Source organism: Dromiciops gliroides, chromosome 6, assembly GCF_019393635.1.
Source record: "Dromiciops gliroides isolate mDroGli1 chromosome 6, mDroGli1.pri, whole genome shotgun sequence".
Lineage (NCBI taxonomy): Eukaryota > Metazoa > Chordata > Mammalia > Microbiotheria > Microbiotheriidae > Dromiciops > Dromiciops gliroides.
Genome location: NC_057866.1, coordinates 9,719,397 through 9,791,384, shown reverse-complemented (window position 1 = coordinate 9,791,384; position 71,988 = coordinate 9,719,397). Strand labels below are relative to the sequence as shown.

Below are 71,988 nucleotides of genomic sequence, written 5' to 3'. Positions count from 1 at the left end.
GGGAAAATTAGAAAATAGTATGCCAAAATCTAGGTATAGACCAACATCTTACACCTTATACAAACATAAAGTCAAAATGTGCACATGATTCAGACCAAAGGGATGATACCATAAGAAATTAAGAGAGCATGGAGTGGTTACCCTGTCAGATCTATGGACGGTGAAGAATTTATGACCAACCATGAGATAAAGAACATTACAAGATATAAAATGGATAATTCTGATTATGGTAAATTTAAAAGATATTGCCCAAACAAAAACAATGCAATCAAGATTAGAAGGAAAGCAGAAAGCTGGGGAGCAATTTTTATAGAAAATGTCTAATTTCTCAACTATATAGGGAACTGAATGAAATTTATAAGAATGCAAGCCATTCCCCAGCTGATAAATAATCAAAGGATATGAGCAGGCAGTTTTCAGATGAAGAAATCAAAGCTGTCTATAGTAAGATGAAAAAAGAGCTCTAATAAGAGAAATGAAAATTAAAACAACTCTGAGGTACCACCTCACAACTATCAGATTGGCTAATATGAAAGAAAAGGAAAATGATGAATGTTGGAGAAGATGTGGGAAAATTGGGATACTGATGCACTGCTGATAGAAATGTGGCCTGATCCAACCATAGTTAGGAACTATGCCCAACAGACAATCAAACAGACAAGCATTCCCTTAATTCAGCATTACCACTAGTAGGTCTGTATCCCAAAGGGATCATAAAAAAGGGAAAGGAACTACATGTATAAAAATATTTAGCTCTCTTTGTGGTGGCAAAGAATTGGAAACTGAGGGGATGCCCACCAATTGAGGAAGACAATTTGGGGCAAATGGATGTAATGGAACACTATAATGCTATACGAGAAAAATAATCAGGCTGATAACAGAAAAACCTGGAAAGACTTAAATGAACTAAGGCCTAGTGAAGTGAGCAGAACCAGAAAAACATAGTACCCAGGAACAGCAATATTGTATGATGATCAGCTATGATTGACTTAGCTATTTTCAGCAATACAATGATCTAAGACAAGTCCAGAAGACTGATGATAGAACATGCCCTTCCAGAGAAAGAATTATGGATTCTGAATGCAAATCAAATCATACTATTTTCATTCTCTATTATTTTTGTGTTTCTTTCCTTTTGTTCTATTTCTTCCTTTACAACATGACTAATTTGGAAATATGTTTTACAGGATTGCACATACATAAGCTATATCAAATTGCTTGCCATCTTTAGGATAGGGGAAAGGAGGGAAGCAGGGAGAAAGTTTGGAAGTCAAATTTTATTTTAAAATTACTGTTGTGTTGTCTTTACATGTAATTGGAAAAAACAAAATACTATTTAAAAGGAAAAAGAAGGAATATTTCTTTTTTTAGCCAAGCTATTCATTCTAGATCAAAAGGAATCCTATGTGCCTTTTTGTTTTGTGTTTTTCTTCTCTTTTCTTTTTTTTTCTTTTTCTGCTATGTGCCTTTTGAGACAAGATAAAGCACAGGAACAGACTTCCTCGGGCCATGCAAAAACTTTCTACCAGTAAGAGGTGGAAATGAGATACTGAAGGAAGCCACTTTGATATAAGCTGATCCTAAAATACATGGTGAGGCAAAACATAGCAAAATGGCAAATCTAGAACAAAATTAGCATTGTGCCAACTAGTTAACAGACCCTTCTTTGCTCTTCAAAATCTGCCTTTGGAACCAAGCACTGCTTTGAGAGCATGCATACTGCCACCCCAGGGAGAGCATGTTTCTTTCTGCTTTGCCCTACTCGGATGGGGAGCCTGAATACTGAGTTAGCATGTTAGGAATTAGAGATTTCCCTGCTGTTAATTCCCAAGATCATTATGTCATTAAGATCTTGGTGTTCAGGGCAGCTAGGTGGCACAGTGGATAAAGCACCGGCCCTGGATTCAGGAGGACCTGAGTTCAAATCCAACCTCAGCCACTTGACACTTACTATCTGAGTGACCCTGAGCAAATCACTTTAACCCTCATTGCCCTCCTCCCACAAAAAAAAAGAACCACTTTCATCCCAAGATCTTGGTGGTGTCACCTGTGGAGACAGCTGAATAAACTCTACAGAACATAATTCTTTTTAAATTATTTTTTAGTAGTTTCTTTTTACCCCAATTATATATAAAAACTACTTTTAACATACCTTTTATAAAATTTTGAGTTCCAAATTCTCTCCCTTTCACCCATCTGAAGTCATTGAGAAGGTAAGCAATTTGACATAGGTTATACATGTACTATCATGTGAATCCTGTTTCCATATTACTCATGTGGTAAAAGAAAACACAGATTAAAAAAAGATGAAAAATTAAGAAAGTTACAAAAAAGTATACTTTGATCTGCATTCAGGTTGCATCAGTTATTCCTCTGGAAATGGATAGCACTTTTCATCATAAGTCCTTCAGAATTGTCTTAGATCATTGTATTACTGAGAATTGCTAAGTCATTCTCAACTGATCATCATACAATGTTACTGATCCTATAGAAAGTGTTCTGGTTCTGCTCATTACATTTTGCATTATTTCTTGTAAGTCTTCCCATGTTTTGCTGAAAGCACCCTTCTCATTAGTGCTAATAGCAGCATAGTATCATTTACGATATTCCCTACTTGATGGGAATCCCCTCAGTTTCCAATTCTTTCCCACCAGAAAAGACCTGGTATACAAACTTTTGTACATATAGGTAAATTTCCTTTTTTTTAAAAAATCTCTTTGGGGGGCAGCTAGATGGCGCAGTGGTTAAAGCACCGGCCCTGGATTCAGGAGTACCTGAGTTCAAATCCGGCCTCAGACACTTAACACTTACTAGCTGTGTGACCCTGGGCAAGTTACTTAACCCCCATTGCCCAGCAAAAAAAAAAAAAAATCTCTTTGGGATAAAGACCTAGTCTTGGTATTGCTGAGTAAAAGGGTGTGTGGCTGTGGTTTTATAACCCTCTGGGCATAGTTCCAAATTGCTCTCCAGAATGGTTGGATCAGTTCCAACTCAACTAACACTGAGTCAGTGTCTTCATTTTTCAATATCCCCTCCAACATTTGTCATTTTTTTCTGTCATATAGGTCAATCTCATTTCTGTTGAGTGATATCTCAAAATTGTTTTAATTTGCATTTTTGGATCAATAGTGATTTAGAGCATTTTTATATGGCCATAGATAGCTTTGATTACTTTATCTGAAATCTATATATTTATATCCTTTCAACATTTATCAATTGGAGATTGAATCTAATTTTACAACTTTGACCCACATCTCTATATATTTGAGAAATTAGATCTTTATCAGTCATTTGGTAAAAAAATATATATATTTTCACAGTTGTGCTTCCTATTTTCTCCGTGTTTATTCTAATCTCTCCTTTCACCCTGTCCCACCCCAAAAGTGTTTTGCTTCTGATTAATGATGCCTCTTCTCTCAGCAACCCCCTTTTTTAACCCTTTCCTATCCTACTTTTCTCTAGGGTAAGATAGATTACTATGCCAAACATAGTGCTCGTGTTGCTCCTTTTTTGAGCCAATTCCAATGAGAGGAAGGTTCAAGGGTTCAGCTCCTACCATCTTCCCTGCCATTCACCTTCCCTGGCTCCAGATAGCCTGTATCCAAGCTCCAGGATCCACACTTAGAGCCCTTTAATGCAGGACCACCCTTCCAATGGTTTTCTCTTTATCCTATAAAAAAAATAATAAGCCCCTGTTCTCTGCTCCTCCCAACTCCTGCCAGGGTATCTTATTCAAAGTTGCAAAACTTGTCTATGTCTATGTTTAATTTGCCTCTTTTCCCTGTGGAAGTTTTCTTTCCTTCATCCTCATTCCTTTTCAAGGCTCTTCCCCATGGCTATTTATCCCGGATGTGGGAGCTTATGAAATGCTTTCAGAATTTAAGAACTCTCTACATCCTCTAAGTCTCTGCTGTTTCTCATGTCAGTGAGACCTTCAAGGAGCCCTGAGAGTTCAGGCAAACCTGACCCCTGTCTCCTCAGAAAAGCCCTGCAAGAGCTCCCCTGCCTGGCCCCACTATCCAACCCCCAGTGAGAAAAGGGAAGGGAAGGGTCAGGAAGTAGTGAGGAAGACCTGAATTCAATTCCTGCCACAGATCCTTACTAGCAGTGTGAGCCTGGAAAGTCACCTGATCTATGTTTGCCATTGTTTCCTACACTTCAAAGAGGGGATAATTAGAGCCACTGCTTCTCAGAGCTGTTTTAAGGATCAAATGAAATAGTATTTATAAAGTACTTAACACAATGCCTGGTATACACAGTAGCTGCTATATAAATGCTCATTGTCCTCCTTTGCGCAGTGGATAGTGCACCAGCCCTGAATTCAGGAGGACCTGACTTCAAATCCAACTTCAGACACTTGACACTTACTAGCCGTGTGACCCTGGGCAAGTCACTTAACCCCAATTGCCTCACTAAAAAAAAAAAATCAAGGTGAAGGGGTAGCTAGGTGGTGCAGTGGATAGAGCACCAGCCCTGGAGTCAGGAGGACCTGAGTTCAAATCTGGCCTCAGACACTTAACACTTACTAGCTGTGTGACCCTGGGCAAGTCACTTAACCCCAAATGCCTCACTAAAAAAAAGAGAGAGAGAGAAGGAAGGGACAGACAGGCAGCAGGAGATCTAGGAGAGAGCAGTCACTGAGCCCTAGAAAGAAGGGGGTATCTAGAAGAGAGTTACCAAGAGTGTCAGATGATGCAGAGAGATCAAAAAGGATGACTATTGAGACAAGGCCATTGGATTTGGCACTTAAGGGATAAGCTGTAATTTAGAAGAGAACAGATTCAGTTGAATAGTTAGATCCCAGAGAGTGAAGAAGAGAGTGAGAGGCAAGGAAGGGGAGGCACCAATTGTTGATGATCTTCTCAAAGAGTATAGCCATGAAACAAAGGAGAGATGCGGGGTGAGAGTTACCAGGGACAGATGCATCAAGTGACCTTTTTTGAGAACAAGGTGGATATGACTATTTTTAAAAAGTCACAGAGAATGGGGGCAACTAGGTGGTGCAGTGGATAAAGCACTGGCCCTGAATTCAGGAGAACCTGAGTTCAAATCCAGCCTCAGACACTTGACACTTACTAGCTGTGTGACCCTGGGCAAGTCACTTAACCCTGATTGCCCCACAAAAACAAACAAAAACAAAAAAGCCACAGAGAAGAGCCAGTAAAGGGGAAGAGATAGAAGATTCATGAGAATTGCTGGGAATGATAAGAAGGGCAAACTGCTGGGAAAATTGGGGTGAAATGAAATGAAGGGCACATGCAGAGTGTTTGGCTACCTCTTCATGGAAGTCAGAGGTGAAGGCAGAGCAGAGTGAGAAGGCATCAAGGTGATGTGAAATAAAGGTGAGAGAAAAGGGAGCTCTTAGTGACAGGCCTTCATTTGATCAGTGAACTATAAGGTGTATTAGCTAAATTATTGGTCACCAACTGTTTCTAGCTAAAATATTGGGGGTGGGGCTAGGCTGGGTTTTCTAAAATATTACTAAATTGTATATTAATGGCTATTGCACAGTTTGGGCAGTAAGCATTTATTATTAATTAATATCATATTATTAAAGTATTGACTGTGTGTCTCCCTAACTTCCTCACTAGTCACAGGCTTACAGGCCTAAACAATTACATACCCAATGTCTTGAGCCAAGAGGAGAGGATGCACGGAGAGTAAAAGAGAAGCCAGGAAAAAGCGAGCAAGTCCTTCATGATCCAGTCTTTTTCTTTTTTCAATAGAGGCAGCTCCTTACAAACTGATCAAAGAGAATTGGCTAGCATTGGTTGACAGGACTTGAGGGTGGTCCATATTACAATGAGCTATACTGCATACACATCAGGGTCTAATGGAAGACTCCCTGGGAAGCAAGAGTCAATTCAGATAGGTGTGGCTTAATCCCCTCACTTCACTGGCCCTGAACAGAATTAGGTCCAGAGTTTAGCTAAAGTCTCCTGGACTGAACTTTCCAAAGTGGAGGAAGGGAAAGCTAGAACTGGGTCCCTGGGTCCCCCCCACCAAGAAATCGATTTTGGAGGGGCTGGGCAATGAGGGTTAAGTGACTTGCCCAGGGTCACACAGCTAGTAAGTGTCAAGTGTCTGAGGCTGGATTTGAACTCAGGTCCTCCTGAATCCAAGGCCAATGCTTTATCCACTGTGCCACCTAGCTGCCCCGAAATCCATTATTAATAATTATTTTCTCACAAAGACAAAGTTCTCAGGTCAGAACTCGGGAAAGAGGATACCTAGGAAGTTTAAGGAGGGATGTAAAGTTTTGAAAAAACCCTCAGTGGTGACTGGAATAGTAAATCAATTAGGAAGGTATTTTTAAAATCACTTTATAAAAAAATAATTGATATTAATTTATTACCAATGATATGAAGAGATCCCTGGTATAAAGGATACTAGGAGAGCAACAACTGGTTAATCAAAATCAAGTTGATGGAAACTGGTGGAGTTTTATTGAGGTAGAATACACCCTTGACAACTTTGACAAATATCTACTCTTTTCTTTGCTCTTACTGCCAATTCATTGTGAGTAGAATTCTACTCCTAAATAAAAATATATTTATATAGTCAGAACCTCATAGATTTAGTGGTGGTGAGGACCATTGGGATCTTCTAAGCTAATTAATTCCTTTATTTTACAGATAAGGAAAACAAGGCTCAAAGCAGTGAAGTGATTTGCTCATGGTCACACGGCTAGAGTGTAACAGGTAGAAATTTGAACCCAGGTCTTCCTGATTCCAGGTTGGACACACTATCCACACCAATAGGTTTTAAAAACCTTGCAAAGTAAACTCAATAATCCACCATGTTGTGGACTGGATTTGCCAGATCTGAGACCCAGAAAAGCCTGTTCACACTGCTCTCTGTTGACAGTATTCTCCTGGTTGATCATTCCACTCAGGAGTTTGCTGACTCCTCTGTTTGATCTTCTCTTGTTCTTTCCACCTTAGAGCTGGAAGCATTGTTAGAAAGTAAATAGCTTTTAGTAAATAACTGAGAATGTTTTGGGGACATCTTAATGTGACAGGACACCCTAGGGAGTGCGTGACACACAAGAGCAGTGGAAAACAGAGACAGAAGGCAGAAACAGGATGTGTGAGGAGAGATAAGAGGGTAATAAGCAAAGGGAGGGGGGCAGCTAGGTGGCCCAGTGGATAAAGCACCAGCTCTGGATTCAGGAGGACCTGAGTTCAAGTCCAGCCTCAGACACTTAACACTTACTAGCTGTGTGACCCTGGGCAAGTCACTTAACCCCCATTGCCCTGCAAAAATAATAATAATAATAATTTTAAAAAAATAAACAAAGGGAAGCAGTCTCGGGCACACTGTCCAGGGTACTGATCTCTCAGATTCTTTATCAGTGGACTGGAGCCCCTTGAGGAAATTCGCTCTCTAATTTTGCCTGCATTTACCAGTTTGGAATCCAAACTCTCTCCTACCTTACCTCCCATCACTTTATCCAAACTCACTGACAAACCAACTACTCTGCCCCATCTCTCCATATTGTTTAACATTCCCTCTAACTAACTGTCTTATTTGAGAAGAATGCTGGAATTAGAGGTCAGGAAGGCGAGAGTTCAAGTCCCTTTTCAGGTGCTTACTCTCTGAGTGACCCTGGGCAGATCACTGCACCTATCTCAGCTGGATTTTTTGTTCTTATTTCTCTGATTCCTAAAATGAGGTCATGACTGCCTCCAAATCACATGCTTGTTGTGAGGATTAAATAAGATGGCATATGTACAAGGCTTGGCAAGCCTTAAAGCACTATGTAAATGATATTATTGTTGTTGTTGTTGTAGTTATTTCATCTCACAGTATCCCAGAATCTCAGAATAACTCCACCCAAGAACTGGACAGGAACTCAGAAGTCATCCAGTTGAGCCTATTCTTGACCATGAATCCCCCCTAAAACACAGGCAGTAAGAGTTCTAGTCTCTGTATGAAGACCTCCAATGAGAGGGAATGCATCACCTCCCAAAGCATCCCATTACAGTTTTTAAAATATTTTATTATTTTCCAGTTACATATAAGGATAGTTTTCAACATTTGTTGTCACAGGATTTTTAGTTCCAAATTTTTTTCTCCCACCCTTTCTTCCCTCCCAAGACAGAAAGCAGTCTGATGTAGGTTGTATATGTACAATCACATTAAACATATTTCTACATTAGACATCTTGTGAAAGAAGAATCAGAGCACAAGGGAAAAACCTAAAAAAAGAAGGGGAAAAACAATCCAAAAGTAGAAAGAGTGTGGTTCAATCTGTATTCATAATTCACAGTTCTTTTTTTCTGGATGTTGAGAACATTTTCTATCACATGTTCTTTGAAACTGTTTTGGATCATTGCACTGCTGAGAAGAGTCAAGTCTATCCCCATTGTTCAACACACAATGTTGCTGTTACTGTATACAATGTTTTCCTGGTTCTGCTCTTCTCAGTCAGTTCATGTAAGTCCTTCCAGGTTTCTCTGAACTCCTCCTGCTCATCATTTCTTACAGCACAATAGTATTCCATTACATTCATATACCACAACTTGTTTGGCCATTCCCCAACTGATGGGCATTCCATCTATTTCCAATTCTTTGCCACCACAAAGAGAGCTGCTATAAATATTTTTGTACATGATGGTCTTTTTCCCTTTTCTAATCCCATTTCATTTTTGCAAAGTTCTAAAAGTCAGGCAGTTTTGCCTTCTGTGTAGTCTACTTCTTCCCTATCATTCCCCATCCATTAGTCTTAGTTCTCCACCCTTGTGCCAAACAAAACTAGTCAGATCTTTCTACCCACCCAATGACCCTTAAAATAATTGTCATAACAGTTGTCCAGTTCCATCCTTAATTGAATGTACATTATCTGGGTGACCTTTTACATTCCTTCTTTTGTGGTAGTCACTTTTTTTACATGTTAAAATCATATTTTGATTCTCTAGAATTGCTAGTGTTCCACAAATCAAATTCACATAGCATCAGAGCTGAACAGTGGTGTTGAAAAGGTAGGATCTTGTTTAGGGGAGCAGACTATGTCTGGGGCATCACATTCAATCTGGGTATCATGGTTTAGGAAGAACATTGATGTGCTGGAACATATCCAGAGGAAGACAGATGGGATGATGAACCTCAAGGGTCTGCTATATGAACATAAGTGGAAGAATCTGATGGTGTTTCCTGAGAAGAGAAGGCTGGGGCAGGGGGAGGGACCAGGGAGCACATTCTAAATGTTCAATAGGATGTCAAGGGCAAGACTTGTTCTCTTTGGCCTGAAAGGGCAGAAGCAGAAGTGATGGGTGAGAATTGCGAGATTCAAATTTAAGATGAGTATCAGGAAAAATGTTCCCACAATTAGAGCTGCCCCAAAGCTACAACAGGCCAGGTAGGTGGTGTACTGGATAGTACATCTAGGCTGGAGTCAGGAAGACGCTTATCCTCATGAGTTCAAATCTGGTCCCAGACACTTACTAGCTGTGCATACCTGGCTAAGTCCCTTAACCCTGTTTATCTCAGTTTCCTTGTCTATCAAATGAACTGGAGAAGTAAATGGCAAACTCTTCCAGCATCTTTGACAAGAAAACCCCAGTGGGGTCACAAAGAGTCAGACACATCTGAAAAATGACTGAACAACAACAAAACTGAAGCAACTGCACCAGGAGCTAGTAGGTTCTCTGTTACCAGAGGTCTTCAAACGTCTGGGCAAACATGTCTTGCTTATGTTGATTCATTTTTGGATGTGGTTTGGACTTGATCCCCCTGAGGTCCCTTCCAACTCTGAGATTCAGTGATCTGGAGATCCATGAAGAAAGGAGGAGAAATAGGATGACTTGTACTTAGATATGTGATGCCTGGTAGCCTTCTGATGGTCACCAGGCAAATACCCCCCCCCCGTCTTGACAGTGATCTCTCCAACTACCCTTTCCCATGACCAACTTCTCTGTCCCCTAGAGGGATAGTCCTACTCTCAATCTTGCCAGCACCCACCAGTGTTCCACAAGTGTCTTCTCAACTCTGAAATTCCTTTATCTGATCATAGTCTGTTTTCATTCCATCTCTCCTTCAACTTCCATCTCCAAATCTTCTTTGTCCTTGATGTGGGCTGGAATTAGGGCCAAATTGATTGTGAGTCGTTCCAAAAGAATTACAAGACTCAGTGACTCTGTTTCCCAAGTTTTATTGCAGTACTGTGAGTGACCACAGGGAGAGAACCAGAAAAGTGGAAAGGTATCTCTCCAATAAGGAAAGATAAAAACTTATATTTATAGTATGGATAAATTGATTATCAGTCTCATTATGATAATCTCTACCTTAGGGAGGTCCAAGGGAGGGCCTGTCCTATTCATTATAATAATCTCCACCTTTGGGGGGGTATTTGGAGTTCCTGAGGTCCTAAGCCAATCTCCAAGGCAGGTACCTTTTTCTGTGGAGGTGTGTTTTGGGGGTTTTCACATCATAAGGTGAATCTGGGGACAAATTTTACCTTTTCTGCATATGTCTCTTTCTGATTCCCATGGCTATTTCCAAAATATCTTCATTTTTCATTAGAATTTCTATAGCCTGAGGGGCATCTAGGTGGTGCAGTGGATAGAGCACTGGCCCTGGATTCAGGGGGAAGTGAGTTCAAATCCAGCCTCAGACACTTAACAATCACTAGCTGTGTGACCCTAGGCAAGTCACTTAACCCCAATTGCTTCTCACACACACACACACACACACACACACACACACACACACACACACAAAGAATTTCTATTGCCTGTCAGTGTATCATTGTTACAGTTTAAGGTCTTCATGGCCTGCCTCTCTAGGTTCCCATTATGGGTACTGATTTATGTGGATAAGAGAACCTAGCATCCTGACTTGTAAGTTATCCATTAACTGGGTTCTGAATCCCTTTTAGAGCTAATATCTTAATTAGAGCTTGGATCTTAGGTTTTTCTGTTAATTCCTTTTTGCCTCCTACATCATCCTGACACCTCCAGCCCCTTTACCATTTAGGCCTCTCCCAGGTTGTCTTCCCTGCACTGACTACACTCTCCTCCATTTCTCCTCTTGACCACTTGGGGAACCATTTCAGCCCTACCCCATCCTCTTCTCATGAATCCCTTACCTCTTTATCCTATCACCAATATTTCTCTGCCAAGGCTCAGCCTTAATAATAGCAATAATAACTAACATTTATTATTTTTTTTACTTGTTGTCAGACACATTTGACTCTCCATTACCCAATTTCACTTTTCTTTGTGCGAGAAATAATTTTTAATAATCCATTTCTTGGGGAACCCAGTGTTCTCCCTTCTTTCATAGTTCCTAATCCCCCCACACACTGCACAGGCAAATTCTTATTGAAAGTAAGATTCATCAGCAATGCATCCAAAATTAGAAGGGAGGCAGAAATCTGGGAAACAATTTTTATAGCCAGTGTTTCTGACAAAGGCCTCATTTCTAAAAATATATCCGGAACTAAATAAGAATCCAAGTCATTCCCCAATTGAGAAATGGTCGAAGGATATGAGCAGGCAGTTTTCTGATGAAGATATAAAATCTATCTATTGTCAGGGGCAACTAGGTGGCACAGTGGAGAGAGCACCAGTCCTGTAGTCAGGAGGACTTGAGTTCAAATCTGGCCTCAGACACTTGACACTTACTAGCTGTTTGACCCTGGGCAAGTCACTTAACCCCAATTGCCTCAAAAAAAAAATCTATCTATTGTCATATGAAAAAATGCTCTAAATCACTATTAATTAGAGAAATCCAAATTAAAACAACTCTGAGGTACCACCTGACACCTATCAGATTGGCTAATATGACAAAAAGGAAAATAATAAATGTTGGAGAGGTTATGGAAAAATTGGAACACATGCATTATTTGTGGAGCTGTGAACTGATCCAACCATTCTGGAGAGCAATTTGGAACTATGCCCAAAGGGCTATAAAGCTGTGTATATCCTTTGACCCAACAATACGACTATTAGGTCTTTTTCCCAAAGAGATCATTAAAAAGGGAAAAGGACCCACATGTACAAAAATATTTATAGCTGCTCTTTTTGTGGTGGCAAGGAATTGGAAAATGAGGGGATGCCCGTCAACTGGGGAATGGCTGAACAAGTTATGGCATATGAATGTAATGGAATACTATTGTGGTGTAAGAAACGATGAGCAGGAGGAGCTCAGAGAAACCTGGAAGGACTTACATGAACTGATGCTAACTGAGAGGAGCAGAACCAGGAGAACATTGTACACAGTATCAACAACATTGGATGTTGATCAACTGTGATGGACTTGACTCTTCTGAGCAATACAATGGTCCAAGATAGTTCCAAAGGACTCATGATGGAAAATGCTCTCCAAATCCGGAAAGGAAAAAAAAACAACTATGGAATCTAGATGCAGATTGAACCATACTATCTCCACTTTTTTGTTGTTTTTCTTTTTGCTCTGATTCTTCTTATACAGCATGACTAATGCAGAAATATATTTCATGTGATTGTACATATATAACCTCTATTGGATTGTTAGCTGTCTTGGGGAGAGGAAAGGGAGGGGAGGGAGAGAGAAAAAAATTGAAGCTAGAAATCTTATAAAAACAAATGTTGCAAACTATCTCTACATGTAACTGGAAAATAATAAAATACTTTTATGGGGGAAAAAGTAGCCTTATCTACTTGCGACTGAAATATTTAAAGTTGGAAATAACCCTTTGCCATATATGAGTCAAGTTGCTATTTTTCCTTTTGCTGCACTTATCATAACCACTATAGATGTAACTAAAATATTTTCCTGCTGTTCAAGTTTAATTAGGTAGAAACATTTTGTGTGACCTCTGAAGGAGAGTGAGAGCATTGTAACAAGAGGTCATGTCTACGAAACAAAGGAAATTATAATAAACCTACAGACGTATCCTAGTAAGCTGAATAAAAAAAAAAGTAAGATTCATCTGGGTTAAAGCTGACCCAGGTTTACAAAGGTGTCTTGGGTGGAGACAGATTTTTTGTCTAGATGATTGCAGGACTTTACTGCTGATATTTAGCCTGATATTAGGAACCAGTTTTAGGTGGAAAACATGGTGACCTGAATTGTATCCCTGGACTTCATTTTAATATAACTCACCTCCAATCATGTCAACCAATTTAGATTTGATTGTGGGGGCAGCTAGGTGGCTCAGTGGATAGAGCACCGGCCCTGGAGTCAGGAGTACCTGAGTTCAAATCTGGCCTCAGACACTTAACACTTACTAGCTGTGTAACCCTGGGCAAGTCACTTAACCCCAATTGCCTCACAAACCATTTAGATTCAGTTGCTATATGATGAACCTTCTACAGTTGGAAGGCTATATAAACTGCCATTATGGGTCTTTGATTTGAGAGAGACAGCCATATGACCATCCTTTTATTAAAAATCTGATGGCCAGGGAAGCTAAGTGGTGCAGTGGATAGAGCACTGGCCCTGGAGTCAGGAGGACCTGAGTTCAAATTGGACCTCAGACACTTAATAGCTATGTAACTTTGGGCAAATCACTTAACTCCAATTGCCTTAAACATCTGGGACCATCTGCAGTCATCCTGCTGTATATCTTTCCACTGAACCCAGATGGGTCTGGAGGAGAGAGTGAGGTTAGTGACCTTGACCAGCCCTCCCTCACTTAAATCTAATTCACTGCAAGTCATGATATCACCCCAATGTCATGGTCCTCTTAGAGATAAAGGACAAACAGCAACAAGTGTTTGTTACTACAGCTGTTACTCTCAACACTATATCTCCTCCGTGCAGTTATGGAGAATGAGGTGAGTACGTTGCACACAAAATATTTTTGGGAAAGGGGCCTGGGGGTTGTGGACTATTTTGAAGTTGACCTGCCTTCTCAAGTATAGTCCAAGAATCTCTTGCAGGATAAGGTCAGGTAGCTCTGGCAGAAAAGTCTGCCAGTATATCTACATCTTGTTACTGAAGAAACTTTCTATGGTCCTCACCTTTCTCTGTCGGCTCATCTTGCCTTTCTTTTACTAAACTTTTAGCTCCTTAAAGTGGGGCACTGTTTCCAGGCTGCAGTATCCCAGGCTTAAGAAGTCCCAGGTGGTAAGATTTAAGGACAATCAGGTTCTTCACTTGCCCGGCCTGTTTCCTGGTCCCTAGATAACCCCAGACCAACTTGCCAATCAACCAGCTTCGTGTGTTGTGGTTGTTAGCTCTGACAAGCCTGTACCCCTCCCCCACCTGGGCCACTGCTACTCAAGCCTACCTCCTGATTCTCAGCAGGGGTGTAAAATCCAAGTTCTGCCTTAGCACCAGCATAGACCCCTGTAGTCTCCCCCCTGCCCAGGGCTCAGCCCTCTCACCAGACTGTGAGCTTAGTTCCAGACAACACTGGCACTTCAGCTGATTCAGAGGCTCTGGGGGTCTCCTCTGGTGAGGCCTTCCAGGGACTGGATCTGTGTCAGAGTGACTTGGGCTTGGACTCCACTCCTGTATCAGCACAGAAGCTCCCTCCTTCTGACCTTCCAAGCCGTTCTTGGTTAGAAGATGATTTCAGCATATTTTTCTGTGAGTTTTGCTGCTCCGGGGACTTTCCTATGGCATTATTTGGATGTTTTTTGGAGTGATCGTGTCATGAGTTTGGGAGCCCAGTATATCTACATCTTAAATTCATTATGAAAAGTAACACTATATTTTTGTTTATCTGGGTTTCTGTCCAGTTCTATTGGGTTTTCTAAGAAAGGGATTTGAAAAGGCCATGAATTTTTCCCTCTGAGTGGCTGTGATCTCCTGGAGCTGAGTCTTAGGAGCAGGCCCATGATCTCAAGAGAGATTTATTAATGAGTCACTTAAAGCTACTTCAGCATGATTAAATTAAATCTATAGAAGTATCTTTGCCCCCCCCCCACACACACACACACACTCCCGATATATCAGGGCAATGTGTTTAAGGGCAAAAATAATGTTTAAGATACTTTGATCAGGGCTTTTATAACACAGCCTTAAATGTAAGAATTTTTAGGACTTTAGTGATTTCTTTCAAATGCATTAACATTATTAAGGCTGGTTTTTTAATAAGTAATGTTGGTGAAAGCTCTCTTTTTTAAAAATAGTATTTTATTTTCTGATTACATATAAAGATAGTTTTCATCATTCATTTCTGTAAGATTTTTAGTTCCAAATTTTTCTTACTCCCCCTTCCCTCCCTCCTCCTGAAGCCAGGAAGCAATCTGATATAGGTTATACATTAAAATCATGTTAAACATATTTCCACATTATTCATATTGTGAGAGAAGAATAAGAACAAAAGAGAAAAAAGCAAAAGAAAGAAGAAACAAAAAAACTACAAAAATAAAAATAGTATGCTTCGATCTGCATTCAGACTCCATAGTTCTGGTTCTGAATGTGGAGATTATTTTCCATCATGAGTCTTTTGGCACTGTCTTAGATCATTGTATTGCTGAGAAGAGCTGTCTATCACAGTCGATCAACACACAATATTGCTGTTACTGTATACAATGTTCTCCTGGTTCTGCACATTTCACTCAGCATCAATCCACTTAAGTCTTTCCAGGTTTTTCTGAAATCTGCCTGCTCATCATTTCTTATATCACAATAGTATTCCATTATATTCATATACCACAACTTGATTAGCTTTTCTTCAATTAATGGGTATCTCCTCAATTTCCAATTCCTTGCTTCCACAAAGAGCTGCTGTAAATGTTTTTGTATATGTGGGTCTGATGGAGGAGGCCAGAAGGGTTAACAGAGAAACTAAGGTTTGAGTTCTTACAGTAACCAAGAAAGTTGAAGTCTGTATCAACAAATACTATCAGGGGCAGCTAGGTGGCACAGTGGATAAAGCACTGGCCCTGTATTCAGGAGGACCTGAGTTCAAATCCAGCCTCAGACACTTGACACTTACAAGCTATGTGACCTTGTGCAAGTCACTTAACCCTCATTGCCCCACAAAAACAAACAAACAAAAACCACTATCAACAGAAGCCTAAAGAAACAGTAGCCAAGGACCATAAACTATTAATAGCCATTAATATTCCTGGATGACAGGAAAAAGAAACTGTACCTAGAAACCAGATCTTAAAGTAAAGAGATACCCTAAACAGAGAGACCCTTGGAGTCTGAAAAGTCTAAACATGTTTTAGGAACATGCGCAGAAGGACAAGATGTGTTCTTAGGTTCACCTTATGATGTTTAAACCCCCAAAACACACCCCTAATGAGAAAGGTAGTCAACTCGGGGGATTTCTTAGGACCCCAGGAATGCCGAAGTAGGATGTGAATCTCCCACAAGGAGGAGATTAGGATAATGAGGAAATAACCTACATTTCTCACTATAAATATAACCATTTCCATCTCCCTATTCAAGACACTTTTCTCCTTTTTGGTGTTCTCCCTGTGGTTATCATAGTCTTTTTTTTTTTTTAATAAAAGAATTTCTTTTATTCTCTTTCACACCATTTGTCTAAACCACACAGCTACTAATTTAGAAAAGTTCAGCCATAACTGAAGCCCCAAACTCACTGATCCATTTTTTGTTGAAAATAGCTTGTTAAAAATGGACCAGGGGCAGCTAGGTGGCGCAGTGGATAGAGCACTGGCCCTGGAGTCAGGAGTACCTGAGTTCAAATCCGGCCTCAGACACTTAACACTTACTAGCTGTGTGACCCTGGGCAAGTCACTTAACCCCAATTGCCTCACTAAAAAAAAAAAAAAATGGACCAGTGCTATCAGGTTTTAGAAACATGAACCAACTACATCAATTTAAGCATCTCAGTAATGGTCTATTGAGTGCCTGGAAACAGACTAAAATTGGGGGAGGAAATGGCACAATACCGCCTTACATTACTTTTTTAAAAAATTAATAAAGTATTTTATTTTTTCCCGTTACATGTAAAGATAGTTCTCAACTTTTGTTTATACAAGCTTTCCAGTTTCAGATTTTTCTCCCTCCCTCCCCTTATCACAGTCTTTTAATAAAATGGGAAACTGAGTCACTGAGTCTTGTAATTCTTTGGGATGCCTCATGATCAATTTGATCAATTAAATCCACCCCCACATCAGGTCCTTTTCCCTCTCTTATGATCTCTTTGGGATATAGATGTAGTAGTAGTATTTCTGGGTCAGAGAACATGTAGTTTTGTATGCTTTGGGGCATGTTTCCAAATTTCTCTCCAGAATGTTTGTATCAGTTCTCAACTCCACCAATAGTTCATTAGTATTCCAATTTTCCCACGTCTTCTCCAACATTTATCATTTTCCTTTTTGTCATATTAGCCAACTAGATATATATGAGGTGGTACCTTAAAGTAGTTTGGGTTTTGGTTTTTTGGTGAGACAGTTGGGGTTGAGTGACTTACCTAGGGTCACACAGCTAGTTAGTGTCAAGTGTCTGAGGCTAGATTTGAACTCAGGACCTCCTGAATTCAGGGCTGGTGCTCTACCCACTGCACCACCTCACTGCCCACCTCAAAGTAGTTTTAATTTGCATTTCTCTTATCAGTGGTGATTGAGAACACTTTCATATGGCTGTAGATAGCTTTAATTTCTTCATCTGAAAACTGCCTGTTCATATCCTTTGACCATTTCTCAATCAGGGAATGACTTGTATTCTTATATATTTGATTCAGTTCTCTATATATTTTAGAAATGAGTCCTTTATTAGAAACACTGACATTAAAAATTGTTTCTCGGATTGCTGCTTTCCTTTTCATCTTGGTTGCATTGGTTTTGCTTCTGCAAAAACTTTTCAACTTAATGCAATCAAAATGATCCATTTTGCACTTCATAATGTTCTCTATCTTATCTTTGGTCATAAATTTTTCCCCTCTCCATAGATCTTACAAGCAAACTATTCCCTTTGTAGTTTACCTGTGGTTTCACCCTTTATGCCTAGATCATGTACCCATTTTGACTCTACTTTGGTATATGGTGTGAGATGTTGGTCCATGCCTAGTTTCTGGTGAAGGTTCTCTTGATCTGTAAATTATTAAGTGTTAACTCTCCAGATATTAAAAGGGGTGTAAGTATGAATTTTTATTTTTCAAAACTGTTAATTAAGCAATCAAGGATTTCCTAGAGAACACCTGAATTTTGCAATAGGCAGATTAATGAAGAGAATTCCCTGGGTTTAACTTTGGAAAAATAGGGCTTTGGGAAAATATTGGCTTAGTGACAGTATGTGCAATCTGAGATCTGTTACAATGTTAAAGGAAAGAGGGCAGTCTGAGTAATGGATTTGAAAAATTTGGAAAGAAAAATAAATATGGAAGGTGAAAAAAGATTAAGGACAAATGGGGGACATGAGCCCTGCCTACTGCAGGAGGGAAGTAACCCACATGTTCTCAGCCTCACTTGTCTCTGGATAGTTGCTCTGGATCCACTGTGCCAGTTTCAGATGATTGAAGCATGCTGAGGGAGTGTAAGGAAGTTTGATTTTGTTTTAAGTAGAAAGATCAAGAATGAAAATTTTGTAGCTTGATTTGAAAGCCAACTGACAAAGTTACAAGGGAATTAAAATGGAGAATGCCACATGTCCTAAGCCCCTCTTGTTCCATGTGGCAGTTTCTCATATGGGGGGAAGGAGGAATCTGATAAGAACTGGTTCCTAAGTGAAGTGGGATTTATTATAGTTAAAATCTGTTATATACTGTGAGTGGGATATGCTGGACTTGAGTCAGTTCAGGCTCTGAAACTTATTACCAGATTATTCTGTCCATGTTTCATCCCATTGTTAATAACAGAATATTGTAGTAATCATGTATCTTGCTTTACTGAACTTGGTGTACACTGGTACCATCCCCCTCTCCCCCCTGCACTCCAAAACCCCAGTCCCTGTTATTGTTAGTCAATACATTGCTACAACACACCTCTTACCGCCCCCCCCCCCCCGCCTCGTTCTATGACCAAGCAGGAAAGCTGTCTCTTGTTAATGCAGACCCACCCTGATACTACCTCTCCCTTCTTGCATTTCTAAATCCTAGCTCCTAGTACCATATCCTGGTACCATCTCTCCCTTCTTCCCCCTTACCCCTTCCTTACATGGGTGGAGTGGTTTCACCCTTTCCCCCTCCCCTTCCCCCAGCTCTCAGATGTAGCTGAGCATGCATCTATATCATGATCATGAGCTGAACATGCATACTGGGTGAGACAGGATTGGATGTTAGATTGTGAGCTCACCCTGTGCATGAGGGCCCCCCCCCCCCAAAACTTACATAAAAACCCAACTCATGAGCTCATCAGTGTGCTCCTCATCTCTTGCATGGGGTCACCCATTCTCATGAGAATGAAATAAATCTGTCTCTGCTTGACTTGGTGATCTCCTCGAATTATTTGGGTAAATTGAGGCAATTGTCCCATACATACTGCCACTTTTAAAAACATTTGTAGTGAGGGGGGGTGCGGCTAGGTGGCACAGTGGATAAAGCACTGGCTCTGGATTCAGGAGTACCTGAGTTCAAATCCGGCCTCAGACACTTGACACTTACCAGCTGTGTGACCCTAGGCAAGTCACTTAACCCCCATTGCCCCCCAAAAAAAACCCAAAAAACAAGACAAAAAAACATTTGTAATGGAATAGCTGAAAAATAAGAAATATGAAATTCTTGGAATAAACAACTCTTGTGTAAAATATTAATTTAAATTATAAATTAAGGTTCCATATTACATCATTTAGAATATAAATCCAAGTGTAATTGAATTAATTCTTATCTCATTTTAAGTGAAATTTATTATTATTTGCTGTGTGTACAAGAAAAGTGCCTAATATGAATTTAATAACTCATTGCATTAGAGATATTGTTAGGGTATAAACTCTTCTTTGATTCTTTTGGGTTATGGATTTAGTTGCTAAAAGACTGATGAATGTTTTAAATTTAAAGAAAACTTTTTTTAGAAATATAAAAGGTAGTAACAATGGTTTTCTGTGAAGTTGGCCAAGCACAGAAGCTTTTTTTTTTTTTAGTGAGGCAGTTGGGGTTAAATGACTTGCCCAGGGTCACACAGCTAGTAAGTGTTAAGTGTCTGAGGCCAGATTTGAACTCCCGACTCCAGGGCCAGTGCTCTATCCACTATGCCACCTAGCTGCCCCAAGCACAGAAGAAGCTTTTAAAATATCTTCATCTTTATTTTAAGACTTTAAAATCTAGCCACATGCTCAATAAAGAACAGCGATTTGGTTTTAGTTAAGAGTTAGAAATTATGAAGAACAGAATTTTATTCCTAAAAATAGAAATCCTGTCTCTAACCATTGGGCAATACTGTCCCAAGAGCACTAACTGTTCAAATTACAAATTATTTAATTACCTTCTGCAAACCCTCTCAAAGGTTTCTGCCTGGAGACAACCACACCCTGTCAGCATTAAACCAAACCCTTAGACCCCACTGCCTGCCTGGCGAAAATACCAGGTACATTTTAAGTTTGGGGCTTTGCTTGGTTTAGAATTTTGTTTTCCAAATTACATGTAAAAGCAAAATTTTGCATCAATTTTTTTAAAAAAACTTTGTGTTCCAACTTCTCTTCCTCCCTCCCTTCCCAACTCCAACCCCAAGAACTTAAGCAATTCAACATAAATTATACATGAGTAGTCATGGAAAACATCTCTACATTAGCTAGGTTATGAGAGAAAACAGATAAAAACTAAACTTCAGACTAAGGAACTGTCAAAAAACAGGTGTTTCAGTCTGTTTTCAGATACCATCAGTTCTTTCTCTGTAGATGGATTACAATTTGCCTAAGTTCTTCAGAGTTATATTGGATCATTGCTTTGCTGAAAATAACCACGTGCTTCCTAGCAGATCATCTTACACTAATGCTATTATTTTGTATATAGTACATTTCTCTCTGCTTCAGTTCATGTGGGTCTTTCCAGGTTTTTCTGATAGCATCCTATTCATCATAATTTTTATACAGTACCTTGAACTTGACATAGAATTTTCTTCACAATAGCCCAGCAGAGTAGGTACCACATGTTTTGACATTGTAGTTAATCATCATAACTATTTCCCTCCATCCCATTCCCTTCCAATGATATTTATTCTATTGTCTATCTTATTTTGCCCTAATCCTCCTCAAAAGTGTTTTGCTACTGACTGCTCCCTCCCCCACTCTACCCTCCCTTCATTCACCCTTCCTTCCTTATCCTCTTCCCCTCCTACTTTCCTGTAAGGTTAAATAGATTACTCTTCCCTACTGGGTGTGTGTGTTATTCCCTCCTTGAGCCTACTCTGATGAGATTAAAGCCTTTGAATTAATTCCCAGTAGATCATCTTAACACTAATGCTGTTATTTTGTATACAGTACATTTCTCTCTGCTTCAGTTCATGTGGGTCTTTCCAGGTTTTCCTGATAGCGTCCTGTTCATCAAAACGTTTATATATACCTTAAACTTGACAAAGAATTTTCTTCACAATAGCCCAACAGAGTAGGTACCATACGTTTTGCCATTGTAGTCAATCATCATAACTATTTCCCTCCATCCTGTTCCCTTCCAATAATATTTACTCTATTTTCTATCTTATTTTGCCCTATTCCTCCTCAAAAGTGTTTTTGCTACTGACTATCCCCTCCCCTGCTCTACCCTCCCTTTGTTCATCCTTCTGTCCTTATCCTCTTTCTCTCCTACTTTCCTGTAGGGTTAAATAGATTCCTACTTTCAATTGGGTGTATATGTTATGCCCTCCTTGAGCCCACTCTGATGAGGTTAAGGTCTTTGAGTTAATTCTGTTTTCTAAATTTTTCTTCCTCCCTCCCTCCTCAACTCTCCATATGAAATTAAGCAATTAAATAAATGTCATACATGTGCTGTTATGCAGAACATCTTCACTTTCCTTGAAAGTGTTTTGCTTTTTACAGCTCCCTCTCCCAAACTTCCCTTCCCTACTTCCCCTCTTCTCCTCACCCCCCCATCTCCTTCCCCTCCCATTTTTCCTCATGGCAAAAATATATTACAATACCCACTTGAGTATGTATGTTATTCCCTCTTTGAGCAAATTCTGATGATAGTAAGGTTCACTCACTCCCCCACTCCTTCCCCCTCTTCCCCTTCCCTCCATAAGCTTTTTTCTTGTTTCCTTCATGTGAGCTACCCCTCCCCAGTCTACCTTTCCCCTTCCCCCTCCCCCAGTCTCTTCCTCCTACCCCTCAACCCTATTTTAAAGATGTCATCATGGGTTAGCTAGGTGGCACAGTGGACAAAGCACCAGCCCTATGACCAAGGAGACCCAGGAGACCAAGAGCCCAAATCTGGCCCCATACATAAGACAACCCACCCTGTTTGCTCCACAAAGAACAGGAATAAGCAAAAAATAAATGCTTTACAAATACCATCCCTTCATATTCAGTTCAGATCTGTGTCCTCTGTGTATTCCTTACTGAAAAAGTTCTTATGAGTTAGAAGCATTATTTTCTCATGTATGAATGTAAACAGTTTAACCTTTTAATGTCCCTCATGATTTCTTTTTCCTGTTTACCTTTTTATGATTCTCCAGGGTCTTGTATTTAAAGGTCAAATTTTCTATTCAGTTCAGGTCTTTTCATCACAACTGTCTGAAAGTTCTCTTTTTCATTGAAGTCCCATTTTTTCCTCTGAAAGATTATACATAGTTTTGCTGGGTACATGATTCTTGGCTGTAGTCCCAGTTCCTTTGCCCTCTGGAATATCATATTCCATGCCCACTGGTCCTTTAATGTAGATGCTGCTAGATCTTGTTTTATCCTTATTGGAGCTCCACAGTATTTAATTCCTTTTTTTCTCACTGCTTGCAGTATTTTCTCTTCTTTAGGAGACACAGCAGCAGTTAGAAGTCAATGGAAGAAATGTCTGAGATCTAAGACTAGTGTCTCTGGGAGTAAGGCAGGGAGGTTACCTTGGGAAAGTTTGGACATTAAATCTGTCCATCTATTACTAGGATAAACAAAGTAAAAGGTTGCCATGGTAATATTGAATCTATTAGTTATTAAATTACTATTAAAGCATCTGAATTACTGCGATGAGTATGAGTGAGGAAAACCTCACAGTTTTGATCTGAATTTATTGGCCTAAGGAATAGTTAAATTGGTGCAGAAAACTGTGAAATGTGGAAAATACAATTCTTAAAGTACTTCATTCTTTTTCTTTCTTTCTTTCTTTTTTTTTGGTAAAGTACTTCATCCTTTCAAAATATAAGTATAATTGGACAAAAGTAAACAAGTTTTTGAAGCAAATATGTGAATCTGCAAAGTTGTGAGGTTAAAGTCAGAAGCCTCTTTTGCTTTTGTTTTAAGGAATAGGATTTCAGCACAGTCTGTTACATTAGTAGTAACTTATGAGCTATCTTATGTCACCCTAATGGGAACTCTGATTTTACTCATTTGTTATTAAATCTGAAATTAGAATATATCTAGAAATATATGCAAACTAAGAGCCTCCTCAAAGTTGTTCCCATTGTTTAAAGGGATTCTGAGAGCAGTAGTCTCTATGTCCATTTGAATGTGGTTAATAACGGAACTGTTATACTGTTTTACTATTATATGAAACATTGTCTAATCTGTTCTCTGTATACAGTTTGGGATTATTAGATTTATACATCCCATCCCAAGTCTTTTGTTGTTTGCTATTATACATTGTAAAGCAAAATCATTTGTGAATTATTGAATTTAGGAGATAAAAAAGCATCTGCTTAGCACAAGTACTAGTTATTTCAAGATATGATGTGATTCTTCTGTAATGAATTTCTTACTGTTATCAATGTGGGATCATAGTCAATACTTATGTAGGATATGTGATCCTTGAGATGTGATTTCATGCCAAAAAAATTGATTATTGGAATTTGCCATCTAAGACATTATGGGAATGTTAACTGATAATGTTCTAAGTCTGACTCCAGGTATGATCTTCAAGAAATGCTTTTGAGCCAATGAGCCATGATGCCAGCAACCCTATAGGGTTTTACATGCATAAAATGCAGGTGGAGTTGTCATGGGAAAGACTGGGAGAACAACTTTTGTCAAAGGCTGAGATAGTATCCTCCTGACTCAATTTCCCCAATATGACACATGGAATGGAAAAATATCCTTCCTGGCTAACCTTGGACCTGGCTCAATGCAATTGGGCATCTATACAACTTTTGTCTGAAATTTTCATGAAGTTAGGGGGAAATTTTATTCCCATTCTTTTATGATAATTTCCTATAATCATGTCTGATGTTATGTGAAAAACATAATATTGGACACTTATTTCTTGGGTTAATACTGGATTACATCTGTGTTAATACAGTGAGGTAAAGTTATAACATGTTAGTTTTTTAGTTTGGAATTTTGATCCTTTCTATATTCAAAACAACTAACAATTAAGTATTTAGATTTGGCATCTGTTACTAGCTATATATTTCTGTGTAAGATAAGGTCTTTTAATTTCTCATAATGTATTGGGATAATTAGGCAATTGACGCAAAGAATTTTAAAACCAGGGTATGATTTTTTTATTTAGTTAATGCCACAATTGTGTCTCACTTCTCTGTTAAGGAAAGGTATATCAGCATAGATTATGGTCAATTTTGCAAATGCCTTAAAGAGACATTCACTTTTTGTTAGGGCTTATTCATTTGAACATGGCTAGAAGTTGAAAATGTTTTTATAACTTATTTGATATTTGATATCCACTCTCTTAAAATTTATCCCTCAATATATTTTATATATCATTCCTGAACCTTTCATTACAACTGAAGTTAATATGGCAACTTTTATATAAATTCATTTTTGTATTGAAGGCCATCTTATAACAAAGATTCTGAGGTTCCTTAATGGAATCTCATCCCCCTCATGGGGGATTGAATAATGCCAAGAAAAAAAATCGGGGTTCTAATTCTCTCTTTGCATCTGTGTTTCATGTGTGTGTGTGTGTATGTATATATATATATATATATATATATATGTACATGTATATGTATATATATGTTGATATATATCAACATAAAAACTGGACAAAAATTATAAAAGCCTCTAGTCTAAAAGATTCCAACTTTCATTTTCTAACAGTAGAGACATAAGGATTGAATTAACTTTTATTATTTTACCTGGTTATTGGCAGACTAATTTAAAGTTGTGTTAAGATCAGTTTTGTAGGAGATTCTTAACTGAGGAAGAGGATCAAAGAAGATAGGCAGCTGGGAAAGAACGGTGATGAGATCACACCTGCGGCAAAGAAAAAAACTTGAATCGAAAAAGTTCCTATCAACAGCACCACTTCCCCACCAATATTCAAATGCTGTTTTATTTGGGGGATGGGAGTCCTCTTGAAAAGGTCAGCTAGGGGGCAGCTAGGTGGCACAGTGGATAGAGCACCGGCCCTGGAGTCAGGAGGACCTGAGTTCAAATCCAGCCTCAGACACTTGACACATACTAACTGCGTGACCCTTGGCAAGTCACTTAACCCTCATTGACCTACAAATAAAACAAAACAAAACAAAGCAAAACCCTGAATGGAGATCACACCTGAAATAGACAGCTACATCAGATGGTGTCCCCAGAATGAGACAGCTGTATGAGATGAGACTTCTGAGACTTAAATGGACATTTTTATTTTTTTCATTGTTTGCTTTTTTTTCCCTTTGAGTATATTATCTGTGAGTTCTGCTTACTAAGTTAACTGCCCCCTTTGGTTCTCTCAATGCATTACTCAATTTCTCCCCTTTTCCCCTTCACATTGTTACCCACCATAAGCCCCATCATTAAGAACTTTATATAAATATAAAATATTTACAATATGAGTAAGTGATTCATTGAGGAAACTTAGTGTCTTAATTAGAATCAAATGGGGCCAGGGCAGTTAGGTGGCACAGTGGATAAAGCACTGGCCCTAGATTCAGGAGGACCTGAGTTCAAATGTGGCCTCAGACACTTGACACTTACTAGCTGTGTGACCCTGGGCAAGTCACTTAACCCCCACTGCCTCACCAAAAGGAAGGAAAAAGAAAGAAAGAAAGAAAGAAAGAAAGAAAGAAAGAAAGAAAGAAAGAAAGAAAGAAAGAAAGAAAGAAAGAAAGAAAGAAAGAAAGAAAGAAAGAAAGAAAGAAAGAAAGAAAGAAAGAAAGAAAGAAAGAAAGAAAGAAAGAAAGAAAGAATCAAATTGGAGTTTGTGAGAAAAAATTTTTACTCATCTATAACTTGGAGGTACCCAGTGTTCTCCCCTTCCTTCTTAGTCCTTGTACCCCTCCCCACTCCAAAAGCAAGTTCACCTTGAAAGTAAGATTCATCTGAATCAAACCTGAGCCAGGCTTACAAAGGAGTCACGGATAGAGACAGCTGTTTAAGCTGAAGGACTTTACTGGTGAGATTAAATCACACCTGGGTAGGAACTATTTGGGGTAAAAGGTCCACATTCCTTCTCTGACATCATCTGTCACTATGCATTGACTTCATTTTAATATAACCCATCTCCAACCATGTCGATCAATTAGGTTTGACTGATATGTGAAAGGGCATATAAACTGAAAGCCACCATCATGAGAGGTTTTTAGTTTGAGATGGTCAAATGACCACCCTTTTATTAATATTATCAGCCTGGGGCGGCTAGGTGGCGCAGTGGATAAAGCACCGGCCCTGGATTGAGGAGGACCTGAGTTCAAATCCGGCCTCAGCCACTTGACACTTACCAGCTGTATGACCCTGGGCAAGTCACTTAACCCCCATTGCCCCACAAAAAAAAAATAATAATCTATCAGCTTATTAATAAAATGATAAAATTACCCAGAAACTATGTCTCTCATATTTTTAATTGTCACATTGGCAAAGATACTGGACTGGTTTGCCATTTCCTTCTCCAGCTCATTTCATAGACAAGGAACTGAGGAAAACAAGCAAAATTATTTGTCCAGGGTCACATAGCTAATAAATGTTTGAGGCCAGAATTGAATTCAGGTCCTCCTGATTCCAGGGCCTGCAGTTGTATATACTGCACTACTTAAGCTACATAGCTAACATTTACACAGCATTTCTTGTGTGACAGGCACTGTGATAAGTACTTTGCAAATATTATGTCATTCTATCCTCACAGTAACTCTTGGATATAGGTGCTATTATTATCCCCATTTTACAGATGAAGAAACTGAGGTAAATTGTAATTAAATGACTTGCTGAGGGTCATCCAGTTAGCACATGTCTGAAGTTGGATTTGAACTCAGTTCTTCCTCCCTCCATGCCCAACACTCTATCCCCTGCACCATCTAACTAATTCTTTTTTTTTTCTTTTTGCAGGCAATGGGGGTTAAGTGACTTGCCCAGGGTGTCTGAGGCCGGATTTGAACTCAGATACTCCTGAATCTAGAGCCAGTGCTTTCACCATTGCGCCATCTAGCTGCCCCTCGCCTAACTAATTCTAAGAATGGAATAACTCTCATCATCTTTTCCATTTGTTCTACTCACTGCTGTTGAACAAAGCTGGAGAAAATCAGGAAACCATGGCTGACTGGATTTACTGCAATTTTATGTTACATAATCTGACCTGGCCCCTCACTGTGGCAAGAAAATAATTTTATACCTTCCTAATCAATCCCATTGAACACAATGACTTTTCCAAATATTTTCAGCCCTCTTCAAATCTTCCACAATTCCTCCTCTCCCTCCCAGCTCACCTTGCCTCATATTTCACCGGGGGGTGGAGGGAAAGAGAAGTCATTTGGAGAATCACTTTTCTCCCCTGTTCCCATCTCTGGGATGCTTCTGCCATGATAGACTCCTTCACCTATTTCAGAAGAAGTAGGGGGCTCTTCTCCTTATGAAGATAAACATCTCCTCATGTACAAGTGATTCCATTTTATCCCATCTCCTCTAGCAGATTATTGACTCCATTATTCCCACGCTCTCACTTATTTTCAGTCTCTTACTGTCTACTGGCTACTCTACTCCTGCCTACAAACATGCCCAAGTTTTACTTGTCCCTGCAAGCTATCATCCAATATCTCCCTTTCATGGTTCATGACTTAAGAAGACCATCTAGAAGAGGTGCCTTCATTTGCTTTCCCTTCACTCTCTTTTAACTTGCTACTCTAGAGCTCCTGACCTCGTGACTCCACTGAAGCTGCTCTCTCGAAAGTTGAGTGTGATCCCTTAATCGCCAAGTCTAATGGCTTTTCTCAGTTCTCTTCCCTGACCCTTTTTGCATCCTTTCACACTGTTAATCACCCTCTTCTCCTGGACATTATTTTCTCTTCCGTTTTCCTTCAATCCATCAGGCCACTATTCAGTATCCTTTAATGTATCTTCATCTGAGACATTCCTGCAAACTATAGGCATCCCAGGACTCTATCCTGGGCTCTCTTCTCTTTTTACTATTTCACTTGGTGATCATCTCCCATGGATTTAATTATCATCTAATTTAATTATAATTTAATTATCATTAATGATTCTCAGATCTACTTATCCAGCCCTAACCTCTCTGCTGATCCCCAGGTTTGCATTTCCATTTGGCTTCTAGACAACTTGGACAGGATGTCCTGTAGGTATCTTATCTAAAAGTGAATTCATTATCTTTTCCCCTAAACCCTCCCCTTCCTCACTTCCCTACTCCCTAGGGTGTCACCACCTTCTGTAAAAAAGAAATTAGGAAGGGCAGTTAGGTGGTACAGTGTATAGAGCACTGGCCCTGGAGTCAAGAGGACCTGAGTTCAAATCTTACCTCAGACACTTGACACTTACTAGCTGGGTGACCCTGGGCAAGTCACATAAACCCAATTGCCTCACAAAAACAAAGAAAGAAACTGGTAAGTGTCTCTGGGCAAAGAGGCCAGCCTATATTAAAAGAAACAAAGGTGGGGTCTACAGTCCACCCAGTATGATCTGAGATCCTGAGATATAAAATTCACTGATATTTATAGCTCTCTTCATTCATGTATAGAAGCTGATTCATATAAGATTGAATTTTACAGGTCACTATGTCCTAACTTTATACCTTCCATGATGTCTCAATGAGACCTTCACAGCGCTTTCTTAGTTTACCATTTTATTATAAAGATTAATATATAGGGGCAGCTAGGTGGTGCAGTGGATAAAGCACTGGCCTTGGATTCAGGAGGACCTGAGTTCAAATCCAACCTCAGACACTTGACACTAGCTGTGTGACCCTGGGCAAGTCACTTAACCCTCATTGCCCTGAAAAAAAAAAAAGATTAATATATAGGTATGATTGATCACTCCAAAAAAATCCAAATAATGCCATAGGAAAATGCCCGGAGCAGCAAAACTCACAGAAGAATGTGTTGAAATCATCTTTTAACCAAGAACGGCTTAGAAGGTCAGAAGGAGGGAGCTGCTATGCTGATACAGGAGTCAGGCTCAACCCCACAGTCACCCTGACACAGATCCAGTCTCAGGAAGTCCTCACCAGTGAAGCAGACCCCCAGAGCCTCTGAATCAGCTGAAGCACCAGTGTCATCTGGAACTAAGCTCACAGTCTGGTGAGTGGGCTGAGCCCTGGCAGGGGGGAGACTACAGAGGTCTATGCTGGTGCTAAGGCAGAACTTGGATTTTACACCCCTGCTGAGAACCAGGAGGTAAGCTCCAGTAGCAGTGGCCCAGGTCAGGGAAGGGCACAGGCTCGTCGGAGCTAACAACCACAACACACAAAGCTGATTGATTGGCAAGTTGGTCTGGGGTCATCTAGGACCAGGAAACAGGCCAGGCAAGGGAAGAATCTGATTCTCCTTAAATCATACCACCTGGGACTTCTTAAGCTTGGGATACTGCAGCCTGGAAACAGTGCCCCACTTTAAGGAGCTAAAAGTCAAGTAAAAGAAAGGCAAGATGAGCCGACAAAGATGAAGACCATAGAAAGTTTCTTCAGTAACAAGGAAGACCAAGGGGCACCCTCAGGGGAAGATGTCAACATCAGGGCCCCTATATCTAAAGCTTCCAAGAAAAATACGAATTGGTCTCAGGCCATAGAGGTGCTCAAAAAGGACTTTGAAGATAAAGTTAGAGGTAGAGGGAAAAATGGAAAGAGAAATGAGGGTGATGCAGGAAACACATGAGAAAAAAGTCAACAGCTTGAAAAGTCAAATTGGCCAAATGGAAAAGGAGGTACAAAAGCTCTCTGATGAAAATAATTGCCTAAGAATTAGGATTGAACAAATGGAAGCCAGTGACTTTATGAGAAACCAAGACACAATAAAGCAAATCCAAATGAATAAAAAAAATAGAGGGCAATGTGAAATATCTTCTGGGAAAAACTGCTGACCTGGAAAATAGGTCCAGGAGAGATAATTTGAAAATTATTGATCTACCTGAAAACCATGATCAAGGAAAGAGCTTAGACACCATCTTCCAAGATATTCTCAGGGAAAATTGCCCTGAAATTCTAGAAGCAGAAGCTAAAATAGAAATTGAAAGAATCCACTGATCACCTCCAGAAAGAGATTCCAAAAGAAAAACTCCTAGAAATATTATAGCCAAATTCCAGAGCTCTCAGGTCAAGGAGAAAATATTGCAAGCTGCCAAAAAGAAAGAATTCAAGTACTGTGGAACCCCAGTCAGGATAGCACAAGATCTAGCAGCTTCTACATTATAGGACAAGAGGGCATGGAATATGATATTCCAAAGGGCAAAGGAATTTGGATTACAACCAAGAATCACCTACCCAGCAAAACTCAGCATCATCTTTCAGTGGAAAAAAATGGGACTTTAATGAAAAAGAAGACTGTCAGATATTTGTGATGAAAAGACCTGAACTGAATGGCAAATTTGACTTTCAAATACAAGACCCTAGAGAACTATAAAAAATTAGAGCTGGGGGACATACGTGGGGTCATACAGCAGGCGACTGTCTTGTGTCTGAGGCTGGATATTGGCTGGGATCCCCCTGGGTCCAGGGGTGATGCTTTGTCCACTGTGTCACTTAGCTAGGTGATGACATCTTTAGGGTTAAATCGAGGGGTGAAGGGAATTCACTGGGGGAGGGGGAAGGGCAGAGGTGAAATCCTACATGACAGAAACAGGAAAAGGGTTATGGAGTGGGGGAAGAGATGGGAGGGGATATGGGCAGTAAATGAATTTTAAGAATTAATTGTTATTTGAGGTTTTTATGACCCCATCTTTTGGCTAGAATTTTTTTAAAAACCTCAGTGCATTCACTGCCCGGGGCTCTGCAAACCACATGGTGCTCCACCCACTGGTTGTAGCCGTCACCATGGCGCTGGCACCTCACATCATCACCACTCACCAATGCCTATATAGGCCTGGCAAAATTATAATGATTAGAAGCCTAGTGAGGGAAGTCATGTGACTGCCAATTGGCTGGGGGCTGTGTGTGGTCAGCCTGGGGTCTGCTGAGAAGAAGGGATGTTTTCCGCCATTCTAGTGTGAAGCTGGAAGGTGACAGGACGCTGCTGTGTGTTCTCAGCTGATTCCTGGGCAGTTATGGTGTTCAGGTTGTATAATTTCCCTTTCCCCATTTTATTCCCTTTCCCTTGATCCTACTGATCCTGTTTGTGTGTGTGTGTGTGTGTGTGTGTGTGTGTGTGTGTGTATGTGTTTGTATATATATAGGTGTATGTATATGTGTGTATATATGTATATATGTGTATATATATATGTATATAATTGCATGCTATAAATCTAAATTTTACAACAAGGTATTAAACACTGCATGAAAGGAAAAGAATAAATTCCAATTTCTCTGGTACAAAGGGAGAGCCAAAAATTTCCCATAGATTTCCCAGATGATAGGGGTTCCATTCCGGTAAACTCTGTGATATGGCTGGGATAATAAAATAGACATTTATTTGTGTGGTGTGTATAGGTATCTGTAGGTATAAAGATAGATAAGGTTTCAACTTGTCCAAGGGTAGTAAGCAGGATGGGGAAAACAATTTACACAAAAATGAAGATGTAAATGGAAATAACAACTCCCTTCCCCCTCCAAAAATCCTATAGATACCTTGACTAATAATGAATATCTTTAAAGAAGAGATAGTAGAATATGCTGCTCTCTACTTTGCAGAAGTGAGGGAAGATGGGAACAGGATGTTGTACATCCTGTCAGACCAAGTTCATGGGTAGGTTGGTTTTGTTCAACTACTTTCCCTCCCCCATCCTTCTTTCTCTTTTCTTCTTTGCTATAAAGGATGGCTATTTGATTTGGTGAAGGAGATGGGATCTATTTGGAAGGAAAGGTAATATAAAATGAAAAGACAGCAATAAACTTACAAAATGACTTCTAAATTCAGTTGAGGTGCACCAATGTTCAGACTTGTTCAAGGATGTTGGATAAATGAAATTTAAATGCAGTGAAGTCATGCCAAATGCCCAAGGGCTGCTGAATAAAACCTGACTAGGAGCAGGAGGCAGTCAGTCCAAGAGGCCAAAGCTAAGTGCTGTGTGCAGGGAAGTCAGTGCTGCCAGGGGCTGGGAAGGGTCAACATGGGGTTCTCAGAGTTACTTGGAACCATTGGGGGAATTGGGCACTTCCAGGTCCTACAGATTGCACTGATGTTCATTATTGGGATATTGTTTACCTGTCAAAATTACATAGAGAACTTCACTGCAGTGGTCCCAGAACACCACTGTCGGCTCCAGAACCAGACAAGTGTTGAGGCTCCTTTTCTGGGAGATGGCAGTAACACAGACCTGCTGAACGTTTCCATTCCCATGGATAAACATGGAAAGCCTGAGACCTGCCTCAGGTTCACTGAACTTCAGTGGCAACTCCTGAATCCAAATGCCACAGAGCAGACAAGATTGGACACTGAGGACTGCCTGGATGGATGGGTCTATGACAAGAGTGTCTTCTCCTCCTCCATTGTTATTGAGGTTAGTAGAAAGCCCAATGTGAGTGAGCAGCTATTTGGTTAAATTCTTCACTTTCTCATTTGCCTTTTGACCCAGAAAACAGCACCAAAATCCCAATTCTCTTTTCCCACAGTGCCTCCATCCCAGGAAAAAAAGAAAAAAAGAATGCCAAAGTCTTTGGGCAAGTTGCTTTGCATTTGCATTCACTCCCTACTGTGAGGGACTCTCTTTACCATCAAGTTCAGTCTGGCTGACCTGAGGGACTCTGAGAAAGCAAGTGGCTTGTCCAATATCACACACCTAGGAAGTGTCTGAGGGGTGAAACTTAGCCATGTCATCTTGTCTGTTCAAATCTGGGATTTTCTCAGTATATGAAATTCCTAGTGAAGAAAACCTTCTATGCAAATAAACAAGCAATCTCCACCATATATTCTTGTTTTGTTTTGTTTTGTTTTGTTTTTTGTTTTTTTTTTGCAGGGCAATTTGGGTTAAGTGACTTGCCCAGGGTCACACAGTTAGTAAGTGTTAAGTGTCTGAGGCTGGATTTGAACTCAGGTACTCCTGACTCCAGGGCCAGTGCTCTATCCACTGTGCCACCTAGCTGCCCCCTCCCTTCTCTTTTATCCCCTTGTATAAGTTTTCTGTTCAATTTACTCCAGATTTTCCAATAAAGTAAATGTTTAGGTGGCAAGTAGCATAGGATTCCTTATAAATGCCTCAATCTTTGGGAATTAAAAGACCCATGTTCAGGCCATTCTTCCTCTAATAAGCTATGCCATATAAAACACAGTCTGATAAGACTTCCCTTGGTCATGTTTGATTTCACTGTAAGTTTTCCCTTATCCCAATCCATGAGTAGCTTTCCTAATGGGAGTCCTGGGGTATGCTATTTCTAATCCTCTCTTTGATATTCAAAACTTTCCTTACCACAAAACAAAAAAAAGTAGAAATTTTAAAAATGGGAATAGAATATTCAAATTCAAACTGACCAAGTTTAAACATGATCTTAACCTCAGCTTGTCTAATTAACCAGACTAAAATACTTAGAATGTTAAAGAGATCCATTTGAAAACTTAAAGAGACAGAAATATAGAAATAGGAGAAAATTTCTTACCCAACATGAAGATCAGAAGATTGCAGATTAACCTCCTAGCTGGCTTGCCAAAACTGTGATGGGTAAAACCCTACCTGTCCCCTTGTGGGAAAAGCTAACTAAGACAACAGTTTCACAGGTTAGGTATTAAACACTTATTAAAATATATTAGAGGTGGGGCAGCTAGGTGGCACAGTGGATAAAGCACTGGCCCTGGATTCAGGAGTACCTGAGTTCAAATCCAGCCTCAGACACTTGACACTTACTAGCTGTGTGACCCTGGACAAGTCGCTTAACCCTCATTGCCCCACTAAAATATATATATATATATATATATATATATATATATATATATATATATATATATATATATATATAAGGTTAATAAAGAGAGAACAAGTATCTCTGAAAACATAGGAAAACCTTACTAACTCAACCACTCTTGTTCATCTACCAACCCCATGAGGTTCCAACCACCAGCCCCCAAATCCAACTGACAAAAACAACTGCCTTACACACTGCTTCAAACAGATTGGTTGAGGGTGGTCACATGCTCACATAGCAGGGGACTATTCACACACACACTGTCTCATGCTCACACAGCAGGGGGCTCCTGTAATATTAATAATATTCTCACAATATACAAAATGAATAATAGGATCATGTTTTACATAATTGTACATGTATAACCTATATCAGATTGCTTGCTGCCTCAAGGAAAAGGGTGGGAAGGGAAGGAAGGAGGGATAAAAAATTGGAACCCAAAACTATAAATAAAAATGTTTATTACTTTTTTAAAAAGAATCTTGCTGGATAGTGATTTACTAATTCACTGTAAAGGGCACAAACATAATAATAATCTTTGAGCTATCATTTCCTTCTTAGCAATATTCCATTCTGAAGCAAAAAGTCATATAAGTTTAAAGATTTACATCACAATATTATAATTGTAATTAGATAAAGTTAAATTTAAAAGGGAATTCATTAAACATGTAATTGGTTAATATTGGCCAAATCTAAGAAAAGACATGCAAGACTTTCAGACTTTCCACTTGAGATCACATAGTCACTCTTTCTCCTCTTTCCCTCACCCACTTTTTCCCCACCTCTCTTTCAGTGGGACCTGGTGTGTGGACAGAAGTCACTGAAGTCAATTGCTCGCACAATATTCATGGGAGGAACCCAGATAGGAGGGGTTTTTTGGGGGATACTCTCTGACAGGTAAGTAAAGTACTCAGGTAAAAGTAGGTGTTCAGTGGACAAACAAAGGTACTTGAAATTCGATGGTACCATATCTATCCTAGCTTCTAAAACAGAGATGGCCCAAGGGAAACTGACAAGGAGGCAGAACCTGAGAAACTTCATGAAGTCTTCTTTCTCCCCTTCTTCAAGCAACCTCCCGGTATTCACTAGTGGCCAGGGATCCTTTCAAGGACATCTGGAGCTCATTCTATTTCTTACTCAAAATGAATGTGGCCAATGCCTTTGAACATAAATGAAGCATGCTGTTGACCAGATGCACCACATTATTTTCCAGACTATGAGGACCACTACTTGAGCCATAGACCAGCCAGAATCCCAGGCAGGAAGATTTCTTGTATCTCACCATGTGGTGTGCAGACATTCACATTATGCAAGCTGTAACACTTGCATTCCAAACAGTGGAAAACAGGTGATCACTTCTCCCTGTTTTCTAGCCTGTGGACTTAAGTTTGGGAGACAGGACACAGGTGAGCTTCAGATATGCAGAACAAGAATAGGATTTGTGAAGCAGCCTATGTGCTTCTCTGAGAGTGTGTGTGTCTGTTTCTCTCTCTCTTTCTCTCTCTCTCTCTCTCTCTCTCTCTCTCTCTCTCTCTCTCTCTCTCTCTCTTTCTCACACACACACACACACATAGACAGAGAGATACAAAGACTGAGCACACAGAAGAAACTCCAAATTCCCCCTTTTGGAGGAACTTTCCTTATTGATGTGAATTTTCTCCTTACTACTAGGCTCAGGATGCATTATTATTTTTTAAAATATACTTAGGTTTACATTGATAATTAATTGGTTTGGCTGCTGGCAATTCAGTTGTCACATAAAAGTGATAAATTCAGAGGATATTAAAGGAATTGGTTGAGACACCTTGTGAGAGTGAAAGCCAAGAGTCCTGGAAAGATTAATTTGGCAGGGGGCCGCTAGGTGGCGCAGTGGATAAAGCACCAGCTCTGGATTCAGGAGGACCTGAGTCCAAATCCAGCCTCAGACACTTGACACTTACTAGCTGTGTGACCCTGGGCAAGTCACTTAACCCTCACTGCCCCACAAGAAAAAAAAAAGAAAGAGAGGTATTAATTTGGCTAAGTCTTAACTCTTTAAGTCATCTGTCTGACCTCATTTGGCATACAGGTCACAGAGAACACATTGCTTGACAATAAGGGCTAATAGGAGCTTTCTATATTAATTTTCTCTAAAGTATTTACATTTTGACAGGGGGCAGTGCCTTACCAAACGGACTGAATCTTAGATGGCAGTTTTTCAGACACCAGCAATAGACATTGCGATACTTTTGGGGATAAGGGGTGGGGTGCCTAGCCTGGGGACAATAGGATCTACCAGCTGTGTGTACAGAGCACCTCCCATATGATGCACTTGGCTCAGGATGGATGGTGGTTAGGGAAAGTGAGGAGACAACCTCATTCTTTAGGTTTTCTATAGCAGAGATGGAGGGGAATTGCTCTTTCCACCTAGGGAAATTCAAAGCATGTGTTTCAGAATATTACCAGAGAGGAGAAAAAGAAGTCAAGCGATCACCAAAATTTGGTGTGTGGTACCATTTTGTGACTCTGTCCTAGGTTTGGGAGGAGAACAGTTCTGCGGTGGGCCTCTCCGTTGGCCATCATTGCTGGTACCTGTACAGCCTTTATGCCCACCTTTGCTGCCTATGCCACATCCAGATTCCTCACTGGTATTGCACTATCAGGCATCTACAACACCAGAAACTGCCTGAGTAAGTAGTATGGAGGAAGTCACATCCTTATGGTTACACTCTGGGGAGGAACACAGAAAGACTGGGGTGTTCTGAGCCTGGCCAAGCAGGGAGCAGGTGAGTTCAGGAAAACTGCATTATAAATGTAATAGAGGGGCAGCTAGGTGGCACAGTGGATAGAGCACCAGCGCTGGAGTCAGGAGTACCTAAGTTCAAATCTGGCCTCAGACACTTAACACTTACTAGCTGTGTGACCCTGGGCAAGTCACTTAACCCTAATTGCCTCACTAAAATAAATAAATAAATAAATAACTGTAATAGAAGTAGCACAAGAGGAAACACCTCCTGGGGATACTGAGTATAGAGCTGGCCTTGATGACAGGAAGTGCAGGGGCACACTCCCACCTGTGACACTTGTAGCACTGTGACCCTGGGCAAGTCAAAGAACCTCTGGGTGGAAGAGGTAACTCTAACACTATAGGATGCAGAAAAGGTACCAATGTGAATGGACAGAAGGAATTTGTCCCTCCTTGGAATTCCCTTTTACCAAGGAAATCACAGGTTCATTTGCTTTCCTTCTCACTCTTCCTCTCCCCCTCCCTTATGGTCTCCCTGTCCTCTTCCTCTCTTCCCTACACTCTCCCTCTTCCTCTCCCCCCACCCACAACTGATTGACATATTTAGAAAGTACAAAATCCTGTGCAGTGGGTAACCCATGTAGACTTCCCCATTTTTCATGAAGGGCTCAGTTGGGGGCATTCTGTCCTCTCCATCTTTTCATACTTAATCTTTATCACTTTATTACATTCACTTTTGAATTTTGGTATGTAGTTCTTTCCATTCCCATTGATGTAGTGAGTGTGCAGATTGATTTCTTGGCTCTGCTGACTTCACTCTGCACCAGTTCATGTAGATCTTTTCATGCTTCTCTTTATTCATCATATTCATCATTTTTACAGCAAAATAATATTCTGTTACATTTATGTATCACAATTTGTTTAGCCGCTTCCCAATCAATGAGCATCTACTTGGTTTCCAAATCTTTGCTACCCCAAAATGTGCTGCTATAAGCATTTTTAGGTACAAGAGGACTTTTTCCTGTGAGTGGTTTCCTTGAGGAATAAGCCATCCACCATGGTTTCTGTTTCCAAGGGTACAGACATCACTGTCACTTTATTTGCTCTAATTCCAGAATACCTTTGAAAATGGCTATATGCTTTCACAGTTCTACAATGTATTAGGGTACCTCTCTTCCAAGGACCCCTCCAAAATTGACCATAGCCATTTGGGGATCATCTTTTTGTTTGTTTTGGTTTTTGCAGAGCAATGAGGGTTAAGTGGCTTGCCCAGGGTCACACAACTAGTAAGTGTCAAGTGTCTGAGGCCAGATTTGAACTCAGGTCCTCCTGAATCCAAGGCCAGTACTTTATCCACTGTGCCACCTAGCTGCCCCCAGATCATCTTTGTTAATTTTCAGGGTGTATGGTGAAATCTTGGGTTGTTTTGATTCATGTTTCTCTTATGAGATATCTGTAGGGGGCAACTGGGTGGCACAGTGGATAGAGCACTGACCCTGGATTCGGGAGGACCTGAGTTCAAATCCGGCCTCAGACACTTAACACTTACTAGCTGTATGACCCTGGGCAACTCACTTAACCCCAATTGCCTCACAAAAAGAGAGAGAGAGAGAGAGAGAGAGAGAGAGAGAGAGAGAGAGAGAGAGAGAGATTTGTAGCATTCTTCCGTTGGGTTGTGAGCACTTTTGAGAACTTTCTCTTCCTCTTAGAACTATTTGTTCACACCAAGAAAAAAAAGAAAGAAAGAACTATTTGTTCACATCCTTTATGCACTTACCTACTGATGAGTGACTATTAGGAATATTCATATATATGTATGTATGAATTTATGTATGTGTATCTTAGACATGAAAAGATTTCATGTAAGGTATCAGAGTAATTTGTTAGAGACATTTTCCCCCTTTCATCATTTCCCTTCTTATCCTGGGTGCATCACTTTTGTCTTTGCAGAATCTTTTCACTTTCAAGAAATCAAATTTATCTGTGTTATCTTTAGTAATTGTCTCTATCCATTCTTTGGTTAAGAATACATTCCCTGACCATAGCTGTGAAAGGAATATGATCTGCTTCTCTTCAATTTTTTAATACTATGATCTTGAATAATAATATTGCAAATGTATTTAGAATGTATTGAGGAATGTGGTGTAAGGTGTTTGTCTAAACCCAATTTCTGTCAGACTGCTTTCCATGGGCATGAACTTTTTTATTTTGTTGTTTGATTTGGTGTTTATATTCCCAGCCCTTAGCACAATGCCTACTGAATGGTAAGAGTTTAATAATGTTACTGATACGTTGATGGGTTAATTAACTAGTCAGTTAAGTGACAGAGTGAACAGATAGAATGCTAGACACAGTATAAGAAAGACCAGAGTTTGGGTCCTGCCTGACATACTTACAAACTCCATGACCCTACACAAGTAACTCAACCTCTGTCAATCTCAGTTTACTCTTTGGAAAATGGGAATAAAATAACACTCCCCTCATAGGGGATAAAACAAATTAATACATAAAAGTGCTTTATAAGCTTTAAAAACTTGATACACTTTGTATAGTGATACAAATTTTTTTTGGTGAGGCAAATGGGGTTAAGTGACTTGCCCAGGATCACACAGCTAGTAAGTGTCAAGGGTCTGAGGCTGGATTTGAACTCAGGTCCTCCTAAATCCAGGGCCAGTGCCCTATCCACTGCGCCACCTAGCTGCCCCTAGTGATACAAATTCTAAAGAGTCTCATTATTAGTATTACTGTCATCATTATTACAAATAATTGGTGAAAATGAAAGCTCCTTGAAGCCAAAGATACCGCCAGCCTGACACATAGCAGGAGATTAATAAGTATCTGCTGAATGGAAACACTGGAGTACGTGCACTATCCAGCTGATGGAAGTTAAGCTCCTTGAGGGCAGACAGGGATCCAATTCTGTGTATGTGCCTCCACCACCTAGCACAGGGAGTGCTTAGTAGGTTACAGAGCAAATATTTGTTGAAATATTTACTGTTGAACCACTGAACAACCACCAGTGGGTGCCCAAATTCTTGTCAATCCTGCTGATCCATGCTCTCTGCACTTCAGGAAGCCTAATTGTTTGTCTTGCTTTTCCTTTAAGCCTTAGAGTGGACCCCTACTGAGAGACGGATCCTGGTGAACACTTGTAATTCATACGCCTTCACTTTTGGACACATGATCCTGGCCGGCTGGGCCTACCTGGTCAGAGATTGGCGCCGGCTGCAGTTCTCCATTTCGGGCTCATTTGGGATTATGCTCCTTTTGTGCCTGTATGTGGAGAGGACAGCAAAGAAACATTCTAATCCTACAGTCCTTGAGTTCTGTAGCATTTATTAAGCACCTACTGTGTGCTGGCCCTGGGCTAAGGACTATCAAAGACTCAAAGTGGAGAGGCTGAGGGGCAGGCAAGGGGACATTTCTGGGGGAATGTGGCAGGGAGAAAGGCTGCTTTGCAAAGCTGCTCCGAAGCTCTCCTAAGTCTTTCTCCTCCTCACTGGCCTTGTACTGTAGAGAGAAGGTCCTGCTGTGCAATGCAGGATGGCGCCACCAGGCCCAAAGAGGACTGCTCATGCTTCTGGGAACATGAGAGCTCCACCAGGGCCATCTGTCAGAACTCCCTGGGTTTCATGCACAGCTAAGAATCCAGAAAGGCTATTTCCTCTGTGTGCCCTGGGCCAGGCCCAGCAGACTCCCACACTGATTTGACTCTCCCCAAGAGCTGCCCTTTATAGAGCACTTTCAGGTTTCCGAAGGGTTTCCCCCATCTCATGGCACTGGGGCTCGCACAACAAGCCTGGGGGGAGGTGCCATTATTATCCCCATTTTGCTGATGAGGAAACTGAACCTGAGGACAGTGAGTAAAGTTCATGTGGAATCTCTGGTGCTCTGGGCATGCTGGGTCCCCCCTCAGAGGCCTGTGAGGAATCCCTGACCAGTACCCTGGGTGACCCTCGGGCCCTGGAGCAGCTACATCCCCAGGACAATCCTTGAGGTCTGACCCTGAGAAGCCCTAGTTTTCTTCCAAGCTCAGGGCAGGTGCCACCCTCCAAGTGACACATTTCAGCTGCTGCCACCTCTTGGGGGCTCCCTCCCCACCCCTACCAAGGACTTCAGATTACTTGGGGGCTAGTCTGAATGAAATTCCATGTTCACAAGTCACTTCCTCTCACAGAATGCAAGCTTCTGTAAGAGGGAATGTTTGTAATTTGGCCACTCTGTCCAGGGGCTGGCACTGGGGCTAGCACATAGTAGGCCTTTGAACATGCTTATTGACTGATTTACTCATCAGTCAGGATGTCTTGGGTGACTAAAAGCTGCCTTGCAAGGTCCCTTTACAGGCCCAAGGTTATTTCTAGTCTTGATGAAACCATGTGGGCACATCAACGTCGGTGCCAACCAGCCTTTCCAAGATGAGCAAGGAGGGGAATGTTAGTAGATCTATCCATGCCCAAGGAAAGCTTATACCAGGAATAGGATCCCTCAGGAGCAATCAGGAAGGGGACTCCCCCTCTGGACCACCTTCCTGAGTCTGGGGCCTACCTATTTTGGGAACGTATCCTTTGGGGAGGGAAGTGGTCTGCAACTTATCCCAATAACCTCTGCCCACTGAGTATGGCTCTGGAATAGAGCCATTGATAACTGTAATCACACCAGGGCCAAGGGGGCCTCCCTGTGCTTGGGTCCACTCCTCAGGCCTTTTCCTTTCTCTCCTTGCTTTCTCAGGGCCCTTCCAGAATCTGCTTGTTGGCTAATCACCCACAACAAACTCGATGCAGCAGTGAAGACCCTTCGGAAGGTGGCCTGGATCAATGGACACAAGGAGCAGGGGAGGAAGCTCACTCTGGAAGTAGGGCCCAGGGCAATCCTCACTGCATCCATAACCCTGTTCCCAAGAATAGAGTCCCAGAGGGCATTGCTAATTTGGGGATTTCTACCCAGTCTGTTTTTAAATGAATAACATCTTCTGGGTTGTGAAGGTAAAATACAGACCTCACACAGAAGGAAAGTTAAGGATAAAACTAGTATGGAAACCACTTGGCAGGGGTAGAGAAAATGTTTCAGGCAGCTGGGATGAGCCCCCTTCTTATCGCTGAGCCCTGAACTTTGCACTGAATCTTCTATCAGCCAAAGCAGAGCATTCTGGAGTAGAAAGCTGATGTTCTGAGAAATCAAACATCTCTCTATTTAGAGAAATACTTTCTCTCCTGCTAGTGACTTGAGCTCCTAGTTCTGTTCTTTCTTTAGTGATTAACAGTGAAGAGTCATTTTCTCTGTCAACTTTAAGAACTTCTTCTAAAGATATATTTGCTATAGTGACATAAGAAGAGGCATTATGAGCAGGTAGGTGTAGCAGTGCTCAGAAGGCCAGGTCTGGAGTGAGGAAGACCTGAGTTCATATCCAGCCTCAGGAACTTACTAGCTATTCAATGTGTGATGTTTAAAATCTAAATGTGTGGTTGCCTTAAATTAGAAGCTTTAGCACCAGTCTTTGGGCACTAAGCATTTATTAAAGCATACTAGGTATTAGTAAAAAGAGAACACATGGAGTATAAAAAGTTAAGAAAAGTCGTATCTTGTCTAGAGTTCCAGCCCAGTCTGGCTCTTCCTCAAGTCCTCCACCATGAGTCAGCTTCAACCACAAACAGCCTGAGCAAACTGTGTGTGGAAGCTTTTTATAGGTATGGAGGAGAGGCGGTCCTTATACACTGCTTCAAGCTGATTGGTTAGCCTCATCCAAATCCATTGGTTCACTGGACTTGAGGGTGGTCTTGTGCTGATGTCATAGTCCACAGCCACTGAGAACGCTCCCTCTTGGGAGTCAGCCAGGTGTGGCTTTAATTGAATTAACTTTAAGTAGGTTAATGATAAAAGTCAATCAGTTTCACTTAATTCAATCAGTTCTAAATTAATCTCAGTTGAGGCCTTTGGGTATCTGCCAAATCCCATTATTTCCTCACAAATGCTGGATAAGTCACTGAACCCTGTTTGCTTCAGTTTCCTCCTCTGTAAAATCAGCTGGAGAAGGAAATGGAAAGGCACTCCACTATCTTTGCCAAGAACACCCCAAATTGGGATCATGAAGAATCAGAGAGGACTGAAACAACCAAACAACAATCATATAATGAAAACAATTGATACCCTCTCAAGTCTCTCTCCTCTTGCCCCCAACATGTATAACACACTCTCTGGATCACATATCCATTGAGTCCAGGAGAAAGTGGACTCAATCCTAGAAATCAGACGTTTAAATGCAGGAACTCAAAGCTTTTGTTTGTTAGAAGTCATTGTCTCCCATTCATATGGTGCTCAAGAAGATCCTCTTGATTTTGGTGTAGTTTCTCTGCTGGGCTCCTTGTTGAGTTAGAAGTTCAAGAATGAGATGGCTGCATTGGAGTGAGGGTGAGCATCATAACAAGGAAGAAGGAGTTGACACTGAGCTCTGGAAATAGTTCCTTCTGTGACTGCTTCCCCTAGCCTTACTTATATAAATTGCCTCCTTCCATTCTTGATTTTTTCAAAAGAATGGGACCTCTTCTATTTAGGTCATACACCTCTTTGGAGTGTATTGAGGTATATACTGTGATATGCTTCTCTGATCCAAAATCATGTCAAACTATTTGTCACATCTCCTGGCAGCTTTTGAAAAATAGGGGCCCTTACTCCCAAGTCCACAATCATTTATCAAGTGCCTACTTTATGCCAAGCACTGTCCTAGGCACTGGGAATACAAACACCAAAAGTAAATCATCTCTGCTCTTGCAGAACTTACATTTTCCTGCTCAGAACTAACAAGTGCAAAAAATGTACCCAAAAATTGGATTTATTTCATAGCTTTTCAGTTGTGTCTGACTCTTTCTGATGCCTTGGGAAGTTCTTTTGGCAAAGATACTGGGGGGTTGCTATTTCCATCTCTATATCATGTTATAGATGTGGAAACTGAGGTAAACCAGTCAAGAGACTTTCTCAGGATCACACAGCTAGTATCTGAGGCTGGATTTGAACTCAAGCCCTGCTGACTACAAGAACAGCACTTTATCAAATACATCACCAATGGAACTATTTGGAAAGGTCTCCTCTAGGAGATGGCATGCAATATGACTCTGGGAGGAAGCTTGGAATACCAAGAGATAAATTACTAAATTCTTGGGGGAATTTTCCAAGTGGATTCTGTTGAAAGGGATACCATAGGGCAGCTAGGTGGTGCAGTGGATAGAGCACTGGCCCTGGAGCCAGGAGGACTTGAGTTCAAATCCGGCCTCAGACACTTATCACTTACTAGCTGTGTGACCCTGGGCAAGTCACTTAACCCCAACTGCCCTGCAAAAGAAAAGAAAGGGATGCCATATAACATAAAGGCTGATGTCCTGAGTGATAGTTTTGCAAAAGAAAAAAGTGTTCATTAAATGAAAGGTTATCTCTTCTTTTCTTTTTCTATATCTGTCTATTTAGGTACCTAGACAGCTAAGATCCGGAGTCAGAGGACCTGAGCCCAAACCTCTCCTCTCATGCTCACCACCTCTGTGACACTAGTCAAGTAATTTATGCCCCAGATATCTCAGTTTTCACCTAGGTACACTAAGAGGATTGGGATAGATGGCCTCAGTGCCCTCTTCCAGGTATAGATTTATCTCCCTATTTATTTTTTATTTATTTATCTTCCCAGTGCACAGGGAAATAGAGTCAATAACATTATGGGATGGTCAGATGAAAGGATAAACCAATAACAACCAGAGACAGGTATATCTTGAGTTTGCCTGATGGTTATATGCAGGCTTGGCATTCAGACTGGTATCATGGTTCCCTAGTAGCATGGTGGTATCTCTCAGGAAAGTTGATATAAAAAATGATGCCTTCATTCCCCTCTCCTCAAGACCCTTGAACCCAAGTATTTAAGCCAATTTATCCATCCTTTCCTCTCTTTCTTGACTAGGGGGTAATGTCTTATATTCAGGAAGACCTTGCATCTGTGAAACCAAAATCTATTCTCAGAAACCTTTTCCAGAACCCAGGAATACGCAAGATAACATTGTGTATTGGATTTGGGTGGTGAGTAAACTTCATTTACACACACACACACACACACACACACACAAACAGAGGAAACCCTTTTATTTATTTTTGCAATTATGTAAAATATTACTATATTAGTCATTTTATACAAGAAAATTTGAATGAAAGAAAAAATGAAAGAAAGTGAAACATAGCATGTTCTGTGTTCAATCAATATCAGTTCCTTGGAGGTGGAGAGTGTGCTTCATCATTTGTCCTTCAGGATTGTATTGGATCATTGTACTGATTAGAATAGTTAAGTCATCCAGAGTTCTTCATCAAACAATACTGCTGTCTCTGTGCACAAGTTTCTCTTGGTTCTGCTCACTTCACTGTACATCAGTTCATACAAGTCTTTCTGAAATCATCGTGCTTCTCATTTCTTATAGCACTATAATATTCCATCACCATCATATACCACAGCTATTTTAGCCATTCTCCAGTGGATGGGCATTCCTTTGATTTCCAATTCTAAGGCAGCACAAAAAGAGGTGCTAGAAATGTTTTTGTACAAATAGGTCTTTTTCTCTTTTGGTGGATATCTTTGAGATATAAACCTAGCAGTGGTATTGTGGGATAAAAGGGTATACACAGTTCTGTAGTACTTTGGACGTGGAAACTTCATTATAAATCAGCTAATAACAAGCAGAGCATTCAAACAATTCACCAAAAGTCAGATATACTTACTATGCAGGTTAGGTCCTAAGAATGCTATCACCCCAAATCTAGGAGAACGAATGAAAAATTGGGTCTCAGAAGTTTAATAAAATGGGACTTATGAGTTGCTTGAGAGGCTGGGATTATTATTTTAATTAGTCACAGAATGAGAATATTTCCATTTTAAGGAAAAGGAAGTATTTCATTTAAAATAATAAATAATGACACCTATACTCTATAATAAATGGTTCTACTTCCAGGTTTGCTGCTGGATTCTCCTTTTATGGACTGATTTTGGACTTGCAGAAATTTGGGTTCAGCATTTACTTGGTCCAAGTGCTATTTGCACTCATAGATTTCCCAATGCGCTTCCTTGCAGCTATTATCATGTCTCATTGTGGAAACCGATTAAGCTTCATCTTCTGTGCAGTTTTCTCTGGGTGCATGATAATCACTGACATATTTGTGCCTCGAGGTGAGAAATTTTTCATTGAATGCACTGCATTATTTATAAAGTATTTAAAACGACTGAGTGTTGTGATTGTGTTTAGGCTCTAGAACAACGCAGATGAAATGAGAAACAATGAAACTATTCTTAACCAGAAGTCTGAAAGTGGAACAAGCTTGACTGGAGGGTGGACAAGCAAATAGTGCTACAGGATTGTAACAGAATGTCAGTTGCTCTCCTGAAAGAAACAATGAATATGAAGAATATATAGGAGCAAGAAAACAATATACATGAGTACAACAATGTAAGAAGATGTAACTGAGTGAGCTCCCGAACTCATGACACAATCACTCCAAAAAACATCCAAATAACACCATAGGAAAATGCCCGGAGCAGCAAAACTCACAGAAGAATGTGCTAAAATCATCTTCTAACCAAGAACGGCTTGGAAAGTCAGAAGGAGGGAGCTGCTGTGCTGATACAGGAGTTGGGCCCAACCCCACAGTCACCCTGACAAAGATCCAGTCCCAGGAAGGCCTCACCAGAGAAGGAGACCCCCAGAGCCTCTGAATCAGCTGAAGCACCAGTGTCGTCTGGAACTAAGCTCATAGTCTGGTGAGTGGGCTGAGCCCTGAGCAGGGGAGAGACTACAGGTGCTAAGGCAGAACTTGGATTTTACACTCCTGCTGAGAACCAGGAGGTAGGCTCGAGTAGAGGTGGCCGGGTGGGGGAGGAACACAGGCTCGTCTGAGCTAACAACCACAACACACAAAGCTGATTGATTGGCAAGTTGGTCTGGGGTCATCTAGGACCAGGAAACAGGCCGGGCAAGGGAAGAACCTGATTCTCCTTAAATCATACCACCTGGGACGTCTTAAGCTTGGGATACTGCAGCCTGGAAACAGTGCCCCACTTTAAGGAGCTAAAAGTCAAGTAAAAGAAAGGCAAGATGAGCCGACAGAGAAAGGTGAGGACCATAGAAAGTTTCTTCAGTAACAAAGAAGACCAAGGGGCACCCTCAGAGGAAGATGTCAACATCAGGGCCCCTATATCTAAAGCTTCCAAGAAAAATACCAATTGGTCTCAGGCCATAGAAGTGCTCAAAAAGGACTTTGAAAATAAAATTAGAGAGGTAGAAGGAAAAATGGAAAAAGAAATGAGGGTGATGCAGGAAACACATGAAAAAAAAGTCAACAGCTTGAAAAGTCAAATGGAAAAGGAGGTATAAAAGCTCTCTGATGAAAATAATTGCCTAAGAATTAGGATTGAGCAAATGGAGGCCAGTGACTTTAGGAGAAACCACAATAAAGCAAATCCAAATGAATAAAAAAATAGAGGGCAATGTGAAATATCTTCTGGGAAAAACTGCTGACCTGGAAAATAGGTCCAGGAGAGATCATTTGAAAATTATTGGTCTACCTGAAAACCATGATCAAGGAAAGAGCTTAGACACCATCTTCCAAGATATTCTCAGGGAAAATTGCCCTGAAATTCTAGAAGCAGAAGCTAAAATAGAAATTGAAAGAATCCACTGATCACCTCCAGAAACAGATCCCAAAAAGAAAACTCCTAGGAATATTATAGCCAAATTCCAGAGTTCTCAGGTCAAGGAGAAAATATTGCAAGCTGCCAAAAAGAAAGAATTCAAGTACTGTGGAGCCCCAGTCAGGATAGCACAAGATCTAGCAGCTTCTACATTAAAGGACTGGAGGGCATGGAATATGATATTCCAAAGGGCAAAGGAAATGGGATTACAAGCAAGAGTCACCTACCCAGCAAAACTCAGCATTATCTTTCAGCAGAAAAAATGGGACTTTAATGAAAAAGAAGACTTTCAGATATTTGTGATGAAAAGACCTGAACTGAATGGCAAATTTGACTTTCAAATACAAGACCCTAGAGAATCATAAAAAAAAAAATTGGAGCTGGGGGACATACCTGGGGTCATACAATGGGCAACTGTCTTGTGTCTGAGGCCAGGTTTTGGTTGGGAATCCCCTGGGTCCAGGGGTGATGCTTTGTCCACTGTGTCACTTAGCTAGATGATAACATCTTTAGGGTTAAATTGAGGGGTGAAGGGAACTCATTGGAGGAGGGGGAAGGGCAGAGGTGAAATCCTACATGAAAGTAACAGGAAAAGGCTTATGGAGTAGGGGAAGAGATGGGAGAGGAGCAGGACAGTAAATGAATTTTACACTCATCAGAAAAGGCTCAAAGATCTTAAACTCATCAGAGCTGCCTCAAGGAGGGACTAATAGACACACCCAACTGGGGAGAGTAATCTATTTAATCTGGGCAGTAAATGAGCCTAACACCCATTAAAATTGGCTCAAAGACCTCAATCTCATTAGAATTGGCTCAAGGAGGGACTAATGTACACACTCGATTGGGTAGAGTAATCTCTATAACCCTGCAGGAAAATAGGTGGGGAAGGGGATAAAGAGAGAGGGGCAAAAGAAGGAAGGGCAGAGTGGGGGAGGGGACAGACAGAAGCAAATCCCTTTTGAAGAGTGATAGGATGAAAGAAGATGGATAATAGAATAGATATCATGGGGAAGGGAATAGGATGGAAGGGAAACAGTTAACAATAGTAATCATGAAAAAGAAAAAAGGTGGGAAAATTGTACAAAAAAAATATTTATAGCAACTCTTGGTGGAGGCTAAGAATTGAGAATCAAGGGAATGTCCATCAATTGAGGAATGATGAGAAAAGCTGTGTTATATGATTGTAGTGGAATGGACTTGTGCTACAGGAAAAGATAAACAGGATGATGCCAGAAAAACCTTGAAAGACTAATGAACATCTATGTATGGTGAAGTGAGCAGAGCTGAGAAGACATTGTGCATAGTGACAGCAGTATTGTTCAATGAGTAATTGTGAATGACTTAGCTACTCTCAGCAGTACAATGATCCAGGACAATCCCAAGGAACTAACGAGGAAGCTTACTATGTACTGCTATAGAAAGAACTGATAAAAAGAACACTTGTGGATTGTACATCTATAACCTGATTGCGATCTTGTGGAGGGGAGAGGAAAGGGAAGGAGGGAGGGAGAAAAATTTGGAACTCTAAATCTTATGAAAATGAATGTTGAAAACTACCCTTACATGTAAATGGAAAATAAAATAAATGTTTGTTGAGTAAGAAGATGTAACTGCAACAATAGAAAAAACAAATAATGAATATGAAGAGTATATAGGAGCTTATGCAGAATGAAATAAGATGAACAAGAAAACAATATACATGAGTACAACAATGTAAGAATAAGTAACTGCAACAGTAACAAAAGATGAATGCTATGCAATTCTAATGATCAAACTTCACCATTAAAAGAGAGGGAAAGCTCTTTCCCTGTCCCTTACTGCCAAGGTGAGGGCCTATGTGTGCAGAACACTATATATGCAATCAACCCCAGGAGACAATTGGCTACATTTGCTGGAGTGGTTTTATCTCATTCTTTTGGGTGTTTTGTGAAAAGAAATTATTTCCTAGGTAGAAAATGGAGGAGGGTTATATATGGCAATGAGTAGCATTTAAAAACCAAAGATATCAGTAAAGGAAGTGGGTCTTAATCTACTGCAGTTCAAAAATCCCATATGTTATTCCATGTACTGGGCTCACTCTGACCATTCTCTTCTCTGCTCTGTTATGAAGCCTGAGGAGTGGGAGAATGTCTAAATAACTGTCTGCCTCTAAACATCTAGGGCATCATACAAGCAGAGGGACTAGCTGCAACTCCTTAAAGAATAACCAGGAGGGCAGTTGTTTTGGTAATTGAATGGACAGTGAGCACTGAGGGACGCAGGTGAGACTCAGGTTTCTAAAGTGAGTAAGAAATAAAACTAAAAAGCAAAGAATCAATAATAAGTGAATTAATAAGAGCTACAGGAACTATGAAAAACTCCCTGTCCTGAATGTAAATGAAGGAGGTTGCAAATGAAGACTAGGGAGTCAGAACCACCTGCTGAGCTTGAATAAACTGCTGCTAACTCATTGTTTGTCCTCAGATATGGCTACCCTTAGGTTGATAATCAGTGTGCTTGGGAAAGGAGGTATGGGATTTTTGTTTTTATGTCTTCACCTCTTCACACTGGAACTCTACCCAACTGAAATCAGGTAAGAATTTAAGGAAAATGGGACCAGAACATTAAAGGTCAATGATGGCAAACTGTACCTATCAAGGATTCAGTCAGGTGTAGATGTAGGGACATTGGCTTGAGAACACAGCCCGTGTATATTGAATTCAATTCAATTGAACCAATACTTATCAAGTGACTACTAGGAGCCAAACACTGTGCTTGACACTTGGGATAGAAAGGCAAAGAAGAACCCCATCCTGTTTTCAAAGAGCTTCCATTCTATTGACTTTGCATTAAATTTGAATATTCAAAGTATGGATTATAATGCTGACATCAAATGATTCAACAAAAATCTCTCTATTCTGTGGTGTAGTTTGCCTTATTTGACTAAAGAAGAACAATACAGTGAATTGCATAAGAAAAAGGCTTATAAACCAGTCTGAAAACTGTCTGTGGCACACTGGAACACAGACAACAATAAGTCTTTTTATTTTGCATTGGAGCCATATTAACTTGCTGCTCCTTAACAATTTTTGGTCCAGGTGTTTGTTAGGTCAGCCACTGCTGTGATCTTCTCCAGCTAAAAGGTAGAGATCTTAGATGTAAAGTCTCTGAAAAACAATAAAGAAAATATGTTTTAAATATCATGATATGGGAGAGGACATATATTGGGATAAGGAAGGAAGGGAAGACACAAAAAGAAAAGCAAGGAACTATAAGCAGAGCAAACCCTTTCAGCCCCCTCTGTCCAAGGTTCTGATCTTTCCTTCACTATACTAGCAGTATTATTCAGTCATTAACAAGTTTTGCCATATCTCAATATCCATTGCAGAAAATTCCTCCAGAATTTATTAACTCACTCACCTGCAGATGCCTGTCCTTTCAAATCCTTTGCTGTCAAATTCATTATTCCACCAATCGTTTCTCTCCACAATCTGAATTTCTCTCCCTTTCAAGTTGAAACCCCCTTGATCACAACAGTAAAAGAGAACCACAAAGGGAACCCTAACACAAAACCATCATGTAATATGGCTGAGGGCTATAGATATCAAGGTAACAGGGGGAGAACCCCTTCACTGAAGTGAGAGGACCTGGGTTCAAATCCTACCTGGCTCTGATGCTAACTACATTTTGAGACATTGGTCAGGCATTTCTCTGAGACTCAGTTTCCTCCTCTGTCCAATGAGGAAACTATTAGACTACATATTGTTAGGACTCTTCAAACTGGATATTTGTGTTTCTTTGACATGTTTTGTTAATAATACCATAATCTCTCTATGCTATATTCAGGAACTCTTACAGGATCTCTGCAGGTTCTGGAGTTTTTTAGTCAGTGGGACCACAAGGCTTGGGAGCTGTGAAAATCACCTAACCATTCATTCCAGGGCAGAACCTTTTGTACAACAACATTAAGATAGATATCAAAATTTAAATTCATTACTGTATAAAATGCTTTATTGGAGGTTTTGTGAGCCTACAGACTAATCAGGCTCATGGGCCTGGGGTAAGAGGAGGAGGAATATGGGAAGCTAGGCAAACCTAATATTCCCTGACAAAATGGGAAGCAAAACTGCATTCCTTGTGACATCCATGAAGGGACCAGCAAAAGCACTTCAAGTTTCACTCCCAGGGGTGGGAAGGTATTGTAAGGCCTATGCTAAGGCTGCCACTTTGCTCCTCCTCTGGGGATGTTCTAGGGCAGTTTCTTTCTTGCTTTTAGTATAAGAGGGTGCATATATTCAGTTCAATTCAATACCATGTATACTTGTTGTCCTACTGTAGTGGTTAAAAATCAAAAAGATTTAATGGCTCCAGAGAAGTTTGAACTCTTCACATATTCTTCAATAAACTGTCCAAGTGAAAATCAAAGAAATAAACCTTCCATTGTGTTTGTATCAGATCTTTTGGAGGTTTACACATATATGCACATATATACATGTCTTTATGTATATACAAATATATGTATCTATCTGTACATGTGTGAACAGACACTATGTAGAGTTCAAACCACTTTGGGCCCTAGAACTCTATGAGAAGGACAAGAAAAAAAGCTTCTAAAGGATAAATTAATGCTCAGAAGGTTACAGGACAAGGGGCAGGAAGGTGTCTCAAAGTTCCTCTGGATCTTGATAGTACAAGATGTAGCCCATCACTTTGAGGTCTCCCAGTGGTACAGAATTTATTAATGCCAAAGCTGGAGCAGGCAGCTTTTAGCTCTTGGATGAGTGACCTGCTCCCCCTCATCTCTCAGCTGCACAAGGGCACTAAACGAGGTAATTATTGAGATCTATCCATTAAAATTCTCTCCTATTATGGAAAAGACACTGAGCTAGGTTTGGGGCAGGCAGCAGAAAAGCAAAGCAGTCCTTCAAGTCACCTACATTCTAACTTTTCCTCTAATTTTGTTCACTTACAGGCAGCAGGGAGTGAGTTTTTGTGGTTTAGCAGCAAACTTTGGTGGACTGCTAGCTCCCCTTGTATTCATCATTGGCAACTATAGCCCTGTTCTGCAGCCTCTCTTATTTGGAGGAGTGCCTATCCTTTCTGCCATTGCTGTCTCCTTCTTGATTGAGACCCATGGCCTCCCGCTGCTTCAAACCATCCAAGAGACAGAAAACAGGTGAGTCCCTGACTCCTATCAGTGGAAGTGTAACTGGAAAATGAGACCAGGAGTGTATCTTTGAGGATCTTCTTTCCCCTGGACTCAGAATATGTAAGAGTGCCCAGGGAAATACACTGGGTAGTTATAATAACAAGCCCAAATTCCAAAGCCAGTCCCTAAATCTCTTCTTTCTGTGCATCATTAAAATAAGACAAACATTGCATTAAGTTAAAGTGACAATTACTGGGAATAGAAATCCTTAGACATACCTCAATTCATTTTTGTTTTGTTTTGTTTTGTTTTGTTTGGGGGGGGGCGTGGTTTGCAGGGCAATGAGGGTTAAGTGACTTGCCCAGCTAGTAAGGCTCAAGTGTCTGAGGCTGGATTTGAACTCAGGTTCTGCTGATTTGGGGGCTAGTGCTTTATCCACTGCACCACCTAGCTGCCCCCTCAATTCATTTTTATAGATATACCAGAGGGTTCACTTCAGTTATCTCATTAAAATACCTGTCATTTTAATTTGCCTTAACAAATACCAATTAAATACCTACCATGTGCAATGTAGGGCAGGTAGGTGGTAAAGGGATAGAGTACTGGGCCTGAAGTCAGGAAAATGTATATTCCTGAGTTCAAATCTAGCCTCAGATACTTACTAGCTGTGTGATTCTGGGCAAGTCATTTATCCCTGTTTCTCTCAGTTCTTCATCTGTAAAATGAGCTGGACAAGGACATGGCAAACCACTGCAGCATCTTTGACAAGAAAACTCCATACAGGCTCAGGAAGAGCTCAGGAACAAGTGGACAATTGTCCAAAGTAAAGTCTTAAATAGTCCTCCTGCTCCTCTAGTGAGAGGCAGCTGGGGATGCAGTGGCCAGATCACTGGGCCTGGAGACAGGACAACCTGAGGTCAGACCTGGCCTCTGACACTGACACATGGGAGAGACATTGGACAAGTCACTTTACCTCCCTGAGCCCCACTCTCCTCATCTTCATAAAGAGGGGCAGGGTGGAGATGCCTCTGAGGTTCCTTTTGGCTCTAAATCCATGGTCCTGTGCCCATTGACCATCCTCAGCCTGCTTGACAATGTCCTTCCTCAAATGTTATGCCCAAAACTGAGCACAATATTTCAAACTGAATGGGATAGGGGACATCCAATATGGTTTTCCCCTCCATGATGGATGTGGACATTTCCTTATTCCCTTAGCAAGAGGGCAGTGTGTGTGTGTGTGTGTGTGTGTGTGTGTGTGTGTGTGCACGCGCACGCGCGCGCGCCTGCTTACTCAGATCTGTTCTCCCATTGCCAACCAGAGAAGGATCACCCCTACTCAGGTGCACTCAGATTCTGTCCAGGTGCCAGTGGTTAGCTTGTGGGGGAGGAGTACACTGATCTTACTCAGGACTTCAGCTCTTAAGCTTTTCACTGCCCTGCTTCTCTCCCATCTCTCCCCCAACTCCATAAGCCCTTTTCTGCTTCTTTCACATGGGATTTCCTTGAGCCTTTTGATTGTTGATTCCTTTCAGTCATGTCCAACTCTTTGTGGCACCATTTGGGGCTTTCTTGGCAAAGGTACTGGAGTGGTTTTCCAATTCATTCTCCAGCTCCTTTGACAAATGAGCAACTGAGGCCAACAGGGTTAAATCACTTGCCCAGGGTTACACAGCTAGTGTCAGGGGCTAGATTGGAACTCATGTAGGTGAGAGGAAATAGACAGCAAAACTCTACTAGTGGGGGTTCTGAGCATTCCCCTCTCAGAATTAGATAAATCTAACTGCAAAATAAATAAGAAAGAAGTTAAAGAGGTGAATAAAATATTAGAAAAGTTAGATATGATAGACATCTGGAAAAAACTGAATGGGGATAGAAAGGAATATACCTTCTTCTCAGCAGTATATGGCACATACTCAAAAATTGGCCATGTATTAGGGCACAAAAACCTCATAATCAAATGTAGAAAGGCAGAAATAGTAAACGCATCCTTCTCAGATCATGATGCAATAAAAATTACATGTAATAAAGAACCATGGAAAGGTAGACTGAAAATTAATTGGAAACTAAACAATCTCATCCTAAAGAATGAGTGGGTCACGGGCAGCTAGGTGGTGCAGTGGATAGAGCACCAGCCCTGGAGTCAGGAGTACCTGAGTTCAAATCCGGCCTCAGACACTTAACACTTACTAGCTGTGTGACCCTGGGCAAGTCACTTAACCCCAATTGCCTATCTAAAAAAAAAAAAGAATGAGTGGGTCAAACAACAAATCATAGAAACAATCAATAACTTCATCCAAGAGAATGACAATAATGAGACAACATACCAAAATCTATGGGATGTAGCCAAAGCAGTGCTTAGAGGAAATTCTATATCTCTAAATGCTTACATTAGTAAAAAAGAGAAAGAAGAGATCAATGAATTGGGCAGGCAACTAAAAAAGCTGGAAAAAGAATAAATTTAAAATCCCCAACTAAATACTAGAAATCCAGAAAATCAAAGGAGAAATTAATAAAATTGAAAACAAGAAAACTAGAACTAATCAATAAAACTAAGAGCTGGTTCTATGAAAAAAAAAACAATAAAATAGATAAGCCTTTGGTTAATTTGATTTTAAAAAAGAAAGAAGAAAACCAAATTACCAGTATCAAAAATGAAAGGGTGATTTCACCACCAATGAAGTGGAATTTAAAGCAATAATTAGGAGCTATTTTGCCCAACTGTATGCCAATAAATTTGACAATCTAAATGAAATGGATGAATATTTATAAAAATACAAATGGCCCAAGTTAACTGAAGAGGAAATAAAATCCTTAAATAGGACCATTTTAGAAAAAGAAATTGAATAAGTCATCAATGAACTCCCTAAGAAAAAATCTCCAGAGCCAGATGGGTTTACAAGTGAATTCTACCAAACATTTAAAGAACCATTAATTCCAATACTATACAAACTATATGGAAAAATAGGTGAAGAAGGAGTTCTACCAAACTGATTTTATGACATAAATATAGAGTTAATATCTAAACCAGGCAGAGCCAAAACAGAGAAAGAAAGTTATATACCAATTTCCCTAATGAATATTGATGCAAAAATCTTAAATAAAATATTAGAAAGAAGATTGTAGCAAGTGATCACCAGGATAATACGCTATGACCAGGTGGGCTTTATACCAGGAATGTAGGGCTGGTTCAACATTAGAAAAACTATTAATATAATCAACCACATCAATAAGAAAACTAACCAAAATCATATGATTATCTCAAGAATGGCTTTGTCTCTGTTCCTCCTTGACCAGGATGAAGAGGGCACAGTCTCTGAAAGGAAATGCCAAGAAAGACATTCAGGAGAGACCAGCCTTCCTTATGCCTGAAATGCCACAAGCTGAGAGCACAATTTGACACTTTCCTGTGGGCCCTCAACCATGCTTCTGAGGGACTCCAATGTCTGGACACAGCTTTGTTATTTTTCCTTATTGTGAAGTATGATCTACATTTTCTGGATTGAGAAGTGCATTCTCTGCCTGCTGAGTGGATGGAACAAGGTGACCTGGTAGAACTTCCCAGCAATTCAGTTCATAAAATAAAGGATTCATTGTTAAACATCATACTTGAAAATGAGTGCAATTGGGGCAGCTGGGTGGCACAGTGGATAGAGCACTGGCCTTGGATTCAGGAGGACCTGAGTTCAAATCCAGCCTCAAACACTTGACACTTACTAGCTGTGTGACCCTGAGCAAGTCACTTAACCCCAATTGCCTCACCAAAAAAAAAAAAAATGAGTAGAATAAACAATGAGGAGAAATACAATAATTCCCCCCTTGGCTGGTTAGTGCAGGAGACCCTCTGAGACCTTGCTCACTACCTCAGGACATGCCCATAGATCTTGACAAAGTTTTCTCCCTCTGGGAAAGTCTGTTTGGGTTGGTCAGGTGCTGAGGCAAACAATGGTTGTCCCATTCATTATCTTCCTGGTCTGGCAAGTCAGTGTTGTCTTCTAATAAGAGGTGGAAATACAAAGCAAGGTAAGGAGCACCATATACAGATAAAGCAGCCCTTTGATCCTTGTAGCTCCTTGGGGAACATACAAGGGCACCTTGATTAGGGGAACCTCCCTCCACTCTGGGGAAGGCATCTTTAGAGAGAAGTCCTGCGTGCAAATCCCAGTAGTGCTACATCCCATACCTATGCCCTTAAGGAAGTCGCTTATTCTCTCTGTACCTCAGTTTCTTCTCTTGTAAAATGAAGAGCTTTGACTAGATGGCTCTAAGGTCTGCCAGTGTCTTCTTCATGAGCCTGCTCTTCTCCCAAAGTCCTGCCCCCATACCAGCAGACTTCACCATACCTGAACCCTGTAACTTCCAACAAATCCCATGGTACTTTTAAATCCAGTGACACCCTCCTCTCCACCTCAGCCACACATAATCGCACAACCATGATCACACTTATGAGCTCACCATTAACCACAACAGTTCTAATTCCTTGGTCAAGTTAATAGAAGTCAAAAAGCATTTATTTAGTGCCTATTGTATTTCTAGGCATGGTGTGAAGCAAAGTGACTACAAAAAAAGGCAAGAGACAGTGCTTGCTCTCAAGGAGCTCACAGTCTAATGGGGGCAAAAACATTGAGAACATGTGTGCACAAACAGGAACAAGACAGCACCAAATGGAAATAATCAACAGAGGGAAGACACCAGCACTAAGTGGGGATTGGGAAAAATTTCTACATTCACAAAATCACTGCCATTCTTCTATTGGTTGCAATATCTATTCATTCAATCAATCTATTCCTCTATCCTACTCCTCATCCTCTTTTTTTTTTTTTTTGTGAGGCAATTGGGGTTAAGTGACTTGCCCAGGACCACACAGCTAATAAGTGTTAAGTGTCTGAGGTCAGATTTGAACTCAGGTCCTCCTGACTCCAGGGCTGGTGCTCTATCCACTGTACCACCCAGCTGCCTCCTCATCCTCTTCTTCATCATCAAAATGACTTCCATTCCCTCCCCACCCCATCTTGACCCTCCACTTCACCAGAAAAACTCTACAATGTCCTGTTAATCGATATTACTCCCTGATCAGTAATCATATCTATCACTAATCATGGGACAGTGGACACGGGACAGATTGTGCAATGGATAGAGCCCTGGGATGGAGTCAGGGAGCCTTATCTTCCTGAATTCAAATCTGACCTCTGACATTTAGTAGTTGTTTGACCCTGGACAAGTCACTTAAAACTGTTTACCTCAGTTTCCCCATCTGTAAAATGAACTGGAGAAGGAAATGGAAAACCACTGCTATATTTTCCAAGAAAGCCCTGAATGAGATCACAAAAGAGTCAAGTGTTATTGAAAACAACTGAACAACAAAAACCACTAATCAAACCTTGCCAATCCCCAACCCTTGAATATTTCCAATCCCTGCTTTCATTACTCCTATGGTCAGGTCATGTGTTTCTGAAGAGATGTAAGTCAATAAACCATGTAGACTGGATCCACTATACATTCATGTTATCCAATCTCAAACACACTTTTATTACCGCAAGGCAATCCTTCTACTTTTTCCTCCCTGATTCATTATCCCATTCCTCATGAGACTGTTTCCAACCTTCTTTTCTCTCCTCGAACCTTCCACATCACCCTTGCTCCCACCTTCTCAGATGAAGGATTCTCTTTCTTATTTACTAAGAAAATCGAGGCCAATAGTGAAACTGTGTCCTCTAACATTAGCAATGTGGTAACATTATAATAACCAAAAACATTACCAAGAACTGTTAATTGCCAAATCTGATGGTCTTTTCTCTGTTCTAATCTTCCTTAGAAGTTCCTTAGCATTCTACAACGACAAACGCCCTCTCCTACTGGATGCTCTCCCTCTCTTAAATTTTCATGACGCTGCTCTCTCATAGTCCTGCTCCTACTGCTCCTTCTCAGTCTCCCCGGATCATCAGTGATATTATGTGCCCTAGTGACCCATGTTCCCCAAGGCTCTGCCATGGATCCCCTTTCCTCCTCTCTCTCCTCTACCTCACTGGGTGACCTCATCAACTTTCATGGGCTTAGTTATCTTCTCTAAGCAGATTACTCTCAGATATATAAATCCAGCCCAAGTCTCTCTCCTGACCTCTAGGCATATTGCCAAGAGCCTATTGGTCATTTCAAACCATGTGATGTATAGCCATCTCAAACTCAACATGGCCTAAAGAAAGCTTGTTCTCTTTCCCCAAAAACTAAGCTATTTTTGGAGCTTTAACATTTCTATCAAGGGAATCTACTTCAGTCATTCAATTTTACAACCTAAGTATTATCCTCACCTCCTTAAAGTCCCTTACCCCCATGTACAATCAGTCACCAAATCTGATCATTATCACCTCTGCCACATCATTGATGGATAGATAGATGCATGTATACAGAAACACACATAGAGAAAGGAATATATGTGTGTTCCGGTGTGTGTGTGCATATATACACACACATATATATATATATATATATATATATATATGAACATATATACATATATGTGAACATATATACATACACACTCACATACAGTTATATTCCTTTTTCTCTATTCACATAACCACACAGTAGTCCAGGCCCTTATCATGTCATGTCTCAGCCATTATAGTATATTCCCCATTACCTGATTCCTCTTTACCATGCACTTCACAACCCCCACCTCCATCATCCCATCTCACATCCCACTGCGCACTTTGGAATGTATATATGCAGTAGGCAACAAACTTGTTTTCATCTGAAATCTCTTCTCCCCCTAATTTTCTCTTCTGGATCTCACTGAGGCCTGGCCCCCTCCTGAAGACACAGCCTCCCTGGCCATTGTCTTTAGTACTGGTGGCATTTTCACTCATTTCTTCTGACTCACTGGTTGAAGTGGGGGATTTGGAATACCCCGTGATCCTCACAGCCATTTCTAGGCTATCCCTCTACCTCTACCACTCAGTACCTTCCCCTCTTTTGAGTGTCACTCAGTGCACATCCAGCCTCCAATCACAGGTCTGCTAGCTACTGTCTACTGACCTCTATGCCACTCCTCATTTTCCCTCAATGAGTTCAGTGCCTGGCTGACAATGTCTCCCTTTCAACACATGTCCTTATATTAGGGGACTTCAACATACATAATGATGCTTCCTCAAACACCCTTAGCTCCCAAGTTTCTCATGTTGCTCGTTTATTATGGCTATTGCATCTCGCTTCAACCATACAGAGAAATTGTTATACTTTTCAGTTTCCCATCACTCACAAATGTTCTACTTCCACATATATAAACTCTGAAATTCCCTTATCTCATTATAACCAGTTGTCATCCCACTTCTCCCTCTACCTTACAGGCCAGGCTTGGGTTTGTTCTTTGTCATTCCTGTGACTTCTAGTCACTGGAACCCTTGGTTGTTTCCGGGGCCATCATCCCTACACTGGCTACCAGTACATTGCACACTGTCTTTCAAGTCCCATGGCCCCTTTATCTTATTGCTGATCTTGTCCTGCCAAGTGTTAGCCCTGAATTATGCTCTTCATCCACTGCCATCACCCCTACCCTGATGTTATGGACTTAAGTTGGAGCAAAGCATTAAACTGTGCTAACTGGATCCACTACACATTTGTGTGATATTATCTGAACTGGGGCTGCAGTGCTTCAAGGAAATTCTTTTACACCTCCATCATTGACTCCATAACCTACTCTCCACAGCAGCTTTTCCAAACCTTTCCATCCCTCCTATCATGTTGTACTTTATTTTCTAAAATTATTACAATTGTCTCTATTTGTTACTTTTTCATTTATTAATCTGTCCCTCCATTGGATAATTTTCCCTAAATAATAATAAAGCCCTGAATACATGCACACATAATCAGCCAGAACAAATACACACATTGGTCATTCCCAAAAGTAAGTCTCTTTTTGCATTTTAAATTTCTCACCTCTCTAGGAACAAGTGAATAGTATGAGTGATCGTCATGCTTTTGGACTCATTGCCTTGATCAGAGTTCTAAAGTCCTTCGGGGTTGTTTTTCTCAACAATTTGGTTATCATTGTATAAATCGTTTTCCTAGCTCTGCTTTCTTTGCTCTAACTCGGTTCATGAAGGTCTTCCTGGTTTCCTCTGAAACTGTCCATTTCATCCTTTCTTATGGCAAAATGATATTCCATTACATTCGTACATTACCATTTGTTTAGCCACTGCTGGAGAGGTGGGCAATCCCTTGGTTTCAACTTTTGGCCACCAAAAAAAAAAAAAAAAGTTGCTATCAAATGTTTTGTACATAAAGGTCCTGGTAGAGGTTTTCCTGGGTCAAAGGGGAGACATGGTTTAGTAACGTGCTCCAGATTGCTTTCCAGAAAGCCCAGAACGCCACCAGTGTTCTAACGGGCCTCTTTCCCCACAGCTCCTCCAACATTGCTCATTTATTTTTCTCGCTGCCATCCTTGCTGGTCTGATGGGTAGAAGGAAGCTCAGAGTTGCTTTGAGTTGCATTTCTCTAATAATTGGTGCTTTGAAACATTTCTGAATGCCTATTAATTCCTTTGATTCCTTCCTCTGAAAACATCATTCTGTTTATCTCCTTTTATCATTTTCCTGTTGAAGAACCCTTAGTCTTATAAATTAGAATCCATTATCAATTTGTCCTATACATTTGAGCCTGGCTTTCCTCAAGTGGTGGTTGTTGTCCTTCATCAAAAGGATGAGAATGGCATCACTGTGTCAGGGTCAAGTGTGTCTGACTGTGGCTGCTCACACCAATACAAGCTCAGACATAAATAGTCCACATGAACATTGGGAGTGGAGATGGCTCTGGATTTGTGCACCTCCCATTTCTTTGGAGCTACTGAAATTCTGCTTTGCTCATCGAGCTGTTTACAAGTCCATTCCTCCCAATGCCGGACTCCCTGCCACATCTGGGAGTGTGTGGCAGTCACCCAGAATTACACACTTGTCCTGTCTCGGCACATTGAGGGTGAGGGTCTCCAGGGCTTCGTAGACATGTCTTGGACTTCACCAGGGTTCATCATGGTGGCAGCATGAGCACTGATGATGGTGGCAGCGTGGGCACTGATGATGGTAGCAGCGTGAGCACTGATGATGGTAGCAGCGTGGGCACTGATGATGGTGGCATGGTGCTTGCCTGGAAGTGGCAATTGCTTCGTCAGGAGCCTGTCAATTGCTCTTTTGGGGAGCCATGCAAGCTTGTTGACTGGATTCGTTTTGGTTGTAAAACCTTCCCTTCCCTGAAGCCACTCCAGGAAAATGGGTATCCAGCTCCTGCTTCAGTGAGCTGGCTTCCCTTTGCTGGCCTCATTTCCCTCAGGACTGCAATTTGGATGAGATACCTGCTGAGTTCTCTCGCAACAAGAGCTGTTCATCCTTCAGGTCTGCTGCATCTCATGTTGTGCATAAACAGGTGACCGTTCCATGTATCAGCGATGAGTGGAATCATCTTCACAAAAGTTTTTGTACGTTTGTGTGTGTGTTTCAATCCTGGGGACGGGATCCCTGCTTACCAGGGTAAGCAGTCCAGGGTTAGGTTAGGCAAAGCACAACTTCTAGGACACCTTTTCTAGCCCCTTCGTCACTGCTGTGCAGTCCTTAGATACAGTTGTTCAGATACCCAGGGGGCTGCCAGATAGCCCAATTGCTGCTTCAGTCCAAGGAGAAAGATGTCCCTATAGTCTGGGCTGTGATTACAGTTCACAGTGTATCCAGACCTGTTGCTACATCGTTTGCCTGTGACCACAGGACTTTGAGGTCGTAAAGTGGTGTAATGACTCATGCATAAATTAGATTTAAGGGAGGCAGAATCGCATGAAGCCCTAACCTCTTGTCCGAGTTTCAGTCCTACATCACCAACTGCCTTTTAGATATCGTAAACTGGTTATCCCGTTGGCACCATTTCCAAAACAGAACTTATCTTTCCGCCTCCCCCTCAAATGTGAGAGGCATAATTCTCAGCCCCCCCACCACCACCACCTCAGCTGCTGGGGAGGGGAAGGGGATCAGGTTCAAAGCTTCACTTGGTTCCTGTGGATCCAAGTCCAAACTCCCCCCTGGCAATGATCCCCACCCTGCTGGGTTGGCTGGCTATGCAGCCTACCTGTGATCCTAGCCCCAGGGTCATCATGGCCCGTGGAGATCCCCTGTGAACTGAAGAGGGCCTACAACACAGAACAGAAACAAACCTCCCCAGGCCCCTTTCTCTGAGCTGGGGGGAAGGCAAGTCCTTCCCCTCTCACCAGATCAGTTCATAGCTCCCATGCTGCACCCAGCAGATAGAAGTGGACAAAAAGAAGCAACTGGGGGTAAAAACCCAAAGAGCTCAGTCTCCCCAGTCTTTTTTTTTTTTTGGTGAGGCAATTGGGGTTAAGTGACAGTGACTTGCCCAGGGTCACACAGCTAGTAAGTGTTAAGTGTCTGAGGCCAGATTTGAACTCAGGTCCTCCTGAATCCAGGGCCAGTGCTCTATCCACTGCACCACCTAGCTGCCCCTCCCCAGTCTTAAAGACCAAAGCAGGCAGCCAATCAAGGGAGAACACCCCCAACCACGTGGTGGGATGCATTGGGCACCATGTTAGAAATGGGCAACCCAGGTTCCACTTATCATCTTAGTAAACACCACCTATTGTGGTTAGCTGACTGAGTAATATCCAATGAGGCTGTACAGGAGAAGGATTTGGGCCAGATTATAAAAGGCTTTAAGAGCTAACCAGAGGAGGGAGCAGCTAGGTGGTTCAGTGGATAGAGCAGCAGCCCTGGATTCAGAAGGGCCTGAGTTCAAATCCTGCCTCAGCCACTTGACACTTACTGTGTGACCCTAGGCAAGTCACTTAACCCTCATTGCCCCGAACAAAAAAAAAAGAAGAGTTTATCATTGATTCTAGAGGTAATTGGAGGTGAAATTGGTGAAATCTGAGACTCCCAGGGTCACCCAGATATGATGAGTCAGAGACTAGACATAAATTCAGTTCACCCTAACTCTGAGGCCATCTCTCCATCTACACACCACATCATACTGACATGTATACGTAAAATAAGGCTGTCTACAACAAATCCAAGGTGATTTCTGGGAGGTGAACAGCTATAGGTGTGCAGGAGGTGACATTATGTATCCTCCCCTCCTCATCTCCCTCAGCCCACACATCCAGTCAATTGCCAGCTCCTACCATTTCTATCTATGTCTTCAATCTGCTGCCCTCGCAGCTCTTGCCTAGATTATTGCAACAGCGTGAGAATTAGGGTTAGACATGGAACTGGGGGGTCTCCCTTCCTCAATACTATCTCAATTCTAGACCCTCTGTGGCCAAATAAATTTCCTTAAGCATGGATCTGATCCTAGGAGTCCCCGATTTCACCAATGTCAGTAACATTAATGAAATCATAGGTCTGATTCCCCTTCAAAAAATGTGCATATACATATGTGGACTTGTCTCCTCATTGAAAATGCAGGCTCAGGGGCAGCTAGGTGGCACAGTGGATAAAGCACCGGCCCTGGATTCAGGAGGACCTGAGTTCAAATCCAGCCTCAGACACTTGACACTTACTAGCTGTGTGACCCTGGGCAAGTCACTTAACCCCCATTGCCCCACCAAAAAAAAAAAAGAGAAAAAAAAAGAAAATGCAGGCTCCTTGAGATCAGGGACTGGTTCATTGATATCCCTAGTACAGTCCCTGGCACATAGTAGGTGCTTAATAGATTCCTTTTTGTTTTGTTTTAAAGACCTTGTGCAGAGTGGAAATGCAGGATCTACTCAGGGCTTGGTCCATCTCAGATAGGTTCAGGAATTTTGACCTGGTCCTCCCCACACCCCACCAATGACAGGGGCAGGCTTACCCTATGAATGCCAAACTTAGGGCAGGCCCCCACTTGGCTTAATCAAAAGATGCACCAGCCTTGGCCTCCCAAAAGTCTTGCTGATTGGTTGAATAAAAGTGGAAGGCTGGTCAACCTTCACCCTATTTAACGGTGTTCAGCACCCTGGGCACACAAAAGGAGAAGATCCAGCCCTGGGACTTGCAGAAGGAATCTCAATCTAACTAAAGAATAAAATGGGCACCCCCATTTCAGACGGGCACCCCCATTTCAGACGGGGGCATTTAACTTGTCTCTAGGCCAGAGGACAGATCAGCCTAGACCAGGAGTGGCAACAGCCTCAGGCAACATAGAAAGGCTGCCACCTTCTGGCCACCAGGAAGAAAGGCCAGGGCCAGGAATAGGCTGGACTTGGGTACCCAGACAGAAGAGCATAAAAATGCGAGAACTCAGCATGAACTGTCCCCTAAAAATGAACAAAGTTCCCCAGTTCTCTGAGGGACACAACACATTCCAAGCAGGTGGACTTGGTTTATAGTTTATGCTTAAAACTGCCTATACATATATGCACATGTGTATATGTATGCGCATATATACACATATATAAATCATATGTATGCACATATATACACATATATAAATCATATGTATGCACATATATACACATATATAAATCATAACCTGCATTAGAATTTAAGCTCTTTTAGAGTCAGGGACTCCCCCTTTTGTGAAAGGTAGCTAAGTGTTAGCAGGGGGGAAAGGGCTGGACCTGGAGGCAGGAAGCCCTGAGTTCAAATCCTGCCTCTGATCAGACCTAATTCTGACTTATCTAACCCCTGGTTGTATCAGCTGCTGTTATCTTTCACAGTCCTCGGGTCTATTTGTGGTAAAGTTGCTTTTGGTGGGGGCAGCTAGGCGGCACAGTGGATAAAGCACCGGCCCTGGATTCAGGACTCCCTGAGTTCAAATCCGGCCTCAGACACTTGACACTTAACTAGCTGTGTGACCCTGGGCAAGTCACTTAACCCTCATTGCCCTGCAAAAAAGAGAGAGAGAGAGAGAGAGAGAGAGAGAGAGAGAGAGAGAGAGAGAGAGAGAGAGAGAGAGAGAGAATGGATTGAAGTGGGGTTAAAGCCACTGCCGTAGGCCAGGTGAGAGGGGTAATGACTGCCTGAGCCAAAGTAGTGTAGCCTCCCGAGTGAGGAGAAGTGGTCAGATGTGTAGCTATTGGCGTGAAGGATAACGAGCAGCTGGGATGACTCTGAGCTTGGGAATCTAGGAGACCGTACCTATTTCTATAGGCAGGTTCAGGAGAGGAAAGGTTTTGCCCGTGGGGTAGTAGAGATCCCCACTACTGGGGGCTCAGAGAATCGTAAGATGGAAGGTAAGGGGACCTCAGGGTCCATCTACTCCAATCCACTGATTTTACAGAGTAGAAAACTGAGGCTCAGAGAAACTCAAGTGGACCAGTGCTTATTAAGTTCCTACTATGCATCAGGTATTGGCTAATTGCTGTGAATAACAAAGAAAGGCAGAAGACAGTCCTGCCCTTAGGGAGCTTACAGTCTAAAGCGGGAGCCAAACCACAAGCAAACAGGAGCTAGGCAGGATATACTGGAGATCAGCTAGCACTGAGAATCAAGTTAGAAGACCCCTGGTCCTTTAAATGATTAGGAGGGGGGCAGGAGAGGGGAGGAGGGAAAGGACACTTTTGGGTTTTTTTTGTTTGTTTGTTTTGGGTTTTTTTCTTTTTTCTTTTCTTTTTTTTTTTTTTGGCGGGGCAATAAGGGTTAAGTGACTTGCCCAGGGTCACACAGCTAGTAAGTGTCGAGTGTATTGCGGTCGAATTTGAACTCAGGTCCCCCTGAATCCAGGGCCGGTGCTCTAACCACAGCACCACCTAGCTGCCTCGAACAGACACTTTCGACTCCACCTCCTGCCCCCACCCCGCCTCCTGCCATGCGGATGCGCATTCTCCTTCCCGCCCGCATCCAGCGCGCGTGCGCCAGGCGGACTCAGGGCCGGAGGTGGAGCGGGCTGAGTGGGCGGTGCGCACGCGCGCCGGGGCGGGGGGGGAGGAAGGGGGTGGACGAAGCCTCTCGGAGCAGGGCGCCTGCGCGCGGAGGAGTTTGGCGGGTTTTTGGTTTTGTTGGGTTTTTTCTTTCTCAGTCCGATTCGGTTCCGGGAGGACGGGATGGGGCCCGGGGGCTCCGGCTCCGTGTCGGCCGAGCGCCTGGCCTCCGAGCTGCAGATGTTCGGTCTGGACTGCGAGGAGGCGGCCTACGAGAAGCGTGAGTGCGGGGGGCGGGACCCCTCCGGACCCCACGCACAGGCACCCCCCCCCGCCCCGGTTTCCCCTTGCCGAGCCTTTGGCCGGCCCCTCTCCCGGGGTGCCCTCCCTACCCCAGGCGCCGCCGGCTCCTGGGGAAGCCTTCTCTGACCCCTCCCCCACCCCAAGTACTTGGCTGGAGGGGCTGGGGGAGTGTGCCCCTGTCTCCTCCGTTAGAGGAAGCATTTATTAAGTGCTTACTGTATGTAAAGTGGGGGGGGAGGGTAGAGGTATTGCCAGGAATGGAAGGGGGGGCTGGTACACAGGAGGCACACACTAAATCCCCCCCTCCAGGTGCCATGGCTGGGGGAGGGGGTGCTTTTATCCACACTTTCCACCCTAGTTGGGGAGCCCAGATAAATACAGGCACGCCTACATCCATGCGCATCCATGCACAGTGTTAACTAGAGGCAGCACCCTCAGCACAGCCCATGGACCCAGAGTCTGCCGGCCTGTGCGGGCTGGGCCGGGCACTGCCCTCCCCCCCCATCCTCAGCCTCTCCCATTGTTGCAGCCTCCTCGTCTGTTGCTCTCTGCTGCGTCAGTTGCTCCAGCTCTTCGTGGGCTTCTCTGTGTCCCTCACAAGTTCTCAGCCCAGGGAACATCTCACTCCGTCGGGCTGGCCCCGGGTGTTGCTCAGCCCTGTGTTTCACAGAACCTCCTTCGGGAGTTCTGGGAACTTAAAGGGCTTCACCCCTGCTGTGGGGTGTTCTGTGGCCAAACCCACTAGGACCCACAGGGAGGGGGAGGCACGTGCTGGAAGGTCTGATCTTTAGGACCTGCAGAGGACCCAGGGAGGTGACCTGTGGGGAGAGGCGGCTGCTGACCTGTCTCTGTCCCGCAGTGGTGGAGCTGTGCCCGCTGTACAGGCAGACGGAGGATGAGCTGGTGGCCGAGCTGGTCGCCTTTAGCAGCAACACCGGCAAAGTCTTCCTAACCTTGGAGAACCTCAGCTCCTTTGAAAATGAGGTAAGCGGCAGCTGGGTGGCACAGTGGATAGAGCACCGGCCCTGGATTCGGGAGGATCTGAGTTCAAATCCAGCTTCAGACACAACACTTACTAGCTGTGTGACCCTGGGCAAGTCACTTAACCCCAATTGCCTCACCAAAAAAAAAAGGGAAATGAGGTAAGAGTGTGTGGAAGATGCAGGTTTGTGTGTCTGGGGCCACCTCCCGCCTCCAGTGTTCTGCACATGGTAGCTGAAACCTCACACACAAGGGGTGTGACCTGAGTCCTGCCAGCTTGAGGAGTTGGGAGGACTGAGCTCCAGCCCAGCCTCAAGCACTCATTCGCCATGTGACCCTGGGCAAGTCACTTAACCCTGTCTCTTCAACTATAAAATGAGGGTGAGGATAATAGTACCCGCCTCCCTGTGTTGCTCTGGGGATCAAATGAGAGAATATTGGAGCAGCATTTTACAAACCTTCAAGTGCCCTCTAAATGCCAGCTCCCTCCCCCACATTCCCACTGCAGGATCTCCTTCTAGGCATCTGATCTCCCACCCCCTCTCCTTTCTCGTCCTGAGCCACCCAAGTTTACTCTCCCCTCCATCCCCCCACTTCACACCTGGCTGAGAAAATTCCCCTCTGGTCCTTGTCTCGCAGTCCTTGACTGTAGTCCGGCTGGTCCCTCTCGTAGTCCGTGGTATCTGCCAGGGCCACAGAGCCTGTCCTTGTGCCCTGTACCTGGGGCATCTCAGTCCTTCAGGTGACACTCACCAAGCCTTGCTCTGGGTCAGGTATTAGTAGGGGCTTTTTCCTTCTGAGAGTCTGGGAGCTGGTCAAAGGCAGAGGCTTAGCCTCCTGCATCCCTGCCTCGCATAGAAAAGCTCCTGAGATCATTGGGCCAGACTGCTTTATTTTTGTTTGGTTTGGGGGGGGGGGGTTTGGTTTTTTTAGTGAGGCATTTGGGGTTAAGTGACTTGCCCAGGATCACACAGCTAGTATGTGAACTCAGGTACTCCTGACTCCGAGGCCGGTACTCTATCCACTGCGCCACCTAGCTGCCCCCAGACTGCTTTAAAAAGAAGTCTCCAACACCACCCACCTTGGCCTAGGCAGCCGGCGACATCCCCTCTCATCTTGTTGCAAGTTCTCAGCCAACTCCCCTGCTGTTTCCTGCTTCCTCTGGCCTCTTTACTAGAACTGATCCATACCCACACCTGCTCTCCTGCCTCTTCAGGGCCTCCCCTCAGGAGTCCCCTGTCTCTGTCCCTTGTCACTCTCTCCCTCTCTGCTGCCTCCAGATAATCCCTGGCTTCCCTGGTCTCCAGGCCTCTCTCTGACTTTGCCCTCCCGTCTCCATCCCTTTCACTGCTGAGCTTATGAGAAGATGCTTCTCCTTCCCGACCTCCCTTCTGTTCAGCCCCTGCAGTGTGGCCTCTGTTGCATCTCGAGTGAGACCTCTGAGGAGAGAAGCTGGGACTTGGTCATTTCTTGGTTCACCCCTGGCCTCTGCTGCCCCCTCCGGTCCCCAGGGACCTCTCAGACGGCCAGTGCCCCAGTTGTCTGCACTGTTGACTCCCCTTCCTATGGGCTCCTCTCTTCACTTCTGAGCCCTCCTGCTTCTCTCTGCTGACTCCTCATCTTCCTGGGCCTTGGGCCGTGCTGTCCCTTGTGTCTCGGCCTCTCCTGTCACTAGCCCCTCTCCCACGGCCACCTTTGTGTCCCACCCCGCCAGCTTGCAGCTTGCCTGGCCCCGATCTCATCCTTAACTGCCAATAGGACGGCTCTTTCTGGAAAAGGTACCACCAGTCCCTCAGACTGAGCCACTCCAGACTATACTGAATGATGTGTCACTCCTTTTGAAGGCATCATTTCTGTCCACACCATCGCCTCATCTCCCACGTTTGAAGACTTGGGTTCTTGCTGGCACGTCTGTTCCCTCTCTCCTCGGTGGGCTCCCAAATCCCGTGGATTCCACCCTCGGAGCATCTCTTACATTCATTCCCACACCTGGGGACGAGTACAGTCACTCCCAGACAGGTCTTTGGCCTCTCTCCCCCACCTCCAACTCCATCACAATCTAGAGAAACGCCATTCTTCCTACCGAGACTGATATGTAGGCCCCCTACAGCCCCCTCCCCACAGCATTTCCAACCTTGTCTCATGATTCCTCTCCAGGCAATACACCCAAACTCATGTTGTCTCTGTCCGTGTCTTGTCCTGTTCTTGAACTGTAAGCCTGACAAGGGCAGGCACTGTGTCTTCTCTTCCCTGGCACCTAATATCTGTTTATTGAGCAGGAGCTAGAACCTGGGGCTTTGTCAATGCCACATTACTGCCTTCCTTTCTTCCCCAGTTTCTAACCAAAAGAATAGCCAAAGCCCGGCACAGTGCCACCAAGAAGGACAACAGCCACCCGGGCACCTGGGACATTGTCTCCATTCAAGAGCTGTATCCTTTTCTGGCAAGGACAAGGGCACCATCAGCGTGCCCCAAGCCCTGGCCTCTCAGAGCTCGGGCTGGGGGCTCATGTCCACGCCTTGTTTTCCATAACTCCAATGCTCAGGATTGAAGTGGAAGCCAAAGAAGAAACCCTCCTGAACTCTTACACAACGCCATCCAAGGTGAGCGAACACTCTGGGAAGCGTGGCGTTCCACACGGCTTCAGTCAGTTATGTCTAGGTGCGGGAAGTCAGTGTGTTACACTCGGCAGTCGTTACACATGCTAGGCGCGGTTTGTTCTTGTGCCCCCTCAGCTCAAGGTGGAGTCACCCCCCATATCACCAAAGAAGGCGGAAGATTTTCATTGGAAAGGGTTTGGGTTTAGTGTTTAATCACTTAGATTTGTGTAATTTAAAACTGTCTGGTCACCATGTGAGGTTGTACCTCTATCCACCAGTGAATAAGCATTTATTAAGTGCCCGGTGTATACCAGGCACTGGGCTAAGCTCTAGGGATACAGTGAAAGGCAGAGAACATCTCCAGTCTAAGGGGAGAGAGAATGCCAGGCAAGCTCTCGCCGGGAGAGGGTGAAGAGCATTGATTGGGGGGTGGGGCGAGAAGGGCTTCTCGCAGAAGGCAGAGCTACTGCCGTGGCTTGTTTTAGGCCCAGTCTTGAACTCAAAAATGTTTAAGGAGCATCTGTGCCTGAGGAGCCAGACCCCCATCAAGCCCCCAGGGGGCGCCCAAGTGCAGCCTCTGGCTCTGGCTCTGGCTCTGGCTCCTGCTCCAGCTCAAGGCAGGATTTTTTATTTTTAATATTGTTCCTCCTTTGCAGCTGAGTCCTTCCCCGGCCTCCCCGAGGAAAGCAAAGCTCTTGTCTGGGGTCTCACAAACTAGGTTAGAGACAGTGGATTCCCAGCCTTCCAGACCCTGCGGTTTTTCCTGCTGGGACTTGGATTAAAACTCCTGAATTCTCCAGCGAGAACATGACCTAGAGTATGGGCCGGACAGGCCCAAGCCAGAGCTCAGACACGTTATCAGGCTGGACTCGCTCCTTTTTTTATTTGAAAAAGATCAAGTCAATAAAGTGCAAAGAATGGGGCAGCTAGGTGGCACAGTGGATAGAGCACCGGCCCTGGAATCAGGAGTACCTGAGTTCAAATCCGGCCTCAGACACTTAACACTTACTAGCTGCGTGACCCTGGGCAAGTCACTTAATCCCAATTGCCTCACTTTAAAAAAAAAAAAAAAGGCAAACAAATAAAGTGCAAAGAATGAGCGATGACTTGGCCCTAGCCCATCTCAGGAAGGATATCGTCCGTCAGGTCACAGTAGCTTGTGTTATCATCTAAAGAATAGGAGAGGGCGGCTTCCTGGCCCCCCAGGAATCACCGGGGAAAGCGTTTCTGCCTGGTACCTTTGGAGACTTCCAGGGTTTGTGACTTTATCAGGGTGGATACCCTGCAGGAAGGCAGATTTCAGTCCCCCAAGGCCTATAGATGGGCTTTCCGGACTTGCCATGGCCAAAATGAATCCCCCCGGAAGCTAGCCTGCTGTTGGACCTCTACCAATTTAACTAAACTGACCTTCATTCAGCAAACGCACACTCCATCCCTGTCCCATATTTCACAGCATGGCAGCTTAGTAAGACTAGGTCAGGGCTGGGGGCAGCTAGGTGGCACAGTGGATAAAGCACCGGCCCTGGATTCAGGAGGACCTGAGTTCAAATCCAGCCTCAGACACTTGACACTTACTA

At 42.3% G+C, this 71,988-nt stretch overlaps 3 protein-coding genes across 3 annotated transcripts in view; all 3 read left to right on the top strand.

Moving 5' to 3' along the window:
• The first annotated feature begins 32,358 nt into the window (after positions 1–32,358).
• Positions 32,359–33,106, top strand: LOC122732882 (solute carrier family 22 member 12-like). Its single transcript, XM_043973307.1, has 2 exons — positions 32,359–32,748; positions 32,861–33,106. The coding sequence occupies exons 1-2, from the start codon at positions 32,359–32,361 to the stop codon at positions 32,984–32,986; spliced, it is 516 nt and encodes a 171-aa protein (XP_043829242.1). The 3' UTR covers positions 32,987–33,106.
• A 3,587-nt stretch (positions 33,107–36,693) lies between these two features.
• LOC122732881 (solute carrier family 22 member 20-like) lies at positions 36,694–56,258 on the top strand. Its single transcript, XM_043973306.1, has 8 exons — positions 36,694–36,813; positions 39,976–40,144; positions 41,598–41,721; positions 44,806–44,921; positions 45,842–46,056; positions 50,038–50,146; positions 52,526–52,729; positions 55,997–56,258. Exons 1-8 carry the CDS (start codon positions 36,729–36,731, stop codon positions 56,097–56,099), a joined length of 1,125 nt encoding a protein of 374 aa, XP_043829241.1. The 5' UTR covers positions 36,694–36,728; the 3' UTR covers positions 56,100–56,258.
• A 10,352-nt stretch (positions 56,259–66,610) lies between these two features.
• POLA2 (DNA polymerase alpha 2, accessory subunit) overlaps positions 66,611–71,988 on the top strand; it is a 22,241-nt gene continuing 16,863 nt past the window's right edge. Inside the window, exons 1-4 of the mRNA XM_043969663.1 lie at positions 66,611–66,807; positions 67,690–67,814; positions 70,147–70,241; positions 70,357–70,414. Coding sequence (XP_043825598.1) covers positions 66,711–66,807; positions 67,690–67,814; positions 70,147–70,241; positions 70,357–70,414 — 375 coding nt within the window. The 5' untranslated portion in view covers positions 66,611–66,710. The remainder of the gene's footprint in view (positions 66,808–67,689; positions 67,815–70,146; positions 70,242–70,356; positions 70,415–71,988) is intronic.

Coding starts and splice junctions, on each gene's coding strand:
- LOC122732881 (XM_043973306.1), top strand. CDS start 36,729: ATGCCCACCTTTGCTGCCTATGCCACATCCAGATTCCTCACTGGTATT. Junction 40,145..41,597: donor ATTATGCTCCTTTTGTGCCT/GTATGTGGAGAG, acceptor TTGCTTTCTCAG/GGCCCTTCCAGAATCTGCTT. Junction 41,722..44,805: donor GGAGGAAGCTCACTCTGGAA/GTAGGGCCCAGG, acceptor TTTCTTGACTAG/GGGGTAATGTCTTATATTCA.
- LOC122732882 (XM_043973307.1), top strand. CDS start 32,359: ATGGGGTTCTCAGAGTTACTTGGAACCATTGGGGGAATTGGGCACTTC. Junction 32,749..32,860: donor CCTCCTCCATTGTTATTGAG/GTTAGTAGAAAG, acceptor CTTTTCCCACAG/TGCCTCCATCCCAGGAAAAA.